The following is a 72,089-nucleotide window of genomic DNA, read 5'->3' on the forward strand; positions in this document are numbered from 1 at the left end:
GAAGCCTGCTTCTCTCTCACCCACTCCCTCTGCTTGTGTTCCCTCTCTCGCTGTGTCTGTCTCTGTCAAATAAATAAATAAAATCTTTTAAAAAAATCTATAGACAATATATTATGAAGCAAAATATGAGCCAGAATATAAAGTACCTATACAAACCTCCAAGTTTGAATGGTCAGAACAATCCGCAGACAACTTCAAGGCCTGTGCAGCATCAGTGATTGTAGAAGAGATAGCAGAGGGAAAAGAGAGCATTTGATAGACTCAAAACTCACCAACATGTTTATTAGGGAATCTTACTAAAATTTGGAAAACAGATGAAACTGGCAGGTATTTGTGCATCCTATCAGTAGGTGACTACAAGCTATCTGGAATTAGATCTGAAGGTGCCAATCAAAGCCTCTTCCAGGACAGAACTCCACACTGACTAAAAACTGCTGAGAATATAGGAATAGTATCCAAATTAGCCTGGCTAAAGGGGTTGGGGGTGGAGGGAGGCAGATTAAAAGGCAGGAAAAAATGTAGTATTTCACAAGACTAACAGAAGAGGGAGCTCAAGAGTCATAAAGTTAAACATCTGTAAAATCGCGCCCTCCCCTGATCTTTCTATGCCTTATATGTTTCCAGGAGCACAGGACATATTATCAATAAAAGTAACAGATGACTCACAGAGCATGGATTGATGAAGTCAAGATTTTTATTCTATATAGTTTCCCTAGGTATTACAATGATAGATTATAGGATATAGCAACAAGACTTGGTCCAAGATACAAACTATAATATTAACCTTTCTTTTGGTATCTAGAGAATATTTACCCTGATTGTCAAGTTCCATATCACTGTTTCTTTTGGGGACAGATACCAAGTGTGGAAACCAATCAATGTCTGGATAACATAGCTAGAAAAGAGAATGGAAATTTTAAGTGACATGGTATGGGACGTAATCAGATAGTCCCTTTTATTGCCAATAAAGAAATTAGAGTACATGATTTTGCTTGGAGGTTTCCAATCTTTTTAAAAAGATTTATTTATGAGAGAGAGAGAGTGAGCAGGGGGAGGGGCAGAGGGAGAGAATCTTCAAGTGGACTTTCCACCAAGCATGGAACCCAACTAGGGTGGGACTCAATCCCAGTACCCAGGAGATCATGACCTGAGCCAAAACTAAGAGTTGGACACTTAGCTGACTGAGCCACCCAGGTATCCTGGATGTTTCCAATCTTGATGGCTTTATCACAGTGTTCCAATACCACCACATAAAAGGCAACCAATTTTGGGAGTATAGCCCAGTGAAAATAACCTTATAGCATGTCAACAGAAATCAAAGCTAGATAAAGTCACTGGGAAGCCAAGAGCCTAGTGTCAGAGATTGCAAAGGAAGCCTGTCTAGAAGTGGCTTTTGCAAAATGTCTCTCTTCCAGGATGTTCTGAGACTAAATTTACAAAATAAATAAATAAGGATTGACTGGGCTACCTTAGGATACATTTTTCCTACATTCTTTTTTTTTTTTCCTCCCACATTCTTAAGTATCAAAATAATAAAAATTAAAATAAAAAAAATAAAGGAAAAGTGCTTTCCTACTCTGTGGAATGTAAGGCTTTTCAGGAATTAAACACTTTGACCTTTGCTCCAGCTGTGAGCCAGCCTTCCTGTCCAAGGATATGAAACTATATGCTAGGGAGACTACACACTCATGCTCACAGTATTGAAAGAGGCTTTCATCTAGAATCACTATGTATTCAGACAGTGAACAATCAACAAAATGTGCTTTCTGGAAAGCTGCACCTTTTATGGTTTGCTCGCATATCAGTTATTTTTGCTGAATGTGCTATCATAATAGTTTTCTTTTCTTTCTTTTTTTTTTTAAAGATTTTATTTATTTATTCGACAGAGAGAGATCACAAGTAGGCAGAGAGGAAGGCAGAGAGAGAGGAGGAAGCAGGCTCCCCACTGAGCAGAGAGCCCGATGCGGGACTCGATCCCAGGACCCTGAGATCATGACCTGAGCCGAAGGCAGCGGCTTAACCCACTGAGCCACCCAGGCACCCCTCATAATAGTTTTCTAGGATGTTGTTTCTGCCCTGATTAGAACAGGTGGCCAGTACTAAATGATGAGAAAGAACTAGAATCAGATTCAGTATCATTAAAAAAAATTTATAACAACTTAAACATTTATTTTAAAAGAATTTAAAGGAAATTAAATCAGAACTATGACAATATAACTTGTTATAAGATCAACTTTCCATATAGATTTTATAACCCTCAAAGGAGAAATATAACTGACTCCAATGACATTCATGTTGTTCTCATTTGTGATAGTTTTAGATATTTTTCCATCCTTTAGGTGCTGAAAGTGAGCTGAAGAAAAACAGCTCTTTGCACATACTTTCTTTCTACATTAAGAAAAATTATGAAAAATATGTATGAGTTTTTAGGCTGTTGAAATTGTCATTCCCAATTGCCTGCTGAAAAATGTAGGATGGATATAATGTCTGTTCTTAACTGAACAAGGTAGATATCTCAGTTGCTCTTGGGTCAACTAGCTTGTAAATTTTCACTACCCCTACCACATACACAAACATGCACAAAATTTCTTGCTACATTTTTAACTTCTTAACTTGATTCAACTGGTTATACTTAATATCCAATAGTCATACTACTATACTATAGACATTTTTTTCACAGCAAAAAATCTTTAGTTTTAGTTTATGATTTCACTCAACAAGAGGCATGTAGAAGTGATTTCTTCTTTGGGTATTTTTAGATGACATATATGACAGTTTTTTGAAAACCTTGTTCACTCCATACTGAGCTGGGCTACATTGTTGAGTACATATTTAGATTAGAATGAATTATAATGAATTATTATGTTGATCTCTTGCCTTTTTAAAACATAACATTTGACTGAAAATGTGAAAATCTTTCTTCCAAAAGACATCTAAATCCTAATTCCTGTGAATGTTACTATACATGGAAATTAAGGATCTTGAGATGGGGTTATTATCTTGATTACTTTGGTGGACCTGAAATGCAAACACATGTATCTTTCTAGAAAGGCTGAGGAAAAGGCCATGTGAAGATGGAGCAGAGAAAGATTTGAAGGTGATAATTTTCAGAATAATATTACCTGACTACACCAAGGAATACCAGCAGCCATGATATGAAAGAGGCGAAGAGCTCTATTTAGAGCCTCCAGAAGGAATGTGGCTCTTGCCAACACCTTGATTTTGTGACCCCCCAGAACTCCTGAGAGAAAACATTTCTGTTGTGTTAAGCCATTAGATTTATAGTAATATGTTACAACAGCCACAGGAAACTAATACGATTACCTTGTAACTTTTTTTTTCTTTTTCGTTTCCCATACACTATTGCAATTTCTGTGCCTGCCTGGAAACTATATTCTCCAGTTTACCAGTAACCATTTTTATTTCTCAACTTTAATAGGGATCAGTCCCTATTGGGACCAACATAATTATGATCAACTATAAATGAAGGGATTAAATGCATTTTACACATTCAGGTTCTGTGAATCAGAAAAATTAACCAGTTCGAGGACATACAGTAACTGTTATAATTGATTTAAATCTAGAGTCAGACAACACAGATGACATTGTTCTTTGTACTACAACTATAAAATATCACAAATTACAATCCATTTCCTGATGGTCATCTATATTTTATACATACTATATTCACAAATTCTTATCCAGCCAACTAATATACATATCTCTCATCCTCAAACCTAGTTGTAAATACAGTGGTGATGCTATTAATGATAAAGCTGCATGGATTCCATTCTCAATATGGTCATGAGTTACTTGAACTCCAACATTTTGAAGTCTTGAAACATACATAAGTCCATCATCCCTCACAAGATCATATTGGCAAGTAAGAATATAGGTTCGTGGCAAATTCTGTAACCAGGAATCATTGGCTAACAAGGGTGAAACTCTGATATCCATAAGTCCTGGCAATGAATAATTGTATCTTCCAAGAATTGGTTCAGTATAAACATAATCCTTTCGAAACTTCTCGGGTAAGAGAGTACTCCAATTGACAAACTTAAACAGATGTCTTGATTCCAGAGGCATATGTTCATTTCTTCTCATTGCCTGGGGAAATGTTTCATCCTCAGTGAAATACAAACTCGTCAATTTTAGGGCTAAGTCCTTTGTTAGGATTATACCATGCTCATTTTCTTGGTGAGATGGCAAATATAAATCAAGTATCTGTAAGGAAGGGTAAATTAAAGCTTGTATCTTGACTTTATGTTTAAATTCAAGATCATTCTGCACCTGAGAAAACACAATAATGTCCTATAAGCAAAGACTTCCAAAATACCAGGAGGAAGAGATTTAATTATAATAATTTAAGCAATCCTGTGATAAATACATCTACATAAATTCATGTGATATTTTAATTATTTTCACAATACTTACAATGTTTTTCAGTGATAGGAAAAAAGGCCAGCCTCCTTTCAACAGTAATGTTTTAAAAATCCTGATGTGTGTGGGAGAAAGGAAGAGAGAGAGATACAAACTCCCAGTTATAACATCAATAAGTCATAGGGATGTAATGTACAGCATGGTGACTATAGTTCAGTAACACTGTATTGTATATTAGAATGTTGCTAAGACAGTGAATCTTAAAAGTTCTCATCACAAGAAAAACAATTTGTAGTCATGTGTGGTGGTAGATGTTATCTAGATTTATTGAGCTGTCAATTTGTAATATGTACACATATCAAATTATCTTACTGCACATCTGAAACTAACATGATGTTCTATGTAAATTATATATCTATATACCTTTTTAAAAACAGACGTATGGCAGGAGGTGAGGCACTATTAGGTTGTACCCAAGAGCAATTTGAGAGACTGGGAGAAATGGACATAGTGATCTCCTCAGTCTAAGGCAGTGACAAGAGAAGCAACCTTGCTTCATAACCACTCACAGTGCAAACCGTGCTAGATTTGCCTTAGCAGGCTGACGGTTTATCATCAGTTGGCTTAGGGCATAAAGTGAGTTCAGTACAGTGGGCAAAGGGAAACAAAGAGAGAGACAGGGGAACAGAGAAATACATGCAAGTAATGATGCTTTTGTCAAAAATCACCAATGCAAATAACCCAAATAGTATATTCCTGAGGGAAATTGACAGTACATATAAATTTGTAAAAATTCTGGACTGAAAACAACCACAGTGAATGGAAGAAATAAATGTAATTATTAAAATAATATTTTACCTTTAATTTAAAAATAAAATTATAAATTAATATTAAAATAAAAATATTTAAAGTTTAAAATAAGATTATTTGGCTATTAAGCAAGTTCCCAACATCATACCATAAATTTTAGGAAATGTATTTAAATGTAAAAGTACTCATAACCATGTACTGTATGTTGGCTAATTGAACATAATAAAATCAATTAATTAATTAATTAATTAATTAAATGTAGAAGTACACAGATAAAAAGAAAAAGAAAAAAAGCCAACTGATAGGTAAGTTATTTTCTGAAAGAATGGTAATATTTGGAAAACAAAGGGATGAAATTATTAAAACAAGACAACAACAACAAAAAACCTTGTTGATATTTACAGTTTGACATGCAAGGAGAAAAATGTGAAATATTTGATAAGGAGCCTTTTTTCTTTCCAGAGGTGAAGTGTGTCCTGAGGTTCACCTATGATCCAGTGGACCATAGGAGAGAACCTCAAAATAATCTCCAAGGAGCAAGTGTTTTAGCTAGAGCATGGCATCTGAGACAGTGGTACCTGGACAAATGAAAAAAACCTGCTGCTCCCTAAGTGAAAAGCTCAGGACTAGAGGATGTACCTATAAGTCAATCTTTCACAACAATGGCTGGCTGAACGCAAGGAGGGTATAAACGGAATTCCAAGGGCTACCACCTCCTTGATGGTCTCTGAAGGTGCTGAGGCTTCACAAGTTTAGAATGAAAATGAGCCAAAACAATGCTTCCTGACGAAAACTCCCAAATCTCTCCAAGTGCCCTCAGGTAGATGACTTATTGAGCAAAAGTCCACCATGAACATCCCACTGCCAAAATCCCAAACCTAGACAAAGAAATAAGCAGGACCACATACCCCGGGATAGGGCAAAAACGAACCCACTAACCTCCTTATCTGGCCCTAACTGTCCTTTCCGGAATGTCAGATGAAATAAATTGTTTCCCCAAAAATATGTCACAAATACAAACTATTCCAAGTTCCCTATTACATCATTTGTTGGTTGGTCATTCAATGTCTCTTCCTATTTCTGAGTCATCCTTTGATGACTCATTTCAAGCTCATTTCAAAGTCAACCCCCTTCACAATATTGGAAGAGAACCTGCTGGTCAGGTTCTCCAAGTTTGGCAATTTTGCCCTAGTTTTAATAACTATGTTCTCTGTCTGGTATGAATCTTCTCAGATGTTTTCTACACACTATATATTTATAACCATGTAAATGTGATTATGCATTGAGCACCTCAGCAAAGTTCACTTTTCTTTCTCCAAGCTCCTCTAAACTTCCAAAGCTCTCTACCTCTTTCTGGTCCATGATCATTTTCCCCTTATATTATAAAAATGTACATAATGGATCTTTCTCCTGGATTTTGAGTTCCAAAAATGCTGATAATATCTAAGTTATTATTGCATCTCTTACTGAGTCTAGGATAATGAAATGCTCAGTCTAGTATTAAGAAAACAAAGAAATGAATAAATCAATATTGCTGCTCACTTTATAATGCTCTTGAGAAGACACTATCAGGGGCACCTGGGTGGCTCAGTGGGTTAAAACCTCTGCCTTTGGCTCAGGTCATGGTCTCAGGGTCCTGGGATCAAGTCCCACATCGGGCTCTCTATTCAGCAGGGAGCCTGCTTCTTCCTCTCTCTCTGCCTGCCTCTCTGACTACATGTAATCTCTGTCTATCAAATAAATAAATAAAATCTTAAAAAAAAAAAAAGAAGACACTATCATTTGAACCAGAAATCATAGGATGTAAGAAGCTGTAAGAGAATATATATAAATAAGGTCCCGGCAATAATACTGAATTATTGAATTATCTATAGCTTTGTTTTTTCCTTCTACACCCACACATACAAATGTGCAAGTAAGCATTAATATTGACCAATAAACATTACTACTGAAAGACCTAGGTGGACCATCCTATAATATAAATGTAAATATCACATGAATGGATATATGATTCTCATTTTGTGGGCATCTCGTATGTACCTGACCATAAAAAAATGTATAAAACATTTATTTCAGGACATTATTCCTCTGAAAAGAACAAGAATGAAAATACAAAAAAAAAAAAAGTTGAGAGAATCTATCTTGCGGCTTAAACATAAGTAACTGTTCTTGAATTGTCTGTTTAAATTTTTCTTATTCTTATTTTTTTATTTTCTTATTCTTATTTTCTTATTCTAAATTTTTCTTATTTCTTTCCCGGTAAAAGGCCATGGAATATGTTCAACAAAACACGTCCTTATTCTTAATCCTCTTTAATCATTAACATTATTTCAATGAGAACACAGTGGATATGACTCATTTGAACTTCCCTTTTATACTTAAGTACCATTAATCCTAAATTCGTGAAATCTAAAATAGAATTCTCCCATATAAACTATCCCCTCTGCTTCTCTTTTATTAAACCATGTAATGTGAATCTCTAACTGATTTTTCAAGTTACAGGTCACACCACTGATACTATTGTTATCACCAGAGTAGTTTATTCACACCATGGTAAAGATTGGTCTTTTAAATCTACATATGTGGGATTGAATTTGGAACCAGTTCATAAAAGGCTTCTGCATCATGCTAAAAAGCTTGGAGTGACATGTGGGTCAGAACTATTTTCACTCCTACATTAATTTCTTTGTTTAAACCATCCTCCATGAGTTGGGAATGGTAGCTAAGGAGTGGCTGATAGCAAAGTTAGAGAAAATATGCTTCATGACTTTATACCCTGTGCAGAGAGGCCTACATCAGTAGTTGTCTAAAGTAGCTGTCAAAGTAGTTGTCTCTCATAGATACTTGTGCAAGACATAAAGCCTGCTCCAGACAGTCTGAAGCATTACCAAATCCTCTCTCATTCCCCAGATGTCCCAAGACCGTCTATTAGGGCACGGTGCTTTCCTAGAGAAAGGTAGGTTCTTCCTGTCAAGGTCCTATACTACAGTTCCCATACCGAGTTCCTCATTTTCCACTGCCCCTTTAAAACCAGTCACTGGTTCCCAAGGAACCCTACCATCTAGCCCCCTGGTTTGGATGTGTGTTACTCCAAGTTCTGCACATACATAGCATTGTATGTGTCCATTGACTGTCACCCACAGAAGGGTAGGTGTATGCAAAATATTAACTTATATGCAGTATTCCTACATCACTAGTGCTAAGACTTGTCCACCAAGTTTAGCACATGTGCGATATTTAACCCAGCAATCCCAGCTCCACAGTAACTGGGGTTGTTCCTCCCACTAATTTTCCTTTTAACTCATCACCCCAACCCACACCACACTCAATTTCACCAATATATAGATAGCCAATGCATATTTGGGTGAACTATGAACCATCATGAAGGAATTCCAGTATGAGAGGCCTTTGGCCTCGTCCTGGGGTGTATGTTCTAGCTGCACTGGAAGCTGGAGAACTCCCACATGGAGCTCACTATACCCTGAACATTTATGTTCCTTCAAATCCTTATGTTGAAAATCTAATGATCAAGATGATGGTATCAGTCAGTGGGGTGTTTCGGAGATCACCAGAGTGATTTTCCTGGAGATTATTTCCTTCAAGATTCCTTCCTGAAGATTATTTCCCTCATTGAATAATCTTGAATAATCTTGAAGATCACCCCAACCTTCCTGAATGGGATGAATGCCCTTATGAAAAATGGCCCAGAGAGCTAGCTTTCTCCTTCTACCACCTGAGTATATCATGAGAAGCTTGTAACCTGGAAGAAGGCCTTCACCAGACTATCCTGACACCCTGGTGTCAGATTTCCAACCTCCAGAATGGTGAGAAATAAATTTCTGCTGTTTATAAGCCACCCAGTACCTACTATTATGCTATAGCAACCCAAACAGATGAAGACAGAGCCCTTCAAAAAGCCCAAGATGATCAACTTGCTCTCCTCCTTAAGGATTTACCTTGTTCTTCCCTGCACCTTATTCCTTCCTTGAAAATTGCAACTCCCATTCTATGTCTTAAAAGTAGGAGTGAAACAGTGTATGACTCAGCAGTGCTGGATTCATGTGACACCATGTCCAGATACAAATCCAATCAACTGGGGAAGAAGGGCCTAAAATCAGTATTGCTTAATGGTTAAGTTTTTCATACCCAAGTCTGAATCCTGGATTTATATTAACTCTATGAACTTGGACAAGACACTTAACTTTGTAAGGCTCCATTCCCTGATCTCTAAAACTGGTATAAATTAATAGGTACCAGTTTTGTGGGGGTGAGATAAAGCATTGATAGATAGTACGTTTCTGGACATTCGGTAAGCACTTGGTAAATGATACCTATACTTATTGTCATGAAGACAAATATAATAGAAATCCAACAGCCTATCTTTGAGATGCTTCAGAAAATCTTTGTTGGGGCACCTGGGAGGCTCAGTTGGTTAAGCATCTGCCTTCAGCTGAGGTCATGATCCTGGGGTCCTGGGCTTAAACCCCAAGTTGGACTCTCTGCTATGCAGGGAGTCTGCTTCTTTCTCTCCCTCTGCCCTTCCCCTACTTATTTGCTCGCTTGCTCACTCTCTTTCAAATAAATATATAAAATCTTTAAAGAAAAAAGAAAAGAAAATGTTTGTTGATCTTCCACTGGGTAAACTGTAGGAAACACTGGCTCAGCTTCAGTCTTGTTTGAGGATGCACCAGTGGTGTCTCAAGGGGACAAACACCTTAATAATTCTTGGGCAAACCCATGGCTCAGACCACATAAGTCTTCTAAAAAACATACCTTCTGTCCAACCCTACTTAAGTATTACTATACAATAGAGGAGCATTGCCATAAACTGCTTCTTTTCACCATTTCAGTCACTTGCTTAATCTAACCTATTAAATAATTCTCTTTTATTTTCATTTCTCTTCTTTTGAGTAGGTATTTTTTGACCAGCCCCACCTCTACTTTTAAACAAAAGCATAGCTCCCAAATATCAGAACCTATCAGAACCTGCTTTTTGAGAATTCATGATTGCTAATAGTCCTTGAGCATTTGCAACAAGCAAGATATTCTGGTTAGTGTTTTACATTGGATTTCTTCTTGTATACATCACAAAACATTAATATTCACTTCCCATCAACCATACTTGACTACGTTTTTTTTTTAATTATCCCTAAAATCCAATAGTTCCCCAGGCCTATTGATTTCACCTCTTTTTATTTCACCAATCTACCCACTATTCTCCATTCCATTGCCACTATCCTAGTCCACAATATTCTCTTTGGTCATAAAAGTTCTGCAATTCTTTATCATGTTCTCCTTCTCACCCTCTTAACTACTCTATTTTTGCAACAGTATTTTTTTTTTTTTAGTTTTTACCTAAATTGCAGTTAGTTAACACACAGTATAATGTTTCAGATGTACAATTCACTGATTCAGTACTTCCATACAACACCCAGTGCTCATCACAAGTGCCTTCCTTAATCCCCATCTGTTATTTAACCCATCCCCCCTCCCCTCTGGTAACTATCCATTTGCACTTTATAGCAAAGAGTCTGTTTCTTGATTTGTCTCTCTCTTTTTTTCCCTTATGATGGTTTGTTTTGTTTCTTCAATTCCATCTGTGAGTGAAATCATACATACAATGGAATACTCAGCCATAAAAAAGGAATGAAATCTTGCCACTTAAAATGACGTGGATGGATCTAGAGTGTATTATGCTAAGTGAAATAAGCCAAACAACAGTCATTTTTAAAATATAAATGTGATTAAAATTTTTCTGAGTTCACAATGCCCCTGGAGTCAAGTTAAAAAAAAAAAAATTCCAAGGCCCTTGTATGATTTGTCCCTGCCAACCTTTCTAACATCATTGTTCACCATACTTTCCTCTGATGTAATAGCTATGAATTTGGGGGGGGGGGTCAGATTCAAAGAGAGAAATAAACAGTGACTGCATAAATAGGGAAGGGACAAAAATGAATCTACTTGTGCTCTTCTTAGGCAAATAGCAAAATCGACTTGATTCCAAAGACAAATAATCAGTTACTGCTCATTTTAGCAGTGTGCAGACCGGTGTCTTTATTTAATCTCTAAATTTTTCCCACAAAAACTTGTTGAAGATAATCTGTAAGACTGTACTCTGTTACACAATAGGACAAGTTACAGAAAGCTGCTAAGCAGGCAAAACAGGCTGAAGAGAAGCAAAAGTCAAATCCTGGAGTATTCTGAATGGTAGAGGAAGAAGGCAGGAAGAGGACAGGTATGATGTCACAGTTTAGATCCAGAAGGGTTTTTTAGAAATTGTTGTTCCCAGATTCTAAAACACTTAGAGTCTAGTTGGGAATACGCATATACCACAAATGATAGAATAATCATTAAACTGTGACTGTGTAAAACCGCTTCAGGTAATAGAGAAGAGGTTTCCCTGTGGGAGTTTCTAGAGCTTATGAAATATCCAGGTGGGGAAAACTGTATATATAGTTTTTGAGCTCATGACAGTGGCCTTAGTGGAAGACATAACTTCCCCAGATCAGTCAGAGCTGAAGCCAGGAAGCCAAGTAGAGAGCATAAAAGACAGAAGGACCAACCAAAAGTTGAGTTTTAAGGAATCCAGATGTAAAGGAGTGTATATGCCAACAGTTTGCCTCACATAAAACTGGAGGGAAGAGAAGTAAGATGAAAACAGAGAGAGTGCTATTACAGACTTCATGGGAAAAAAGAAGTATTCTAAGGCAAAAGCTGGAAAGAGTTTTAAGTGATGAAAGGACATTATATTAAAAAAAAATAACAAATATGCCCTTAAATGGAGAAATAACGAGATCCTTGACAAATTCAGCCACAGGAAGTTGAAGAAACGGCCAGGGGAGAACACAAAGGTAATGAACTGAGAAAAGTATACATTATGAGTATGTGGAAAAGGAGCATAATTTGCTTTTAATTCAACTGGGTGCAAAAAGGAAGACGAGTAATAGAATAGAAGTTTGGATAAAGAGTTAAGAAAGGTTTATTAGTTCTTTCTTTTGGTTTTGATTTGGCGATGAAAAGGCCCAGATGTGGTTATATGCTGAAGTAAAACAGCAAATAAGGTTTGAGATTTTGAAAATACTGGGAACGAATAACTTCCAGGTAAAGACATGTGAGGTGGCAGGAGGTGGGAGGGAAGTCATCCAGGAGAGGTGGTGGGATGATTCTGAGTGGGAAATACAGGCTTCTAGTTATAGAATGACTAAGTCACAGGAATAAAAGGCACAGCACAGGGAATATAGTCAATGATATTTCAATAGTGTTTTATGGTGAGAGATGGTAGCTACACATGTGATGAGCATAGCACAATGTATAAGGAAGTTGAGTTATTATACTGCACACCTGAAGCTAATGTAAGTGTGCATTGACTATGCTCAAATTTGTTTTAAAATTAATAATTACAGAGACAACTAAATAAAGGTTTCAGTGGTAACCATCCAAACTGGAAGAAAGAAAAAAAAGGAAGAGAAATGATCAATACATAAAAATTAACATCACTAGTAATAAAAAAATGGAAATTAAAATGTTGTTTTTAATCATAAAAAGACAGGGGAGAAGACATGTAAACATATATTGAGGAATTTTTTTTTTTTTTTTGATGTTTGGTTGGTCAATTTGTCAGTTGGTTCTGCAGACAATACAGACTCTAAAAGAAGAACATATCTGGTGGCCATTTTCTGATTATATCATTAAGAAAATGTATTTCAATTCACAGATGAGAGACATAAAAATAAGCTTGTGAATCAAAACTGATTTCAAGCTGGATATCTCTTAGAGGACAGAAGGAAACCAGGGAAAGAGAGAGACACAGGGATAAGTAGAAATTCTTTTTATTACACAAGTATCTGGCTAACATAAATATCTCTTCCCCTTATACTTCCTTATTAAAATAATAATAAGAAAATAAATAAAAATAAATAAAAGCCTGGCTACTTAAGGAAACTAATGTCTCACCAAAAGCATCTTCAATATAATCATGGACCAATTGGAATCTAAAATTCTACAACGTTGAAACAGATACAGTTCCTTGATCTTTTATGGGTTCACATAAAAAAAATAAGTGTGTAAGTCATTGTCAAATTAATTAAATAATTTCAAACAGTTTTTCCCACTGATGAGGAAAATAATTAACCCAAATCTGAAAAAAACCAAAATTACGATAGTTGAATATGGGATGTTACGCTGAAGCAAAACAACTTTCTTACCTACCAAATGGACCACCATCTGTAACTCCAGAGTGAGGCAAATTTGTTCTTATACTGTCTTAGGCAAATAGCTTTCAAACATTGAAAGGAATAATTTCAAAGCCAGATTTCAGACTTAACTTGCACTATTAATAAAGACCTTTTAGTTCTACAGACCTAAAGAAGTTAGCCAATCTTTTATTTAATCTAGGCAAATTTACTGAGACATTTCTTTCCCTAAGATGAAGATTTGTATCCCAAGACAAGTTCCTTTTCCTAGACACATCTTCCACTTGACCAACACAGGGAGAGAAAGAGCTATTGTTAATTAACCCATAATAGAGGAACGGAGGAATTTCTCTAGGTCTTAAGTGAAGGATACTCCGTTCAAGATCTAATAAATGATGACAAAGACTCTCCTGAAACTACATAATGGCTTTTGCGATTTATCTTGATACTGCTAGCATAGATGGATAGAGGATTTCAGAGCAATGGTGATACAAAATTCAAGTTAGAAGAGGACAGGTATATCTGCTTTCAATGGATTTCAGGTACTCTGGGTGACAATGGATGTTGTGATTACATAGAGATAAATAAACATGGCAGAAACGAGTATACTTCACTACTGAAAATATCCCAGGTCCAGAGGTGCTGATGGTCAAGTTTTCTTTAAAGCATCATCATCAATTACAGTCTCTGATTAATATTTACTATTAAGGGGGTGCCTGGGTGGCTCAGTGTGTTAAAGCCTCTGCCTTAGGCTCAGGTCATGATCCCAGGACTCTGGGATCGAGCCCTGCATCAGGCTCTCTGCTCAGTGGGGAGCCTGCTTCCTCCACCTCTCTCTGCCTGCCTCTCTGCCTACTTGTGATCTCTGTCTGTCAAATAAACAAATAAAAGCTTTAAAAAATAAAAAAAAAATTACTATTAAGGCTATTTTGTAAAGAAAAATTTTTTAATATTTTTAAAGAGGGGTCAAACATACAAGACCATATGTGGCCATAGAAACATGTTATAGGGATGTCATAGAAATATTGCTGTAAATTGGATCACAAGTCCACATGAATGACACTTTATGACAAATGACATAAATTAGGAATGGTATATTTAGAAAGGCCAAAACTATAAACTTTATGAAATATAGATATACTACATATTCCTTATTTTTAAAGATTTACTTATTTAAGAGAAAGAGAGAGAGCTGAGCAGGACGGGCAGAGGGCAAGGGAGAGAGAATTGCAAGGGAGAGAGGACATCAAGCAGACTCCACATTGAGTGTGGAGCCGGATGCAGGGCTCAATCTCAGGACTCTGAGATCATGACCTGACCTGAAACCAAGAGTCAGGCACTTAACCAACTGAGAAAGGAATTTAGTAATTACTTCAAAGTATCAAATCAGTCCATATTATTTTCTAAAATTAAGAAGACACTTAATGATCTAAATAAACAAAAATAATGCATAAATTACTTTAAAATAAAATTGGATGTGCTGGCCATGAAATTGCATTTAGATGCTGCATTTAAATTTTAACAATATTTGTTCCTTTAAATTAAAAATTAAGGGGCTATGCCTGGAAAAGTTTCCTTGGCTATAGTGATTATTCAGATCACTGTGATGGGCTAGCAACATTAGTGATTTTAGGACACATTATATGAAGTTGCCAGAAAGTCTCAGAATTGTAGGGGAAATATATTCATTTCCTTTACAATAATTAGGATATAATTGAAAAATAAACAAAGTCCACAAAAGAAAATTATGAGGATCCCTGGGTGGCTCAGTTGGTTAAACTGCTGCCTTTGGCTCAGGTCATGATCTCAGGGTTCTGAGATCAAGTCCCACATCAGTCTCCTTGCTCAGCAGGAAGCCTGCTTCTCCCTCTGCCTGCTGTTCCCCCTGCTTGTGCTCTCTCTCGGCAAATAAACAAAATCTTAAAAAAAAAAAAAAAGAAAGAAAGAAAGAAAATTATAGAAGAATGTATTTGACTTCTCAATTCATCAGAACATCTTTTTATATTGTGAATTCTATATGATTTTTTTTTTTTGTATCCACACAGGAAAAACACATCTAATATAGCCTCTTGAAGTCTTATCAGAGTACGGAACAATATTAATCTCTCAGTGATATATTCTTTTGAAATTAAGTTTTTCAGGCCATAAATCCATAACATGCTATTAAACACAGGGTCATGAGACTTTGGGGGGGAAAATAGGCTTATAATACTTACAAAGTAAAAGTTGATTTTGATGACGCAGATAAAAATAATAAACCTAGTATGGGGAATAAAACTTTTTTTTTAAAGATCTATTTATTTATTTATTTGACAGAGAGAGATCACAAGCAGGCAGAGAGGCAGGCAGAGAGAGAGAGGAGGAAGCAGGCTCCCTGCTGAGCAGAGAGCCCGATGCAGGCCTCGATCCCAGGACCCTGAGATCATGACCTGAGCCGAAGGCAGCGGCTTAACCCACTGAGCCACCCAGGCGCCCGGAATAAAACTTTTTGATTAAAATGTAATTTATGTAGAAAGTTTAGCAGACCATGAGTAAGTAATTAAAGTACAGTCATAAAAATAAACAAGAAAGGGTAAAGGAAATCACATTTTTTATGTTATTTAAGCATATTGAATTCTGATATAGTATTTTCAATTGTAATAATCTCTTTGTTCAGATATATCAGAAAGTTAAACAGATACTTAATGTTTCTATATAATTAACTAATTCAAGGAAAAGGATAATGTTGTCAAATTTTAATTAACTTCAAGACAACAATTACACTGCCCCATAAATTTTACTAAGAATTACATCTGTTTTTGGTGACTATGTTAGTATTTAGGATTGCCCTTTTGGAAAGCAATAAGATAGGTCTTCATATCTTGATGAATGTCTATGACTATATCTGTTATCACTTCAAAAGCTTTTTTTTTTTTCTCATTTACAAAGCCTGAAAAATACTACAATAGCCGAGCAGAAATTACAAGTTTATCAAGTTTACTTTGATAAATTACAAGTTTATCTTGATCATTACTGGGTAACTACTGGACAGTTTTCAGAATTTCTGTATCCATAAAATGAGTTTTAGATAAAATTCAAGATTAGATTGCTATATGACTTGGCATAGCAACGAATATAATAATGTAAAAGAGGGGATAGTCTCCAATATTCATTCCCCACCATACCTCCCACCCCATCCCAGCAAGATCTTTCAAATAAGTTGATATATTATTTCAAATACATAGCAAATCACTTCAGGTCATAAGAGGCCTCTGGAATCAATAAGTCTAATGGTTTGAAATTTTCTTTTTGGTAATGATCTAACTTGAGTATTTTATTTTCATACTTAAAAGGAAGTAAGTTTTTTTAAATGAGGGAGATTCTGGGTTTGTGTATACATGGAAATTCAGGAAGAATGGCACACGTGGAGAGGGCATTAAAGCTCTGAGCCCTTTCCCCACAACTTGCCCCATGCATGTCTCCCATCTGACTGTATCTAAGTTATGTCCTTTTATAATAAATGAAAATCTAGGACTTTCTCCTCATTGTAATGAGATGGCCTCCTGTGCTGCACTTTGTTATTCCAAAGCAGAATATGCTGGATTTCTACACTATGAAGGAAAAAAGTCCAAGATTTTGATGACATGTACCATGAAACTGAAGCAGAAAAGGATCAGGTGATCAGAAGGTATTTCCTCCATACCCATTAATTTATGAATCTATTCCCCACATGTGTTAAAGCTAACTCTTACCAACCTACCTAGAGTTACAAAAGTTCTCACAGGAGATCAGCCACCAGATAGTGAGTAACAAATCAGAGAAATGATTGTGCAGTTCATCATGCAGAAGAATGGATTTTGGGCCCTAGCCAAAACCAATCTTAAAAACTCAAATCCCTGAATCTAGCTAAAGATGTTGATCCTCAAGATCTGAGAACCACAGGATTCATTACCAAACTAGACCTTACAGATGAAGAAACAGATGCCAGGGATGTCCTAGAGAATAAGATGCTGCCTCTTTGCAGGGGTTATGTGACAGTGGTAAACAGAAGCTAGGAAGAAGGACATTAAGGCTGCCACACTGATGGAAAAGAAATTGCTTCTCTTAAATCCAGCTTACAAACATCTTGCTGATTGGATGGGGACCCCATTCCTGCAGAAATCGCTTAGTCAGCAACTTACCAGTCACATTTGAGATTCTCTGTCAAACTTCAGGAACAAGCTATAAGGACAGTTGCTCTCCACAGAAAATGAAATAGAAGCCTACAAAAACATTAAGCCAGAAGACCCTACCAGGAAGACCAAAGCATTGCTACATGTAGGTCAACAAGTTGCTGTGGACTTTGAGAGGAGAATCAAAGGGTCAGGTGATCAAGTAGATACCCTGAAACTCTCAAGGGGTGTGAAAATCAATTGCATTTTCTATGAAGGCTTTCCTTCTGAGATAGTAAAGATGGAGCTCAGTGAGAAAGAACTATGAGGAGAAATAACCTACGCAATCAAAAACATGCACTGTATCAGGACAGGGTTGTTTATTCCAGACATGGCAATCCAAGCAATAGTCAGAAAATGAATTGCAAAACTGATAAGGCCTTCCTTGAGGAGTGTATATTGGTAAAATAAAAATTAATCAACACTATCAAGAAGTATACTCCCCAAAATGGCAAACTTTCCCAGACCCTGCAAAGATATGGAAAGGATTGTTGCTAACCGTGTTTGACAGCAAGAAGGCAAGACAATGCTCCAGGTACTACTATTGATTGACATTTGAGCCTCCCACTATAACACCAAGGAGGAAGATTTTATTAACTATGCAAATGCTTAGCAGAGGAGCAGTCAAGTTCAGGAGAAAGACACAACTGGAAATTAGGTGACTTGCAAGGAGTAGGTAGCCATCAGCATTACTGGCATCATCATCAAGGATGCTTTAAAGGGTACTGATTTGTCCTTGCCACTGAAAGTTTGTTCTCATACAAAGATGACAAGGAAGAAAGAAAGTAAGTATTGGGCAACCTGGAAATTTGGGACATGGACAGGAGCTTAATGTCTAGCAAACACATCTTTGCATTCTTTAAGAAAAAACAAAAGAAGGTATACAAACATTGTTGCTTTCTTGAGGTAGCATGTGATTCACAGGAGGATGTAGGCAGATGAAGTCCTCTCTATTAAGAACTGAGGTTTCTCCTGATGAATATTTAACAGCAAATAATGAGAATAGTCAAGCAAAAAAGTTTTCCATGGACCCAGAGGTGGAGAGTCAAGTGAGACCATTCATAACCTAGTAAACTCTTACATGTGTACCTTCCATATATGTTTTGACATCCAATTCCAAAAATGATAATGCACTTAATAATAAATAATGTTAAAGATTTTGTGACTTCAGAACTCTTAGCACAGTTATATTCTTTAAAGGACCAAAATACTCAAATGGAGGAATCTGCTGAGCAGGCTCATCACTGAGATGAGATGTTTCAAATGTACCAAACTCTTAAAGAAGCCTTTGTGAGGGTTGGTGACATCATCACTGGCACTACCTTTACCCTAGCTCCACTTGCTGTGGATGACTCCTGGAAACAGCAGTCCTTCAGTTCACCCACTCCACATCTGACAACCCAAATGAGGCAGACACTGAGTGTTCCTCTCACATGACCCACGTGGCCCACATCCAGCCAAAGTTCTCGCCTGGATGCCGGCACTACTTGGGAGTTCATCCTGTTCCCTTCCAGCTGGCCTCTTTCTCCTTTTTCCCAACAGCAGCAACTCATTGGAGCACCTCTACAAGTTTCCTCTCAGCCCACAAGGGCCCCTTCCAATGTCCTGAATCAGTCCCCTGAATTCTGAGTGAGGACAATCCACAATTCTTTTTTTTAAACTCTTTTTTTTTTTTTTGAGATTTTAATTATTTATTTGACAGACAGAGATCACAAGTAGGCAGAGAGGCAGACAGAGAAAGAGAGGAAGAAGCAGGCTCCCCGCTGAGCAGAGAGCCCAATGTGGAGCTCCATCCCAGAGTCCTGGGATCATGACCTAAGCCAAAGGCAGAGGCTTTAACCCACTGAGCCACCCAGGTGCCCCAAACCCACAATTCTTATGAGTTTCTCTTTGCATATCTAACATCAAGCTTTGGTGCATGAATGAAGAAGCTGCCAGGGCTCAGGAAACACAGATGACTAATTGACTTGTGTGACTAGCCTATATCTGATTTCCCCACAATCACATATTTGAAAAAACCTGACTTACTCTCTCCTCAACAGCCCTCTAAAGGTTTGACTTTTAGAAACCGAGTGTCATTTGAACAAATAAAGAATTTGTGTTATGATTTCTTACTTCAGCTATGAGCTTTCTATTTTCTTCATCATTCTTCTCCTTTAAAGAACAGATAAATTAATTTATGATTAGGTATTCTGAAAAAAAAATTAAGAAGTTGGAATGCTTCCCAAATGATTGAATGAGGCCAATATAACTGTTATATCAAAACCTGACAAAGAGCTTTAAAAAAAGAGAAATCAATCGCTCAAATCTTTAATTTTAGCAAATGGAAACCAATAATATATAAAAATTTAAGTCATCATGATCAAGTGAGGCTCATGTCTGGAATGCAAGCATAATTTTGCAAGCATGATTTTACATCTGAAAGTAAAATCACATAACTTGCCACATTAAAAGAATAAGGGAGAAAAACCACATGGTCATCACAATAGATGCACTAAAAACGTTTAGCAAACTTGGGGTGCCTGGGTGGCTCAGTTAGTTAAGCATCTAACTCTTGGTTTCAGCTCAGGTCCTGATCTCAGGATGACTTACTCTCAGCACAAAGTCTGCTTGTCCCTCTCCCATATGATCTGTCTTTCCCAACTGCTCCCCGATCTGCTCACTTGCTGGAGGTCTCTCTCTCTCTCTCTCTAAAATAGCAAATAAATAAATAAATAAAATCTAACAAAAATTTTATCTAACTTAATACCTATTTATGGAAACACTATCTGCAAATTAGGGATAGAAAGGACTTCCTCAACCAACAAAAGCCAACTATGAAAAGCCTTCAGTTAACATCATATTTATTAGTGAAATGTTGAGCAATTTCCCCCTAAGACTCAAAGAAAGATAATTGTATTCAGTATCATCTTGAAAGACCTAGCCAGTGCACTAATTAGGAAAAGTAGAAAGATTTGGAAAGAAAAAATTAAAACTGTTTCTAGTCGTGGAAGATATGATTGTATAGAAAATTCTAGAAAATGTTAAAAAATACTAGAATCTGTAAGTGAAACATTTAAGGATATGTTTATTTTTAAAAAAGGATATGATTATTAAAAGCCAATGTAAAACTTAAATGTATTTCTATATACTGTCAAGAAAACATTTGAAAAATATTATTTTACATGAAAATTTTCCAAAATAACTCGGGAAAAATTGAAGAAAGATTTGTAAGATATGTACATTGAAAAAGTAAAACACTACTTGTCAATTTAGAAATTGACACAATATCCCAACATTTGATGGAACAGACTAGAGTAGTAGGAACAGTTTTGAAGAAAAAACAAAGCTAAAGTCAATGTAGTTATCAGTGGAACTGAAGAGAGGATTCAGAAGTAGTCATATCATGGTCAACTGATCTTAGACTCAAGCATTACTATAATCCAGTGAGAAAGGATGGTCTTTTCAATAAATGATGCCAGAAGAACTGATTATCTGTACAGAAAAAAAAAAATGAGCTTTGACCTCAACCTTTCAAAATAAAGACAAAACATACCTGTTGAATGATTCCTGCTGCCAAATTAGCCCCAGAACTGTCTCCCGCAATACAGATTCGGGTGGGGTCTACTCCATATTTTGTAAGAATTTCATCTTGAAGAAAATACTTGACTACAGTGAAGCAATCTTCATATGGAACTGGAAATTTGTATTGAGGAGCTAATCTATAGCTTTAGAAAAGAACAATTCATTTAAACAATTTTTTAAAGTACGGTTTATGGTTGTATATTTCTATGCAGCTTTTAAATGCCAAATAGATGCAATTTAACACCAGTCTCTATTGTTTAATCTTCCAAAAATCAAACCTGAGTCTTTCCACTAACTCATTATTTGAAAAAAAATGAAAATTGGTACGAAAGTTTTCAACTTTGTATCTAAAGTCCATGGGTAGCGTTATGTGTGAGGAGTAGGGGATATCATGAACTTCCTGATTGTAAGCATAATTTTTAGTCCAAGTACATCTTTAACTGAATATACTCCACAACTTATATCATCTCAATGTAACCAATGATCCAAACATTAAGTAACTATATATATATATGTTCATATATATATATGTATGTATATGTATAAATACATGCATATGTATACATATATATATGAAAAACACCATGGATTTTTTTAAAAGATTTTATTTATTTATTTGTCAGAGAGGGAGAGGGAGAGAGAGCAAGCACAGGCAGACAGAACGGCAGGCAGAGGCAGAGGGAGAAGCAGGCTCCTTGCCTAGCAAGGAGCCCAATGTAGGACTCAATCCCAGGACGCTGGGCTCATGACCTGAGCCGAAGGCAGCTGCTTAACCAGCTGAGCCACCCAGGGGTGCCAACACCATGGATTTTTGAAGGCAGCAGATCTAAGAGACGATTCTAGGTTAAGTGTTATATTTTTTTCAAGGTCATTTAGAAAAAATTTCTACATGCTTGCAATGTGCATATTTCACCATGGATAATTCCCAGCAGTTGATTTTATTTTTATTTTTTTTTAAGTAAGTCCATATAAGTTTAATGTTTTATTTTTTTTAAGATTATTTATTTATTGGGGCACCTGGGTGGCTCAGTGGGTTAAAGCCTCTGCCTTTGGCTCAGGTCATGATCTGAGGGTCCTGGGATGGAGCCCCGCATCGGGCTCTTTGCTCAGTGGGGAGACTGCTTCCCGACCCCCTCTGTCTGCCTCTCTGCCTACTTGTGATCTCTGTCAAATAAACAAATTTTAAAAAAAGATTACAGAGAGAGCATGCACAAGCAGGGGGAGCAGCAGGCAGAGGGGAAAGTAGAGAGGGAAACTTAGCTTCCTGCTAAGCAAGGAGCGGAATGTGGGACTCAATCCTAGGACCCTGGGATCATGAACTGAACTGATGGCAGATGCTTAACCAACTGAGCCAGCCAGGCATCCCCCCAAGCAGCTGATTTTAGATGGAAAATTTTAAAGTATAAATAACTTTAAATATGCTAGGGAGTTTGCTTGTTTTTGATAAATTCATTTGTAAGGCAAACTATTACACCCTATTTTAATGGATATAAATGGATTTTTTCCCCCTGTATATGTGAGCCAGTAAAAATAGAATAATTCTATTAGCCTGTTATCTATCAGGGCTCTTTCTTTTTGCTCTTCAGAATAATAAAATTTATAAATATTTGTACTTAACATTAAATGTTGGTGATATAATTACTTAAAATTTTACCATAAACCATGTTTAGAAAGCCCTAACCAAAGTATAGGTTAAACTCACTGCAAAGATATTGGTGTTTATTACTTTAAATCCATTAGATTTAGACTTTTTAGAGGAAGGAATAACACAAATCATAAGGATTTGACAGGTTATATAAGCCAGACACAAACATATCACTATATTAAAACAGATTTAAAATGAGAAGGTTTAGATTACTTCAAAAGCTATGAAGGTAAGGAGTGTCTGGGTGGCTGATTTAGTCAAGTGTCTGACGTCAACCTGGGTCATGATCTCAGGGTCCTGGGATTGAGCTCAGCTTTGGGCTCCTGGCCCAATGCAGAGTCTGACTCTGTCCTTCTCCTGCTTATGCTCTCTCAGTTTCTCTCTTTCTCTCTCAAATAATAAAAGAAATCTTAAAAAAACCCAAAACAACTATGGAGTTAAAAAAAAGTAATGTCCTCATATTATATTTATTAGAAGCATCCTTGAAAATAGCAAGTTCTAGGTACTGTAAGTAACCATAATGACAACATTGGCAATCACTCTTTAGATGACCAAATTGTCACTTTTGTTATCTAAGCTTTCATAGCTTCTTAGCTAAACAAACAAACAAACAAAAATGTATGTTACTATGTCCTCTAAGAAACTATTGGATTAGAACTCTCTAAGTATGTTTTTGTTACTACTATGGACTAGGGAAGAGGGGTTAAAAAAAAAATCCTCTTAGGGATGTCAGCTTCAGAAATAGAGATTGTACCAATCTAAGAAAATATTGAACTGTCCTGGGACATTCTGATATTTTTGAGCAAAATCCACAATGTAAGATCACTTTACCTGAGATTAGCTTAAAATTCTTAGCTGATCCAATCTTTATCACCTACATTACTCTAAACAAGAATTATCATAAAATGAAACATATTACCCTCTACCCAAACACAACCTAGTATCCCAAATGCACAATAATTTATTTCTTCCTACCTAGTTTTGTTATCCAGGGCACAAAATGGGAACTGACTTTTATGTGTCTACAGCAAGTGTTTCCAAAAATGCTCACTCAAAGATGTCACTCAGAGACTCACAGAACCACAGAAGAATATGAGATAGTGGATTCTTCTGAGGAATGGTTTTTGATGCAATGGTGACAGAGTGATTTTTAAGAAATTATATCTGAGAAATAGATGACTCGATTTGGAAATCAAACCTTTACTTGGTGAAGGCAAAATCATAGTAACCAAAGAAAATCATTTCTTACTCCACTCCGATGACGACAGCATCGAGTTTCTTTGCAGTCCATCTATTCAGGGCATCAAGAGCTCTAAATTCTGAAATGAAGAAATAAATGTCAATGTCCTTCCTGTAATGAGAAAAAGGGGACTTGTGAGTGTTATAAAGGAATCTATATTTCCTGTTCTATTTCTGTGAGGAGGGACCAGAATCAGCATGACAACCTCTGCAAGGGTGCCTCCTCAGTCACTCATTGTCTTTAGGGATGAAAAGATGGCCTTGCAAATTGGTGGTTTTGAGGAAGAAAAAGGAGGCTCAGACTATTCTTATTTTTCTCTTTTCATCTGCTGCCTGTTCACAGGGATCCTCACTCCCAAGAACCTTCTGTGGCTTGTTGTATTTTGCTCTGCTTGTTCCTTCAGACAGCAAGTTTTATAGGGAGGAAGTGTGTGATTGGTCAGCAGAGCCAGCCACTACAGATGAGTTGATTTAACTCAAGAGTGTCAAAGAGTGTCACAACAATACCTACATACTCATTCTCCAAAGCCTTCTTTAGAAATAATAGTTATGTTTGCAGAAATGTCTGTTCATGTCCTCTGCCCATTTCGTGATTGGATTATTTGTTCTTTGGGTGTTGAGTTTGCTAAGTTCTTTATAGATTCTGGACACTAGTCCTTTATCTGATATGTCGTTTGCAAATATCATGCTTTGACCATCATTTACTTTAATTTTGTGTATAATTTTCAATGGGTCCAGGAGAGAAAGTCAATAATAGATGTACTGACTCTCTAAAACCACAGCTCTCAATAATATGGTTCTTTGAACTTCCAAATTCTTTAAATATGCCACATTATAAAATGATGCAATAACCTTGGTATTTAAGAAAGAGTCTAAGGAAAAGCAACTAAATTTCGAGAGAGCCTCTAGAAAGTCAGTATGTGGACTTATATGTACGTATCTATTTTGGTACACATGGCACACAAGCCATCGCCCCTCTCCCCAGTATACATACATATCTCATTCCAAATACCTCCAAATCCAATTTACCAGTGACCTGGCTCCAAAACTTTGGCAACCCTGTGACATCTGCTATTAATTTATTTACCACAGGATCCTAGAAATTCAGAGAATTCTAGAGCCATGATCAAATTCCAAACTTTTCCAAACATTAACAAAATGTCAAATTAATAACTAATGAAATACTGTGTGTGTGACTACCCTGAAAACAGAAAAGTAAGTCAGGCAGTCTTTTATGTAGAAAAATAGTATTTTCATTAAAGACTGGGTTGATAATTCGCAGTGCAAGGTAAGGGGGTGGATGAACACCAAAATGTGCAAGACATAAGAACCCTGTGACCCTCACGCTAAATACTCCTTAATGACGTATTTCAAACCTGTCTTCATTTTTATTTCCCAATACTTTTCACTTTTCTTGCAACATAAGTCAGTTTAAATTTCTTGTTTTCCATTCTTTATCTCCAGCTGTCCTAACTCACGATCTTTGCTGATATAATCTGTTGACTCATGTTTTTCTCTATGTCCAATTATTGAATTTACATCACTTACAGAACCCAGATAGAAACAAGAAGACATTAGGTTAGATGTCAGAAAACAACAACTACAGTTCTGTGTAAAAAAGTCTACCAGAGAAATATCTTCTTCTTCTTCTATTTCTTAGTTCTCAAACCAACTTCAACAAATTTGAAGGAGAAAAAAAAAAAAAAGAAAGAAAAAATAGGAAGCCTAGGAAACAAAGTGAGGAAATTGAAATTAGTAAATACCAAATAATAACTAGTGTCTCTGTCCTGATTTGTTAAAAAAAAAAAAGAAGAAGAAGAAGAAGAAGAAGAAGGTATCTAAGTCTTTTATAGTTTATTTATTTATATAAGTCCTGACAGATCTATGAACAAATAATGTGCAAATATAAAGCCAAGACACAAGAAGATGATACAAGTGAAATTTAGCTGAGCAAGAAATTGGAATGTGTGTCCTGAATAATAATTTGCACATTTTTAGGAATTACTGATTGTAATCATTGTACTTGCCAATGAAGGAGAAATCAATCTGATAATCAGGACCACTTCTAAGTATTTTTCAAAGTGATATTTTCGCATCTGTGAGCATTTCACTTGGGCTGACTGAAGTCCCAGGTGATATGTATGTGGATACTTGGGTATTTCATAGACCCTATGAAAACTTTAATGGCATTAATAAATCTCTTTAGAGACAAATGAGGCCAAACTGCTATTTAATTTATCTTATATATATTATAATATATATTTATATATTATATTTATATTTATCATAATATTTTATAAAGGAAGCAAAGTATTCCAAACACCCTAATGCCTGATATAAGTTAAATTATAGATGAAATCTAATTTATTGAAAAGACTAAGGAAGTTAAAAGACATAACAATACTGGAAAAACATTTTAACTAATAATCACTCTGGAGAACACTACAGAATTTCTTTTCAGTCATTCACTTTTTTTTTCCTCAGAAGACATTTATTTGTTGAACATTCATTGAATGGAAAATGCTTTGGTAGATGCTAAGAGGTGATTTTACTTCCTGAAGAGATAGTGAACCAAACATGCTACACAATTACAAAACAAAACAAGGATTGTTGCCGTCAGGTAAATATAAACTGCAATGGACCATATAGCAACATTACCAAAATTTTTTAAAGCCAGAGAAGACTACACACACACACACACACACACACACACACACACCAACCCACACCATCACCCATGAAATGATGCTTTTACTGAACATAAAAGGTTTAGCAGGAGTTTTCTTAAAGTAAGATGAGAAGGACATTCTACAGCACCATAGCCAGAGACAGAAATAAGAATTCAAGGAGGGTTTGGAAACTAAATACAGCTATGTATGGTTGAAGCAAAATTATGAAGGGAAGCACTGGCAAGAAAAATTAAAAATGTAAGAATCTGGAAATCTGAACACTTTGCTAATGGATTTAGATTTACTTTATTATATGATGAAAGTCACTGAAGAGTTTAAACAAAGAAATCATAAAACCAGATTTGCATGTTAGAAAGATTCAGTACACTAAGAGTGGAAGATGAAATCAAGTTGAACAGGACACATGCAGAGACATCAGAAAGGAATATCTTTAAAATATCATGAAGTAGTAAATTGTATTAATGAAGTCAAAACTTCCAGAAGTATAATGAATAGGGTATAGTAATTTGATGTGAGCACTAAGGAACCATAAATAATTGGCCATAATTGCTATTTACTGAGGACTTTCAGATGTTGGTTTAGACAGATGGTGGGGTTTTTGCTTGTTTTCTAAGGCCATTTGGACACAAGACAAAAAATTGTATTTGGTCCTATTGAGCTCAAGATGTGTGTGGTTTGTCCAGTTATAAATGTCTAAATGGATCCAGGACTCAGGAATAGTGTCAGAGAAGCAGAGTCAGGACTGGGTGTCAGCAACATGTAGATATTTGGAAAAGAGAAGAGACTGGAAAACAGAGTGTGTGAATTCAAAACCCAAAGGTAGGGAGATAATGGGGGGGGTGCTTGAGGGCAAGAATATTTATGAAGAATAAATGTGGAAAATCTGTTATTTTCTTTGGTTTGTTTTTAAAGATTTAATTAATTAATTAATTGATTGATTGATTGATTTATGAGAGAAAGAGCATGAGAGAGGGGAGGGAGAGGAACAAGCAGACTCCAATCCAGGGCTTGATCTCATGACCCTAAGATCATGACCAGAACCCAAACCAAGAGTCAGAAGCATAACTGACTGAGCCATGCAGGTGGCCCTATTTTGTTTTTAAATGAGAGATGAGAGAGAGAGATGAGAAAACAAGGATTGACAGGAAATCTAGGAGATACTTCGTCATAGAAACAGGGAGGAGCAGTACATGTCAGAGGAGAAAAGCCTAGTCTTTATCAAATGTAGTAGATTGTAGAGATCAAAGAGATAATTAAAGGTGGAAAAAGAAAGGAGTAGGGAAGGACTAGAGCCTGTAAGGGCAAAGAAATGCGTCTGAGAAGGAAGGGAAAATGGAAGGGACTGCTTACACAGAGGAATTCATGGTCAAGCAGAAAACAATCCTTTAAAGATGAGAATAACCATGGTGTTCCTGGACATCAGAAAGCTAGGGAGGAGGTAACTAGAAAGGCAAAATTGTAGTACCATTTTAGCATTTTGTATATTAATCTGAGTTTTTATGCCTTATTAATTTTCCATGCTAATTTTCTCTATGACTAGTCCTCATAACTTATTTTTGGTTAAGTATAGCTTGCTATATTGCACATATCTCTTTTTTTTTTTTTAAGATTTTCTTTATTTATTTGACAGATAGAAATCACAAGTAGGCAGAGAGGCAGGCAGAGAGAAAAGAGGAAGCAGGCTCCCTGCTGAGCAGAAAGCCCGATGTGGGGCTCCATCCCAGGACTCTGGGATCATGACCTGGGCTAAAGGCAGAGGCTTTAACCCACTGAGCCACCCAGGCACCCCATGCACATATCTTTTTAAGGTTCTCAAACTATTTAGAACCAAATGAGGCTTAGAGAAAGACAAAAGGTATAAAAAAATTATTTATTACCTGTTTATCTTTCCTCGATTATATTCATTTGTTTAACTAAATAGAACAGTGCCTCCTTCTTTTATACTAGTACTACTGTATCATCAGGTTTTCCAAAGTTCTCATATAGCGAAATGTATTCATGTTTTTGTTTTGAATCTGCTATAAATGCCTCTTAGAATCATTGCCAGTGATGGATAGGGAAACTAGACCTCATAGAAAGAGATTTGTTTGTTTGAAGACTTATTTGTTGGGCAAAGAGAGTGAAAGAGAGAGCACAAATAGGGGGAGCTTGAGGTAGGCAGAGGGAGAGGGAGAAGCAAGCTCCTCACTGAGCAGGCAGCCTGACTAAGGCTCCATCCCAAGACCCTTCGATCATGACCTGAGTCAAAAGCAGATGCTTAACCAACTGAGCCACCCAGGTGCCCCCAAAACAAAGAGTTTATTATAACATAGGTCTATTTTGTGATTTCTTTTACGAATTAAGACTAGGTATCATTCTAAGCTTTATCACTGTTAGCGTTATTGTTATAGTGACTACGAACTTGAGCTTGTAGCCACCAACAACCTATGACTCTGATTTACCATTTAAAACTTCTGCATTGCCTCAATACTTCTGTTTCTGAGTATATTTTGATCCCAAAGAAAACAAGTTATACGAATTGATTCATTCATATCCTACTTTCATTTGATATGAATTCATTCACTGTAAAAGCTGAAAAGAAAATGTTTAGCAAAACCAAACCAAACAAAAACAAAAATAATGATCTCCATGATATTTTTTGCCAAACACATGTCTGTGGTTATCTCTCTACTAGATATCTAATATTTATAGCTACACTTACACCTATTACACTTATAAGTATGCATATTTATATTAAATAGTTCTTATATCAAAACTATATAGCCAGTTATAATTTTCTCTTATATGAGGAACTTACTGAAACTTCCAAGACAAAAACCACCACCATGAATATAGATTACAGCTCGTCTTGGGGTTTCTGACTTGCTCTTTGGCAAGTACAAACGTACTGGAATGCCAACAAATTCTGTATCCATCACTGTGACATACTCATCGGAAACTGGTTGGGTATAGTCCAGCCTCAGTATCATGGAAATAAACTTTTCATATTTTATGATACCTATAGTCTCAAGACACATAGCCTGTAAAAGTAAAACAAAATTTAACATTTTCATTTTTATCATCAAATGCATAGAAAGAGAAAATCTTAAAAACACAAGCAAAATAAACAAATGATGTTTTGTAACAATTATTTCCAATAATATTGCATAGATCTTAGTTTGTAACCTTGTTGAAAATCTCAAGTATTCTGTATTTCAGATTAGTAACTGTGTTATTCAATAGCTGTCAGTTTACCACATTTTTTATGTCTGTCCTAATTATTTCTTAATTATAAATTCTTATCTGAAAAATGTCCGTGTCTTATACCACCTTTTCTTTTTGTTTTGTAGGCATGCTGTCGTATTTTTCTTTTTTATGGTTCACTTTATTTAATCCAAATTTTTAAATGTTGTCTTGTGACCCACCATTAATTATTTAATTGCCCTGATTTTCAACTCCAAATAGATTTAAGTCTTTCACTGCCCCCCACCATCCCCATGCCCCAAATCCCTGTTTGATATCACTGAAGAAAATTCTCTGGTATTTCTGACAACTTTTCTAGGATCTTTGTGACATTGCAAAGGACAGTTTACTCAAAAGAAGAACCTTAAAAATTACATGGTCAATAAATAATACATTAAACAGCTTTTATTCCTACAATTATTTCCAAGAGTTTGAGGTACTACAGGGTCTTAAAGAGCATCTAACGCCTATACTTTAACAACGAGGAAGCATGCAGAAGCTCTTAAATTGCAACCAGGAAATGTCAAAGTCAAATCTGCACCCATTTCTGTAGACCAGCCTCTTAGATTATCACTTACTGACTATAATACTGGAAGCAAATTACTCTCTACTTCAATTTTTAAATCTTCATAATAATAATAATAATAATAAAATCCCTCGGCGGGTTGTTGTAGAATTTAAGTGAGTTAGACTTTTAATGTACATAGAAGAGTGTCTAATGCATGTATGTATTCCATAAAGCTTGTCTTATTTAAGTATTCTTCACTAATAAAAATTCTTAAGTAATTTCATGCTAATTGAATATAATCAGGTAAGGTCTCCCTTAAACCAAGTTCTTGGTAAATGGGTAAATTACACGAATTTTTCACTTACTGAATTGAATTTGAAAAGATTTTTGGCAGATTGCCTTGTTTCTCATTTCTCAGGTATTTTCTGTTTCTGAGCAAATTCTTAAGTATATTTTGAACAGTAACAAAAGTGCCGCTTTAGACATTATTTTGTGCTCTTTTACCACATGTGATCTGAAATCCACAAAGCAATCCTGAAAAGTGTTTATAATTAGTAACCCCATTTTCCAAGTATAAAAAAAGGTACAATGAAGGGTTAAGGAAATTTTCCAAGGTGGGACATGCTCTTCTACTAAACTCTACCAAACTTTCCAATCTAACATGTGATAGACATAACAATGCATTTTATTTATCAAGTTTTCTTCCTCAAGAACTTTAATTTTCACTTCCCTTTCATATGTTAAAGAATTAATTTTTCTTCCTAATATCTCAACTTTGATTTACAAAATTCAGCACTGGGAAGAATTAAACTGTTTTCCTTAAAACATCCAATGACTGTTAATTTTACCAGCATTAATCTTTAAGGTGAATACATGGATGCTTTTCTTACTGTCCGCTGGACGAATTACCAGGGGACAGCCTCTCCCTCTGATACCACACATTACTTTCTCTTCTCTAATCATTCATTGTTGCCATTGTCTCCTTCACCTTCTTATTGCTTCTGTTATCAAAGAACGTCTCTGGGAGCCTCTTGGTTTGGCAGAAAGAGTATGAGCTTTGAAATGAGGTATATGAGGGCTCAAATTCTGAAGTTGTCTCTTTCTTGCTGCATAAGCTCCTCTGAACTTCTTTTCCCCCCTCTATAAAGTGATACAAATAATCAAAAGAAAGTGGGATGCATGGAGGTACATATTATAGAAAGCCTATGTATTCTAAAAGCTAAAAAATGCTAGTGTCTAACCATATCTGCCCTTTACCAAGGAGCTATTTTTGCTCAATTCATAATCAACCCTACATATTTCAAGTCAACAAGGCATTCCAATATCCAGAAGAAAAAAAATGTGAATCTTACCATAAATGTGCCAGTTTTAGCAGATATATCTATGGCTGTTACTTTCCAGTATTCTTCAATGTTGCTGGGTATGGGGGTATATATACAAAAGGCAAAGAGAGCACAAAGCAGCCCCAAACAGAAAGCTTTGAATGCCATGATACCCCTTTCTCTGGCCTCTTCACGGCGTTGAGATTAAAACATTTCCACAAATACTGACTAGTAAGTAGCAGAACAACTGCAGACTGGGAACCCTTTCAGGTAATATATGATCATCTTACCAGTGTGAAGCTAATTTTTAATTCAAAAGTTATTGCATCAGTTGACTTATGCAATCGACTCATCAGGTGACTCTTTTTTTAAATACGCAGATTCAGAGAAAGATATTGTAGCACAACAGTTCATGCCTATCTGATAATAAATGAATTAATAATTCCCACAGTGTTTCTTCACCCTGCCATACTGTCCTCATCCTAAAGCAATTTGGCATGAAATTGGAGCCTACATGAGAGCTCTTAAGGCACCACAAAGTAAAATTTTGTACAAAGAGGCTTTACAAAAAATTAGCTGATATTTAGTAAAAATGCAGGCTTATGCAACTAGCATGGATTACTCTATTAATAAATCTCACTTGTGGTGAACTGAAATTTGGGCCAAAAGATAAGGCGTGCAGCAACTTGTCCATACGCCATTATTCATCAAGCTGGAACTCTTAACAGACTGAAGGACCACAAGGCTCACTGTAAGTACCTTAGGAAACACTTTTAAAAAAAAAATGATTACACAGCGACTTTGTTCTTATGGTTAAATGGTAAATCTTTAAAACCAGTCTATACCAAGTAGCCTAGTGTGGCAATATCAAGTGTAGATATTAGACTTCTGCTTGCTGCGACCTGAGAGAGTCCCTGTCCATAAAGCTGATCATTTTGATGTTCTTTAGAGATGCAGGGAACTGGAGATTTTCTGCCTGGCATGTCAGGACCTAGGAAATAAAAGAACAGTCACAAATCAATAAACCTGTAATTCTCAAGCTCATTGCCAGAGATTGGTACTTAAAGAAAGTAATTTTTAGTGACAGAATTCAATTCAATCAGACGTCTAGTATAAGTCTATATTAGGCCTCTTGAAAGCCTAAGGATTAACTCCAAAGTCTATCCTAAATTGTATTACTAAAATGTTTATTTTTATTCACTTACATCGCAGTCTTCCCTGAATCTTTCAGGGTGTATTTTAGTAATATCATTTGTTATTAAACTGTTGCAAGTTAAAGAGGCACTAATAACAGTGCACATAAACTGGAACTGTCCTGGACAAACTGATACTAACAGACTTACCCTAATCATATAACTCTTTTATCAAATTTAATTTGCATGCCTGCCTTTCCTAGTGGACTATAAGATATCACACATTTTGTTTGTTTGTTTTTGAAACCTCTAAGTGCTCAGTGCTCTGCAGTTAAAGGTGCTAAATGCATATTTTGAATAACTAATGGATAGCCAAGTTAACTGATTAAGTAATGGTTAAGGATATTAGTAAGTGGGAAATCTTAAATCTCAAATCCACCATGAAGTTTGAGAACTAAAATAAGGAGTGGTCATTGATGACAAATACTGAGAGAAAAACAGAATTAAGATAGTTTCTGTCTTCACATTGCATCTCTCTCTCTCTCTCTCTCACACACACACACACACACACAGAGAGAGAGAGAGAGAGAGAGAGAGAGAAAGGGACTGGAAAGAAAGAGAAATGTTATCGGACTGCAGTTGTGTGAAGATGAATGCCCTAATCAGAAGTGTTTAGGAAACGTCAAGTTAACATATGCCAAGAAGTTTAGAGAAAGTATTTGGAATATTTTGAATGCCAGATACCATGTGGCTGACATATTTGGAAACATAAGCAGAAGTATCTGATGTAATGACTGAATTTCTCTAATCAGATCATAGCAGTTTGCCTAACACGTGTTAAGAAATCACAAAATATTACCTGTCACTTTTGTCATTATTACTAATAGTAGTATTTTCAGCATTATTGCTGGGATCAAAGGAGAAAGGAAACTTAAGAGTAAGGAATCCTTCATGACAATGCCGGTCCACATAGTGAGGTTTGAGGGGGACATTAGATCTCTGACTGGAGTCAAAACATCTGAAGTTAGGTTCAGCCGTAGGTTTAGGAAGATCTCCAACTTTGATAATTTTTCATGTCCTTTGGGTCACCATTGTTAAGCACAGAAGGAAGACAGATCAGATACATGACATGAAAAAGGAATAAAACTGATACCGTCTTCTCTCAGACTCAATGACTGTGGGTCTTTTCTTATTTTACAGAGCTGTCAACAGCATTGCTTTATGTCTACCTTACTAAATGGGAGAAAGGTGAAGCTTTTGTGCACACCACAGTTTGGTTTGCCAGTTTGGGGCATGGTTTGTTTGGCCTTTTGTGTACACCACAGCTTTGGTTTTGACATAGTTTGGCCTTTTGCTTGTGAGGTTTTAAAACACCCTAGACTCATTTCAGAGCAATGTTTATTTATTTTCCCCACAGGTTTCCACCTGATATCACACGATATCATTATCAATTGACTAATATCTATAGACTCTTGTATGCCCCTTCCCACACATCAATTCTATCCAGATCAGACAACCTCAAACATTTTTATATTTTTCCATTCCCTTCAAGATAAAATCCAAATTTCTCAGTAGTGCAATGTATCTTTCCAGTCATCTTCAGAGTCTCTCCTTTGACCCTACAATCCAGATCAACTTCAACTGCTGGAGGTTACCCTATAGCAAAAAGCCATATAAGCCCTCTGGACCTTTCTTCATATCTCTTTTCCTAGAATGAGCTCCTCAAGTTCTCTGATCCTACCTGCTTATCAAATACTCTTCCTGTTTTTAATTTCCAGCCCAACCACTTCTGCATTGCTTTTTGTGATTCCCGATATAGTAGGTGGATCAATTTCCCTTTCTTTACACCCTCCTACAGAAGTATTGACTTTCGCCATTGTTCCAGTAAGACAAACATAGTGAGCATAAATCTTGATCCCTTAATGGTATGTGTGTACAAATATTTCTTTAACTCTTATAATGGACTGAATGTTTGTTTTCTCCCCAAATTCATCTGTTGAGAGTTTAATGATCTAAGTGACTGTGTTAGGAAGTGAGCTCTGGGGAAGTGATTAGGGCATGAGAGTGGAGACCTCATGAGTGGGATGGTGCCCTTGAAAAAGAAACCTCAGATGGCTCCTTTGCCCCTTCTGCCATATGAGGATACAGCAAAGAGATGGCTGTCTGTGAACCGAGAGAAGGCCCTCACCATACAACAAATCTGATGAACCTTGATCTTAAACTTTCCCGAATCCAGTGTTTGTTGTTTAAGCTACTCAGTCTATAGTTTTTTGTTTTTTGTTTTAATAGCAGATTAAGTCAAACCCCAAACAACATTAACATTAACGCATTATGCCAGTTAGGTATTACAATAAAACACAAATAAATCAGCAGCAAGACAAGGATCCTATTTTCACTGTTAGTGCCCAGCATTGTACCTGAAGTTCTAGGTAGCACTATCAGAAAAGACATGACAATAAAAGTCATCCAGATTGGAAAGGAAGAGACAAAACTATCTTCATTTGCAATTGGCATGATCTGATGTATAGAAAACCCAATAAGCCCACAAGATAGATACCAAAGCTAATAAAGTAATTCAGCAAAATTGCAGACTATAAGACCAAAATATAAAATAAAGTTGGTTTCTGTTCACTACCAATTATAATCTGAAAAGGAAGTTAAGAAAGTAATTCTATTTACCATAGCAACTAAAAAACTTTTATACTTAGAAATAAATCTAACCAAGGAGGTAAAATACTTGCATGCTGAAAACTACAAAATATTGCTGAAAGAAATTAAAGAAGACATAAAAAAATTGAAAGACGTCACATGCTTATAGATAGGAAAACTTAATATTGTGAAGATCTCAGTACTACCCAAAGTAATCTATAGATTTAATGCAATTCCCATCAAAATTCCAACAGCCTTTTCCACAAAAATGGAAAAGCCAAAGTTTCAATTTCTCTGGAATTACAAGGGGCTCCAAATAGCCAGAACAATCTTGAAAAATAATAAAGTAGTTCCAAATTTCCTATCTGGGGCCAGCAGAAGTTACAACAGAAGTTTTCAGAAAATTTCTGAAAACAAGCCATCTATTTTTTAACACTTTATAAAAACTGAAGCAGGAACTCTGTGGTATTAGGAGAAAATATCTGAACTGTCTCTATAAGTAAAAAAAAAAAAATTTTTAATGGTCATAAAAGATGGTAAAGAAGAAAATTATTCAGGTTCAAGGCTCATACAAAGTAACTATACAACACAGGCAAGAAAATTAAAATAGAAGAAATGGAAAAAATAAACAAAAGCCACTGACATTAAAAAATGCAATATGGAAAGGAATAAAATTTTTAAACATCAAAAAGAAAAGAAGAGATAAATGGTATTCAAGAGAAACTGACAAATATTAAATATAGGAAAAAAAGACAAATGTGGGCAATTGCGGTCATTTAAAAAAATTAAAACAAGGTAACAAAAATATGTTAAAAATTGGGGAGGGTATGTGCTTTAGTGAGTGCTGTGAAGTGTGTAAACCTGGTGATTCACAGACCTGTCCCCCTGGGGATAAAAATATATGTTTATAAAAAATAAAAAATTATAAAAAATAAAAAATTATAATCGAAGAAACTTTTCTTAAAAAATTGAAAACACATATTTAAAGATTGCTCTGTGTACCTAAAATATTGAATCAGAATAATCAGCAGAAGACATATTCTTATAAATTACTATACTGTAAAGAACAAAGGAAAAGAAATTATATGTTTAGGCTAAAAGTCATTTGGCTTATGAGGGAAATAATTAGATTATTTTCAGTATTTAATAGTCATTATTTATGTCAAAAGAAAATATAATACATATATAACATACTTAATGAAAGTAATTTGAGTAAATAATGTAATATCCAGATATATTACATTATATCTCAATATATAATAACTCAATGTATTGGGCCAAGAGTGCTTTCTAAGGAATCTTGTAGAGAATGAGATTCATAAAACCAAAATTAATAGAAAGAAAACATAAATACTGGTTAACGTGATGAAATATATTGTTATTATAGAATTAAAGTTCAGTGGGCATTACTATCTAACAGTGTAGATAAAGTGTAACCAGATAAAATGAAGAAAAGAAAGAGCAAAAATACAAAAGTAACTTTTTAGTAATCAAAATTAGTGATGATGGTGTTCATGTTGTTATCTAAGACTGCTCAATTTGTAAGGTGAGTAAAAACAAAGAAATTATAAGATGTTCTTATTCTCTCATATACATGTTTCCCTAAATACTTAGATTCTTGGATTGTCAGTGTGGAAAAAAGAGATGAGATATAAAAGAGATTATGTAAAAACCCTGTGGTCTTGAATTTGGGCTGGGAATATCAGAATGAAAATATTATCAAGAATATGTGAAGTGTGTAAACCTGGTGATTCACAGACCTGGGGATAAAAATATATGTATATAAAAAATATATGTTTATAAAAAATAAAAAATTAAAAAAAAAAAAAAAAAAAAAAAAAAAAAAAAAAAGAATATCAAGCATTACTTCTTCTTTAAAATTGGGTATTTGTATAAAATTCCTACTTTTGTCCAGTGAAGAAACCTAGTGCTCAGACTGTGGTACTGAAATATCACCACCATTATAATAAATCAGATATTAAAGGAAAACCAGGGATTTGCATAAATGACTGGTGCCAGATTTTTTTCAGGGACTATGTAAGGTGAGTCTGGAAAATATTGACAAACCAGACTGCACAGAAGATCTCAATGACTTTCAGAGTCATATCAAGAGGTCTGAAAGGAGCTTCCACTGGCCCAGAATGGGACTATAGAACTACTTTAATAAGAAATTAATCAGGGCTCTTGTGTGGCTCAGTTGATTAAGTATCCAACTCTTGATTTCTGCTCAGGTCATGATCTCAGGGTGGTGAGATCAAGCCCGTCATTGGGCTCGGTGCTGGCATGGAGCCTGCTTGACATTCCGTCACTCCTCCCTTGCCACTCCCCCACAGTTGCTCATGTGTGTGTTCTCTCTAAAATAAATAAATAAATAACGAAAGAAATAATAAAATAGGCTTGAATTCTCAAGTCTGTACTGATATATTATTTCTTAACCAATCAGTTATATTCTGAAGATAATCAGGAATTAGTTCCTTAACTTGAAAAGTGGAATTAAATAAAAGAAAATAATAAACATTTTATTTTGTCTTTCTTATATGAAGTATGCCATTATTTAACTAAATGATATGTGAGGGTAACCATCTTGTATAAAATTTTCCAGGTAATATATAAAAGAAAAATTATCAAATTAAAATGTTATTTTGCAATCTCTATTGCATTAATGAATCTGTATTTACAGCCTCAATGGCTTTTAACCCAACGTAAAGTGACAAATGTGTGATTCATGATCAAATAAAGTCCCATCATGTATATTGTTGCCAAACAGATTGAACCTATGTCTGATCAAACTTCTGGATGCCAAATGGTAATTCACAGGAAGCACAGAGGACAGAGGAGTATGGTAAACTGCAAAGAAATGTGCAATCAGCAAAATCTTGATTTTAGGAAACCCTGCAGGCCCAGATCTTCAGCATGAATTATGAAGAAAGTGTATTAGAGATTAAAGGAAATTTTAAAGACATACCATGTTTAAATAGTGACGGAATAAACTAGAGTTTCAGGGATTCACAGTTGGGTGATAATAATATACAAAAATGCAGTGAAGTTATTACTACAAAATTCAGGACAATGGTTCTATTTGGAAAGAGAGGAAAGCTGTGATTTAATTTTGGCACAGGATGAGTACATGGATGACTTGGCAAAGTTGTATTTCTTAACCAGTGTGGTGGATAACATGACTCTTCAGAGTATCATATTTCATTAGCTATGCACTCATTTAGTACATTTATTATCTTTATGTTTGACTTTACAGTAAAAAGTTATTTTTAAATAACATAGTCTGATATCATATACAAAAGTTAACTCAAAAACCTAAATGTAAAACCTAAAACTATTAAACTAGAAGAAAACATAGTGGAAAAGCCTTAGGACATTGGATTTGGCAATGATTTCTTAGATATATACACCATAAGCACCCTCAGTGAAAACAAAATAGACAAATGGGAATACTTCAAACTTAAAAATACCAGGGAATCAATGGAGACAGTCAACAGAGTGAAAAGGCAAACAATCAAATGGGGAAAAAAAATTGCAAATCATATATCCGATAAGAGGTTAATATCTAGAATATATAAAGAACTTCTACAACTTAGCAACAAAAAACAACCTTGAAACACCAGGGTGACCAGTCAGTTAAGTGTCTGTCCTGGGGTTCTGGGATTGAGCCCTACATTGACCTCCCTGACTGGCAGGGAGCCTGCTTCTCCCTCTGCTTCTTCTCCTATCCTCCGGCTTGTGCACACACACACTCTCTCTCTCTCACTCTCTTTAATAAATAAATAAAATCTTTAAAACAAACAAAGAACTTCATTAAAAATTTGGCAAAGAACTCAAATAAAGAATTCTCCAAATAAGATACACAAATGGCCAAAAAGCACATGAAAAGATGTTCAACATCACTATTCATAAGACAAATGCCAATCAAAACGACAGTGAGATATCACCTTACACCCTTAGGATGGTTACTCTACAGAAAAGCAAAAAGTAATAAGTGTTTGTGAGGATGTGAAGAAACTAGAACTGCTGTAAATTTAAGATGGTGAAACCATTGTGGATAATAGTATGAAGATTACTCACAAAATTAAAAGGTAGAAGCAACCCAGATGTCCAACAATAGATAAATGGATAATGAAAATATCATATATACAATACTTGAATATTATTCACCTTTTATTTTTTTTTTTTTTTTTTTTTTTTTTTAAACATTTTATTTATTTATTTCACCTTTTAAAAAGAAGGAAATCCTGTCACATGCTACAACATGGACGTAACTTAAAGACATTATGCTAAACAAAATAAGTCAGTCACAGAACAAATTTTGCAAGATTGTACTCATATGGAGTATCTAAGACAGTGAAAATCATAGAAACAGAAAGTAGAAAGCTATTACTAAGGGCTGAGGAAAGGGAAAAGGATATTAGTATTTAGTTGGTATAGAATTTCACTGCTGCAAAAGAAAACAGTTCTAGTGCTCTATTGCACAATAGTGTAAAGATATTTAACACTACTACTTACACTTAAAAATGGTTAAGATAAGAAATTTAAATTTCTTTTTTTTACCACATTTGAAAAAATGGGAAATAGTTCTCACGAATATAACCACAATAAAAGTTGATTTAATACAGCTTCAAAATAAGGATGCCTGGGCAGCTCAGTCACCCACTTAAGCATCTGACCCTTGATTTTGGCTGAGCTCATGATCTCGGGGTCGTGAGATCAAGCTGTGTGTCAGACTCCACAATGGGTATGGATCCTACTAAGGTTCTCTCTCTCCTTCTGCCCCTGCCACACTCTCCTCATGCTTGCAAGTGCTCTCTCTCTCTCAAAAAAAACAAAAACAAAAACAAAAACAAAAAACAGCTAGTTAGCTATCTAGCTACATAGATAGATATAAATATAGATGTCTTCAAAATAAAATAAATATAGCTTGATAGGATTGTTAAATGTCTATCCATATATTGGTCACAAAAATCAAATGTAAAATATAGTATGAAAATATTAGCATTCACTATAAGACAAAGATATTTCAAGAAATTACTAACTAAGCTGGCATGGCTATATTGTAACTATTAATCAAAATAGGCTCAAGGCAAAAATCATTTCTATACATAAAATCACTAAATAATAATAAATTTTAGGCACTTAGAGGACAGATCAATTCCATACTCTAACAAGCTAGCCTCAAAATAGGAAAGAAAAACACAGAAACAAACTAAAAAAAATTGACAAATTTATTGTTATTTAACAGAATTTTAATACATCTTTCCTATAATTAAGGGATCAAGTTGAGAAAAGTCTCAGAAAAAATGTGGAAGATTTACAGAGGACACAAATAAGCTCAAGCTAATGGTATAGGTAGACTGTTTCATTCAACAATTAAAGAATATGTATTCTTTTGTAGTGTATATAGACACGTATACAAATTGATCACATGCTATGCAATAACCCTAATCTCAAGAAATTTTATAGGATTATAACATACAGACCATATTCTCAGAACACATCACAATTAGGTTAAAAATTTAACAAAAGGATCTCTAAACAACTCAGATATCAAATAAGACTCAAATGAAATAGAAAATATCTATGAGACTGATGCCCTACCTACTGCATTAACGAGGTACCTGAAATATAAAATATTTAGAACTAAGACGATATTGACAGCTATAGAATGCCTTTCAAACAACAGGGGAAAATGAAAAAAAAATCTTAAAACTTATGAGTTATATATATATATATATATATATATATATATATATATATATGGTAAACTCTCCCTTTTTCCTGGTCACTAACCATTAAGGCAATAAATAAACAACTATAAAGAGACAATCTATGCATATGAATGTACATGCATGTGCATTTGGATATGCTTTTTTCTCTTTATTTTAGCAGCAAATTCTACTGAGAAAGAGTCATAAAAATGTATCAAAGAACAGTTGAGTATTTCTTAATAAGTGAATTGAGGGGCGCCTGGGTGGCTCAGGGGTTGGGCCACCGCCTTCAGCTTGGGTCATAGTCTCAGGGTCCTGGGATCAAGTCTCCCTTAAGGCTCTTGGCTCGGTGGGGAGCCTGCTTCCCCCCTCTCTCTCTGCCTGCCTCTCTGCCTGCTTGTGACCTCTCTGTCAAATAAATAAATAAAATCTTAAAAAAAAAAAAAGAAGTGAATTGAAACCATAATATGTGCTTCTCTGGTGTTTGTTTTGGGAGGGTAAGAGGTAGCACCCTCCTGGCAGACAGAAATCAGGTATGTGAAAGATTTTTGGTTAGGTTGCCTAATTATAAATGCCAGCTAAGGATACTGAGAGAGATAGGGACTGAAGACAAAGACAGGCTTCATAAGCCAAATAGAGGAGTTCAAGCTTATCCTGAGGGAACTGGGGAAACACTCCATGCTATATAAGGTGATCCTATGTTCCTCTTGCTTGATAGCATCATGACTTATTTCCCTTCACCTTCACAATTACCTCGCTTTGTACAATAAATTATTTGGTCACCCATTTACAGAGGTGTTCAGGGTAAACACAAGCTAGACCTGGTACATAGGGGAAAGGTATTAGAAGAAACACCCAAACTTACCCACAGAAGATCTGATGACACAGAACTGAGTGTGATGCACACCTCAGCAAGTAAGACAATTACTTTCCTGTTGCTTCATAAACTTGAGACCAGAAGCAGAAATTCACAAACTAAACCTCCAAAGTCATGACCTTTCTTTTAAAAAAAGAATTGTATTTACTTATTTGACCGAGAAAGAGAGAGAGAGCACAAGCAGGGGGAGCAGCAGGCAGAGGGAGAGGGAGAAGCAGACTTCCCGCTGACAGGAAGCCCGATGTGGAGCTCAATTCCAGGACCCTGAGATCATGACCTGAGCCAAGGGCAGATGCCTAACTAAGCCACCCAGGTACCCCAAGGCATGAACTTTTACTTGGAACTATAGAACTATACCTGGAAATTTTCACAAGGAGGAGAAACAATGAAAGCTAAAGCCAGATGAGAAAAAAATTCTCTGAAGACCTGATATTTAAGGAAAAATGTTTTAGATTTCTTTCCAAATCAGCATGACTGCACATAAACTTTGTTCAAACTGAAAGCCTGATTTATGGTCATAAGCTTTGTGTATTTGCTTTGTAAATGAGTAACCTGAACAAAATCATCATGTCCTTAAGATATCGATCAATGCTCCAACTCCCTGCATTCCTTGATGTTAAAACTCATGATTTCTATCTATAGGTTTATATAAATTCTTTTGAACTTTTATAAAATGTACAAACTGTGCATTCTCTATAAAAACTGTTCATTCTTTGGAACAATTTCTTCCTTGTGAAGTCATATTTCCTGGGCAACTGTCCTAACTGGTTCAGAGAAAACTCTCTTTTACAGATTCTAAAAAGTTTGTTCATTTTGCAACAACAAGCCCATCAGAAAGCAAAGTGGCAACAGTTTGTGCCAATAGGAAAAATGCTCCTACCCACTCAGTCTGGAATGAGGAGAGGTCTGCTCTATGCCTTTCTCCACAACTGGCATAGGCTGCCTGAGAGACCAGAATAGCGTCCAGGCACTCCATAGGCTGAGCCCTGGGGAGCTGCAAAGTTGAACTCCACAGGCATCTCCTGTCCCACTTTCTGCAGCCCCTTCCCCAGTCACCTTCAAAGGTCTGAAACCCCCCTGTGGCCACTCCTTCTCAGATCTTCCCTTCCCTGCTGGGTTCACATGCTACCTAACTCACCTAACTCACCTCAAATTCTCTCCTTCTAATCACAACTTCCTTTCCTTTAGAGAAGCTGATTTGATGTGTTATGAAAACATTATTAACAATAACAATGTCAAATTAAAATCGAATGAACATGTACATGTAACAGGCAAAATGGCATGTTTGGATCAAAGAAAACACAATCATCACTTTGCACATCTCCCAGCCTTCTAAATATCTAATCATTAAGCCTCAAAAACATGGTATCTCATTTTTGAAATAGTACACACCTCGGTCTATGATCTCTGCAAAGAAGGTACACTTCAAAACAGGTTTTGATGGCCTCTTTCTCCAGATTCAGATAGCACAGGCTAAACAGAGAGCATGACATCTACAAAGGACTGAAAACAGTGGTTCACTGAACCTAAACACTTCATACAAGCTATATGTCTTGTGCTGAACACCCAGTTTCCTTCTGGGAATCTAGGTTTTGGTACGTGTCAAGGTAGAGGATACCCAGTCACTAACCTCCAACAAAATCACTAGGAACTGAGTTTCTAATGAGTTTCCCTGGTAGACATTTATAAGTGTTGTGACAGTTTGTTGTTGGAAGGATTAAGTGTGAGTTCATCAGGAGAGGACTCTTAGAAGCTTGTATCTAGACTCCTCGGAACTTTGCTCCATCCATGCGCTTTTTCTTTTGTTTATTTTGCCTTTTTATTTATTTATTTTTTAAATGTTATTTATTTATTTATTTTTATTTTTTATAAACATATATTTTTATCCCCAGGGGTACAGGTCTGTGAATCACCAGGTTTATTTATTTTTTTAAGTCTGGGAAAAAGATGTGATGTTATCTGCCATCTGTTATCTGCCATCTTATATCAACATCAATTGATGCATTAGTTTTAAACTTTTATCCCTAACCCAGATGAGCCAAAATCACCACGTACTATCTCCTGAAACCATATTTTGAAGAAAAAAGCCTGCTTTGTTCTTAAGCCCTCAGGACTACATACAGTACTACAAGAATGATTTGTAATTGGCCCCAAGAATTCAGCAATATTTTAAAATTTTTGAATAAGAAACTGAATTCCTGTCCCTAATATCCACTTTCTCACTATGATTTTCCTCAGTTCAGAGTCTGTCATCTCTGCTCCCTCACTCCTAAATATAAGAGACCGAGAATTTGCTTAGTACTGCTGAGTTTATAGCTTTCAGGGACTTTAAGCAAGGTATCCCCTCCTTCTGATGCAAGCTCTTAAACAGATCCTCTTATAAATACAGCCTGTGTCTTTGTAATAGACATTGCACTAATATCCTGGAAAGGTTCAATGACCTGAATGTTGAAAGAGACTTCCATCTCTGACACATTCTAAAAGTATAGTCAAACATGGCCAATCACCATTCATTCCCTATAGCATCAATTTTGATTTTGCTATTTAAGAACTTCTGCTACTCAGATTCCTGAAACTTGCCATTGCTGGTGCTATTTCAGGCGAGAAACTCTAATATATGATTAGGGCATTGGTCTGACAGCGACAAACTCCAGCTGATGAACATTACTAGCCTGACTTGTCTTTCCCAGACCCTGAATTCCTCCCTAGGAGCCTAGGACAGGTGATTTACTAAGCAAAGTATGTCATTCATACTTGGTTTAGTGATGGGCCACCCTCAATGGTATAAGGGAAAAAACAATGATCAATTAAACCCCTAAAAACAAGAAGAGGACAGAAGATTTCTCCACACTTTTCTCAGGGTAATACCAGAAAGAGATACCCTTAAACCAAAGATGAATCAGCATGTTCTACCTGTTTTAAGGGAATGCAGAGTCCATAATTCAGCCTTGTTCTTTGTCAAATTATATTGAAAAACAAAAATTTGGAAACTAAATCCATAGCAGTGTTTTTTGTTGTTGTTATTTGTTCGTTTGTTTTAAGCAACAACACTAATTATCCTAGTAGGAGTTGCAAAATACCTCCCACCAAATTAGCTGGCATACCAAATGAGAAAATTAATTGAAATATCAGTGGTACCTCAAAAGAGGAAATGATATTCAGCCAACTATCAAATGTACACTCAAAATATAGTAGGTGCCATGAGCTTAAAGAGAAATTTCCCTAACAGAATCTCTCCTATGCTCTTGATCCTTCCCTAGTATCCTCAAACAGATAATTTGCCCAGACCAAAAAAAAAAAAAAAAAAAAAAGGTCATCTCACCAAATGAGTGGAAAAAACAACAGTGATCACATAAACAAAAATGAGACAGGGGCACCTGGGTGGCTCAGTCAGTTATGCATCAGCCTTTGGCTTGGATCATGATCCCAGGGTTCTGGTGTCACACCCCGCTTTGGGCTCCCTGTTCTGTGGGGAGTCTGCTTCACCCTCTCTCTCTGACCCTACTTGTGCACTCTCTCTCTCTCTCTCTCTTTCAAATAAATAAATAAAATCTTTTTTAAAAAAATGAAGCAGAGAGATTGAATGGATCTTTCTCAAGCTAGCAGAAGTGATCCCATAAAATGAGTTAGCAGTTTCTGTTGATTCTTAATGTATGAATCCCTCTGCTTATACTAATTTTATTCTATAAAGGAAAAATTGTGCACAAGGACAGTGGGCTGATTTTTTTTATATCTGCCACTTCATAGTTTAAAACATAAAGCCAATAAAAATGTTCTAACTGAAATAAAACAGTTCTTTTGTGTTAGGATTATAGTATATACGTACTAGAAACATATCTAATTCATTGACCATACCAGTTGAGTCACTTTTGTTGCTACTATACCTCCAGAATTATCACCTGAAATACAGATTTGGGGAGGATCCAATCCATATTTTGTAAGAATTTTATCCTGTAGAAGTAATTTTATCATAGAAATAGCATCTTCTTAGGAAACAGGGAATTGATATTAAGGAGCTAGTCTACAGCTTAAGAAAAAAAAAAAGAGAAAGTGACAAGTCATATGTGATTACACTTCAGTTACATGTATCCAAGTATTTCTCAATTTAGACAACAGGTCCCATGAACTAAATTAGCCCTACTTGGAATCTTTCATTTCACCAATCAAACTTGGATTTACTACCAACTTCCGTCTTTAAAATAAAAAGTAGATTCTTGTATGAAGCTTTTAAGATGCTGACTCTGTGGGGAGATGAGAGAGATAAGGATTATGTCTCCATCCTTGTAATTTTATATGTAAATTTTTCAGCAAAAAAAGCAGTTAGTAAGGGAGATGCTCTGTAGTGTTCATCAGATTCTTGTCAAAATTGATGACTCAAATTTCTCACAACCGTTGTTGACAGTGCACAAGAGATTTGTGGGTATCTTACATTAGAAATTTATTTACGGAGGAGTCAAGATGGCGGAGAAGTAGCAGGCCGAGACTACTTCAGCTAGCCGGAGATCAGCTAGATAGCTTATCTAAAGATTGCAAACACCTGAAAATCCATCGGCAGATCGAAGAGAAGAAGAACAGCAATTCTGGAAACAGAAAAACAACCGCTTTCTGAAAGGTAGGACCAGGGGAGAAGTGAATCCAAAGCGACGGGAAGATAGACCCCGGGGGGAGGGGCCGGCTCCCGGCAAGCGGCGGAGCAACCGCGCACAAAATCAGGACTTTTAAAAGTCTGTTCCGCTGAGGGACATCGCTCCAGAGGCTAAACCGGGGCGAAGCCCACGCGGGGTCAGCGTGGCCTCAGGTCCCGCAGGGTCAGAGAAGGATCGGGGGTGTCTGAGTGTCGCAGAGCTTGCGGGTATTGGAACGGGAAAGCCGGCTACAGAGACAGAGCCGACAGTAAGCTCGCAGCTCGGGGTGACCTTGAACCGGTCACAGGCTCGGTGAGCTCGGAGCGCGGCCGGAGGTCAGGCAGACGGGAGTAACTGGGCGCGGTTCTCTGAGCGCGCACTGAGGAGTGCGGCCCTGGGCTCTCGGCTCCTCCGGGCTGGAGACCAGGAGGCCGCCATTTGTATTCCCGTCCTCGCCAACTCTACGGAAAGAGCTCAGGGAACAAAAGCTCCTGAAAGCAAACCCAAGCGGATTACTCACCCCGGCCCCGGGGAAGGGTGGTGCAATTCCGCCTGGGGCAAAGACACTTGAGAATCACTACAACAGGCCCCTCCCCCAGAAGATCAACAAGAAATCCAGCCGAGACCAAGTTCACCTACCAAAGAGTGCTGTTTCAATACCAAGGAGAGCAGCAGAATTCTAGAGGAGGAGAAAGCAAAGCACGGAACTCATGGCTTTTTCCCTGTGATTTTTTTTAGTCTTGCGGTTAATTTAATTTTTTTCTTTTTCATTTTTTGTTTTTTTTTCTCACCTTTGGGTAAAATTTTCTTTTTTAATTGTTACCTTTTTCTTTTTTAACGATTTTTTACTAGTTTATCTAATACATATATTTTTTCTTTTTTATATTTTTCTTAGGTGTTTTCTTTTTTTTTTTTTTAATTCTTTTCTTTTTTCTTTTTTTTTTTTCTTCCTTTTTGAACCTCTTTTTATCCACTTTCTCCCCCCTCATGATTTGGGATCTCTACTAATTTGGATAAAGCATATTTTCCTGGGGTTGTTGCCACCCTTTTAGTATTTTACTTGCCCCTTCATATACTCTTCTCTGGACAAAATGACAAGACGGAAAAATTCAACACAAAAAAAAGAACAAGAGGCAGTACCGAAGGCTAGGGACCTAATCAATACAGACATTGGTAATATGTCAGATCTAGAGTTCAGAATGACAATTCTCAAGGTTCTAGCCGGGCTCGAAAAAGGCATGGAAGATATGAGAGAAACCCTCTCGAGAGATATAAAAGCCCTTTCTGGAGAAATAAAAGAACTAAAATCTAACCAAGTTGAAATCAAAAAAGCTATTAATGAGGTGCAATCAAAAATGGAGGCTCTCACTGCTAGGATAAATGAGGCAGAAGAAAGAATTAGTGATATAGAAGACCAAATGACAGAGAATAAAGAAGCTGAGCAAAAGACGGACAAACAGCTACTGGACCACGAGGGGAGAATTCGAGAGATAAGTGACACCATAAGACGAAACAACATTAGAATAATTGGGATCCCAGAAGAAGAAGAAAGAGAGAGGGGAGCAGAAGGTATACTAGAGAGAATTATTGGGGAGAATTTCCCCAATATGGCAAAGGGAACGAGCATCAAAATTCAGGAGGTTCAGAGAACGCCCCTCAAAATCAATAAGAATAGGCCCACACCCCATCACCTAATAGTAAAATTTACAAGTCTCAGTGACAAAGAGAAAATCCTGAAAGCAGCCCTGGAAAAGTCTGTAACATACAATGGTAAAAATATTAGATTGGCAGCTGACTTATCCACAGAGACCTGGCAGGCCAGAAAGAGCTGGCATGATATTTTCAGAGCACTAAATGAGAAAAACATGCAGCCCAGAATACTATATCCAGCTAGGCTATCATTGAAAATAGAAGGAGAGATCAAAAGCTTCCAGGACAAACAACAACTGAAAGAATTTGCAAACACCAAACCAGCTCTACAGGAAATCTTGAAAGGGGTCCTCTAAGCAAAGAGAGAGCCTACAAGTGGTAGATCAGAAAGGAACAGAGACCATATACAGTAACAGTCACCTTACAGGCAATACAATGGCACTAAATTCATATCTCTCAATAGTTACCCTGAATGTTAATGGGCTAAATGCCCCTGTCAAAAGACACAGGGTATCAGAATGGATAAAAAAACAAAACCCATCTATATGTTGCCTTCACGAAACTCATTTTAAGCCCGAAGACACCTCCAGATTTAAAGTGAGGGGGTGGAAAAGAATTTACCATGCTAATGGACATCAGAAGAAAGCAGGAGTGGCAATCCTTATATCAGATCAATTAGATTTTAAGCCAAAGACTATAATAAGAGATGAGGAAGGACACTATATCATACTCAAAGGGTCTGTCCAACAAGAAGATTTAACAATTTTAAATATCTATGCCCCCAACGTGGGAGCAGCCAACTATATAAACCTATTAATAACAAAATCAAAGAAACACATCAACAATAATACAATAATAGAAGGGACTTTAACACTCCCCTCACTGAAATGGACAGATCATCCAAGGAAAAGATCAGCAAGGAAATAAAGGCCTTAAACGACACACTGGACCAGATGGACATCACAGATATATTCAGAACATTTCATCCCAAAGCAACAGAATACACATTCCTCTCTAGTGCACATGGAACATTCTCCAGAATAGATCACATCCTCGGTCCTAAATCAGGACTCAACCGGTATCAAAAGATTGGGATCATTCCCTGCATATTTTCAGACCACAATGCTCTAAAGCTAGAACTCAACCACAAAAGGAAGTTTGGAAAGAACCAAAATACATGGACTAAACAGCATCCTTCTAAAGAATGAATGGGTCAATCGGGAAATTAAAGAAGAATTGAATAAAATCATGGAAACAAATGATAATGAAAATACAACGGTTCAAAATCTGTGGGACACAACAAAGGCAGTCCCGAGAGGAAAATATATAGCGGTACAAGCCTTTCTCAAGAAACAAGAAAGGTCTCAGGTACACAATCTAACCCTACACCTAAAGGAGCTGGAGAAAGAACAAGAAAGAAACCCTAAGCCTAGCAGGAGAAGAGAAATCATAAAGATCAGAGCAGAAATCAATGAAATAGAAACCAAAAAAACAATAGAAAAAATCAACGAAAGTAGGAGCTGGTTCTTTGAAAGAATTAATAAAATTGATAAACCCCTGGCCAGACTTATCAAAAAGAAAAGAGAAAGGACCCAAATAAATAAAATCATGAATGAAAGAGGAGTGATCACAACTAACACCAAAGAAATACAAACTATTATAAGAACATACTATGAACAACTCTACGGCAATAAATTTGACAATCTGGAAGAAATGGATGCATTCCTAGAAACATATAAACAACCACAACTGAACCAGGAAGAAATAGAAAGCCTGAACAGACCCATAACCAGTAAGGAGATTGAAACAGTCATTAAAAATCTCCAAACAAACAAAAGCCCAAAAGCCCAAAAGCCAGACGGCTTCCCGGGGGAATTCTACCAAACATTTAAAGAAGAACTAATTCCTATTCTCCTGAAACTGTTCCAAAAAATAGAAATGGAAGGAAAACTTCCAAACTCATTTTATGAGGCCAGCATCACCTTGATCCCAAAACCAGACAAGGATCCCACCAAAAAAGAGAGCTATAGACCAATAACCTTGATGAACACAGATGTGAAAACACTCAACAAAATACTAGCCAATAGGATTCAACAGTACATTAAAAAGATTATTCACCACGACCAAGTGGGATTTATTCCAGGGCTGCAAGGTTGGTTCAACATCCGCAAATCAGTCAATGTGATACAACACATCAATAAAAGTAAGAACAAGAACCATATGATACTCTCAATAGATGCTGAAAAAGCATTTGACAAAGTACAGCATCCCTTCCTGATCAAAACTCTTCAAAGTGTAGGGATAGAGGGCACATACCTCAATATCATCAAAGCCATCTATGAAAAACCCACCGCAAATATCATTCTCAATGGAGAAAAACTGAAAGCTTTTCTGCTAAGGTCAGGAACACGGCAGGGATGTCCATTATCACCACTGCTATTCAACATAGTACTAGAGGTCCTAGCCTCATCAATCAGACAACAAGAAGAAATTAAAGGCATCCAAATCGGCAAAGAAGAAGTCAAATTATCACTCTTCGCAGATGATATGATACTATATGTGGAAAACCCAAAAGACTCCACTCCAAAACTGCTAGAACTTATACAGGAATTCAGTAAAGTGTCAGGATATAAAATCAATGCACAGAAATCAGTTGCATTTCTCTACACCAACAGCAAGACAGAAGAAAGGGAAATTAAGGAGTCAATCCCATTTACAATTGCACCCAAAACCATAAGATACCTAGGAATAAACCTAACCAAAGAGACACAGAATCTATACTCAGAAAACTATAAAGTACTCATGAAAGAAATTGAGGAAGACACAAAGAAATGGAAAAATGTTCCATGCTCCTGGATTGGAAGAATAAATATTGTGAAAATGTCTATGCTACCTAAAGCAATGTACACATTTAATGCAATTCCTATCAAAGTACCATCCATCTTTTTCAAAGAAATGGAACAAATAATCCTAAAGTTTATATGGAACCAGAAAAGACCTCGAATAGCCAAAGGGATATTGAAAAAGAAAGCCAACGTTGTTGGCATCACAATTCCGGACTTCAAGCTCCATTACAAAGCTGTCATCATCAAGACAGCATGGTACTGGCACAAAAACAGACCCATAGATCAATGGAACAGAATAGAGAGCCCAGAAATAGACCCTCAACTCTATGGTCAACTAATCTTCGACAAAGCAGGAAAGAATGTCCAATGGAAAAAAGACAGCCTATTCAATAAATGGTGCTGGGAAAATTGGACAGCCACATGCAGCAAAATGAAATTGGACTATTTCCTTACGCCACACACGAAAATAGACTCAAAATGGATGAAGGACCTCAATGTGCGAAAGGAATCCATCAAAATCCTTGAGGAGAACACAGGCAGCAACCTCTTCGACCTCTGCCGCAGCAATATCTTCCTAGGAACAACGCCAAAGGCAAGGGAAGCAAGGGCAAAAATGAACTATTGGGATTTCATCAAGATCAAAAGCTTTTGCACAGCAAAGGACACAGTTAACAAAATCAAAAGACAACTGACAGAATGGGAGAAGATATTTGCAAACGACATATCAGATAAAGGACTAGTGTCCAGAATCTATAAAGAACTTAGCAAACTCAACACCCAAAGAACAAATAATCCAATCAAGAAATGGGCAGAGGACATGAACACACATTTCTGCAAAGAAGACATCCAGATGGCCAACAGACACATGAAAAAGTGCTCCATATCACTCGGCATCAGGGAAATACAAATCAAAACCACAATGCGATATCACCTCACACCAGTCAGAATGGCTAAAATCAACAAGTCAGGAAATGACAGATGCTGGCGAGGATGCGGAGAAAGGGGAACCCTCGTACACTGTTGGTGGGAATGCAAGATGGTGCAACCTCTCTGGAAAACAGCATGGAGATTCCTCAAAATGTTGAAAATAGAACTGCCCTATGACCCAGCAATTGCACTATTGGGTATTTACCCTAAAGATACAAACGTAGTGATCCAAAGGGGCACGTGCACCCGAATGTTTATAGCAGCAATGTCCGCAATAGCCAAACTATGGAAAGAACCTAGATGTCCATCAACAGATGAATGGATCAAGAAGATGTGGTATATATACACAATGGAATACTATGCAGTCATCAAAAAAATGAAATCTTGCCATTTGCGACAACATGGATGGAACTAGAGCGTATCATGCTTAGCGAAATAAGTCAAGCGGAGAAAGACAACTATCATATGATCTCCCTGATATGAGGAAGAGGTGATGCAACATGGGGGCTTAAGTGGGTAGGAGAAGTATCAATGAAACAAGATGGGATTGGGAGGGAGACAAACCATAAGTGACTCTTAATCTCACAAAACAAACTGAGGGTTGCTGGGGGGAGGGGGTTTGGGAGAAGGGGGTGGGATTATGGACATTGGGGAGGGTATGTGCTTGGGTGAGTGCTGTAAAGTGTGTAAACCTGGTGATTCACAGGCCTGTACCCCTGGGGATAAAAATATATGTTTATAAAAAATAAAAAATTATATATAAAAAAAAAGAACTCCTTAAACTCCACACACACAAAACAGATAATCATGTCATAAAATGGGCAGAAGACATGAATAGACACTTCTCCAAAGAAGACATACAAATGACTCACACACATATGAAAAAATGTCCATCATCATTAGCCACCAGGGAGATCCAAATCAAAACCACATTGAGATACCACCTTACACCAGTTAGAATGGCCAAAATTAGCAAGACACTAAACAACATGTGTTGGAGAGGATGTGGAGAAAGGAGAACCCTCCTACACTGTTGGTGGGAATACAAATTGGTGCAGCCACTTTGGAAAACAGTGGGGGATTTGGAGAGTAGGGAAAGAAAAAATGAAATAAGATGGGATCAGAAGGGACACCAACCGTAAGAGACCCTTAATCTCACAAAACAAGGGTTTGTTGGGGGGAGAGGAGTATGGAGAAGGTGGTTGCGTTATGGACATGGGGAGGGTATGTAATATGGTGAGTGCTATGAAGTGTGTAAGTCTGATGACTCACAGACCTGTACCTCTGGGGCAAATAATACATTATATGTTAATAAAAATAATTTTTAAAAAAGAAATAAAAAATAGAGCTACCCTATGACTCTGCAATTGCACTACTGGATATTTACCCCAAAGATACAGATGTAGTGAACAGAAGTGCCATTTGTACCCCAGTGTTCATAGTAGCAATGATCATAGTCACCAAACTGTGGAAAGAACCAAGACACCCTTCAACAGACGAATGGATATGGTCAATATATATAATGGAGTATTATGCCTCCATCAGAAAGGATGAATCCCCAACTTTTGTATCAACATGGACAGGACTGGAGGAGATTATGCTGAATGAAATAAGTTAAGTAGAGAAATCCAATTATCATATGGTTTCACTTACTTGTGAAGCATAAGGAATAATATGGAGGACATTGGGAGATGGAGTGAAGTGAGTTGGGGGAAGTTGGAGGGGGAGACAAACCATGTAAGTGGACTCTGAGAAACAAACTAAGGGTTTTGGAGGGGGAGGAGTGGGGTATTGGGTGAGCTTGGTGGTGGATATTAAAGAGGGCACATACTGCATGGAGCACTGGCTGTGGTGCATAAACAATGAATTTTGGAACACACACAAAAAAATAAAATTAAATTAAATTAAAAAAAGACATTTATAAAGCAAATTATAACATCTGTTAATGCATACATATATGTATATGTGTACAGATATATACATGTATAGATATGTATATATATAGCTATCTTTTTTCTTTGACTATAAGAACCACCTTATTGATTGTCTTACTTTTTTATTTCTACCTATACTAGTAATCTTACTCTCCATAAAAATTGGCAAATTAACCATGGCAATAGTAAACATTCAATACTGACCAGATGGTCTTTGCATGTTTGTCATATTGTAATCTGTAGCTAAAACATCTGAAATATAGTAAAATATAAACAAAGTAACATATCAACATGTAACTGTTACTTTAAATGCTCTTCAGGGTAAAGAACAAACAGCATAAGTAATTGATAGAGTTCTCAAGCCAGATACAATACATACCACCTTTTCAGAAGTATATCTAAAATGATAAAGTTGTCTATTAGGCTAAAATTATAATGTAAAAGGAAGGATATTCTTCCTTCCTTCAAATCATAAACAGTAGGAATTCTTCTGGTTGTCCTAAAGCAGCAACTATGATGAGGGTAGCATTGGAGCCACTTGCTTAGGTTCTCACTTACCAAGAAACCCCACCATGTATTGGGTTAGAAGTCTCTAGGTATATTTCTGTACTATGTAATGGATAAGAGAGATGGGAAAAGAAAATCCTTCACACTGATGACAAAGTACAGAGTACCTCTGAATAGATCAGAAAGTACTTGACGTGTACTAGATGATAATTGGATTTCTCTGCTTAACTTATTTCATACTTAACTTATTTCAGTCTTTCTGGTATATTGTTGAAAATTCAGGCAAAAATCACGAGCAGATAAGATTTCTCATTTTGACAATGACTTAAAGTTCTGAGATGGTCCCAACATTTGCCACCCAATGTTCCTCTAACAAAGAATATCTAATAAAATTAATCTTTTTATTACCAGCTCAAACAAAACCCAACACTCAAGTGCATAGTGGGTAATTAAGCACCTAGACATTTCTAGAATTATCACAGCTGTGTTGCCAAAGATGCTCACCCTGCAGTGCCTCTGAGAGGTCTCTATGTCAGCAGAGATAAGAAGCTGGGCCCCTTTGAGAAGGGATGGATAATATAATAATAATAAAAGATATTGACCTGAACCCAAATCGCTATCCCAGTTCTTTTGAGAGTTGGGTGCCTTCTCTGGAAATCAAATTTCTATGTCACAGGGGTAATAATAATAATATTTTTGAAAGAAATAATTCTGTTACTCTATTCCCAAACAACCCCGCATCAAGTTTATTATCTACCCTGTCAATAAAAAACAATGGATAACCATCTACACCCATGAAATGTGATCAAAATATGATTAACTGATGCAATCGCTATATTCTCACTTTTTCTGTTACCATATGGAGATATTCAAAGATAAAAGATTTGATGGCTGCCACCAAATGACAGTCATTTGCAGAAGACAATATATTCAAAGACAAAGAGTCATGAAATGCAAAAAAAAAGCTCAGGGAAATAAATGTTAAATACAATTGAAATAAGAATTTGAAGAGGAGTGGGGGCATAAAGCAAACCACAAAGATTGGTGTTACAACTCTGGAGGTCCACAGTTGGGTGGAGGTGGTAGGGTTGAAAAGTTAAGAGCACTAAATAAAAGAGCATGAATGTCAAAAACTATAGAAAGGTACACTGAGAACCATGAACACTTACAAAGTGCAAAGACAGAGAACTTGTTTTGTGTGCTTGTGTTTGTGTTGTTTTGAAGAGGGAGGTACAGATGAAGGGAAAGGGGAGAAGCAAAAGGAAGTTTGAAGAAATGTGTTTCACAGAACCGAGGGAGCAGAGAGTTTCAGTCAAACAGTGGGGAATGGCCATTCTCAAATTACACAGCTTAAAGAATTATTCAGAAGAGGGAAACAGAGTCCACAGTGTATCGATGGGAGCCTGAGAAAGAAAAGAGAATCATCCAGAAAGACAGACTTGGGAGCAAAGTAGAACAGTTGGTAACATGTTAGGAGTCAATTAGGAGGACATGTTTGTAGGCAGAAAAATAAAAGGGGAAAAACTGATAAAACCAAATAGTAAAAGGAAATAGCACAAGTGAAGTGGAGAGATTCAACTTTGCCCAAAGATAAAAATGCCTTTCCTTAGGACATAAATAGAAGTAAAGCTAAGGACTAATATGGTGCCAATGGTTTTTTTTAAAGATTATTTATTTATTTGAAAGAGAGAGAGCATAAGTGGCAGACAGGGGCAAAAGGAGAGGGAGAAGCAGACTTCCTGCAGAACTGGACTTGAGGTTCCACAATAGGCTTAGTCCCCGGACTCCAAGGTCATGCCTTGAGTGGATGGCAGATGCTTAACCAACTAAGCCACCCAGGAACCCCTGGTGCTAATAATTTTAAAGGGTATGTGAGGTGGGTTGGGGAAAGGGAGCAGTGCCAGTTTATAGACATGCATCCTTGATAGCTCAGGTAGGATGAATTGATGCTTGGAAAGAGGGCTGAATATTACGAAGAGTCATTGGCATGAAGGAGAGGAACCAACTACATGTAAGGTATAGTATCTTAAAACCACATGGAGAGCACCGATGGGGCTGTTCACCAGGGGTGTGAGGGTGAGTCCTGTGAGTCCTGCTGACAAGGCTAGTTTTGGGTACTGGTTCCACCACTTACTAATAGTAGGACTTTGAACAAGTTACTTAACCATTCTGTGCCTACTTTTATCTTTAAAATTTTAATAATACCCACTCTAAGAATGTGCTTACCTAGCAAAATGGCCAAAAATGTAATAGAAAAACAAAATGGAATTTAAAAATATTCAAATAATCCAAAAGAAGGTAAGAAATGGAGGAACAAAAAGTAAAGGGGTTAAACAGAAAACAATGACATACTTTAGGTCTTATTCCAACATAACAAAGATTATATCAACTACAAATGCATCAATTAGGAATTCTCAAAGGATTTTTAAAAACCTCAAATATAAGGGCACCTGGGTAGCTCAGTCAGTTGAATGTCCAGTGCTTGATTTCAGCTCAGGTCATGATCTCAGGGTTTGGGATCAAGCCCTGCATCCAGCCCTGCACTCAGTGGAGAGTCTGCTTGAGATTCTCTCTCTCCACCTCCTTCTGCCCCTCCCTCCACTTGTATGCTCTCTCCCTCTCTAAAATAAATAAATAAAATCTTTAAAATAAAACTCAAATATATACTATGTATAAGAAATTCACAAATATAAAAGTAAAATGGTATAGACAGTTGAAACTGAGGGACAAAAAAATATGTAGCGTGCAAACAATAAATAAGAGAAAACTATGGAAATTATGATTATATTAGAAAAAGTGGGTTTCAGTCCAGGAAAAATTACTCAGGTTAAAGACATACATTCCACAATTATAAAATTGTTTAGGTTCAGGTCATGACCTCACAGTTGTGAGACTGAGCCCTGAGTTGGGCTACACGCTCAAGGAGAGACTGCTTGAGATCCTCCCTCCCCCTAGCCACTCTATCTCGGTCTCTCTCTCACTTTTTTGCAAATAATAAATCTTAAAAAAAAAAAAAAGTTGTTACAATGGGTTTTAAAGAAAAACAGAAAATACTAAATGATGATCAGGATGCAGAACTGCTGGAACTTTCATATACTATTGATGTGAATCCATGACAAGCCAGGGTCTTTGGAAAACAATTTGGCAGTTTTATATAAAGCTAGATACACACTATATAATATCACCCAATACATCTAGTTCTAGATATTAACCCAACAGAAATTAGAATTTTTGTTCATACAAAAGCTTATATATGAATGATTTATCGTGTTAGGAAGTATTTACTAAAAAGAGCAGCACAAAGGTGATTTTTGAATGGTTGTATTTCTTGATTGTTGTGGTGGTAGTTACTTGAATTGATGCACATGTTAAACCTCATAAAACTGTATAACAAACAGAACAAATTTTGCTACACACAAAGTTAAAATTAAATGTAAAATGTGGCACAATGATAAAAAACTGGATTCTGAATCAAGACAGTCTGGGTCTGATTCCCAATTCCACAAATAATTAACTGTAAGTCTATGATTTCCTTATTCCCTGTGCCTCATTTTCCTCATCTTTAAAATGCGAATAATGATAGTGACTTCTTCAAAATGCAGTTGTAAATGTTAAATAATACTTTTAAGAAAAGTTAAAGGTGGTCAAGGTACACTGTAATTGTTCAACACATTTTAGCTTTTGTCAGTCTTAAATATTTTCATTGCTAGTTGAAAATGATTATAGTTAAGATCCTTTCGATATAGTAAACATGTCATTTTAAAACTAACTTAATTGAGCTTTGGTTCCTCATCTGTCACAGCTCCAAGGAGTAGAGACTGACTAGCTCTCTAATGAATAACATTGAGCCACCATTTAGACATTACTGAGTGATGGCCACACATGGATTACATTTCTTATTTTGCAATGGAAGAAACAGAGCCACAAAAGGATTAAGTAGACTCCTTAAGATCTGATTGGCTTTAAATCTCATGGTCTTTCTTCTACCTTATGCTGTCTATAATTTCAATGTGTAACTTCACAGTCTTACACCAATGTATCAAACGCTGTGAAATTTGTTTTCCTGGCATACATTAAAAAATTAAATTCTCTGGGAATCTCCTTAGTTACTATAATTCAGATATGACAGAGAAAACATGGTTATTCTTAAAAATTAGAAGCTGATTAATACTAGCATAATTCATATGCCTGTGTGTACATTATCTGTACTCCGTTCTATTTTAGATATGCAATGCCTTAATTCTACAAAAGTTGAATTCTACAACTGCATGCTTTCAGAACGTGCTACCATTGATGAGGAAATAAACTTTAGTTCCCTTAAAGTTTAAAGAATATTTGAGCTATTTTGGAAGGTAACATAGTAGTTTCTCTATAGGTCTGGCACTTGCACATGTACCTACCCAGTCAATGGAAAGGTGAAGCATTAGCAATAAAAGAGGAAAAAATGGGGCCAAGGGTGACTCAGCATATTTTGGACTTCAAGCAGGAGGTACCTCAACGATCTGCACAGATCTCTCATTTCTTCCATGTGGCACCAGAGGCAGCACATACCATCCATTGCTCTCCTCTTATCCCTTATTGCCTGTTGATGCATTCTCTCTAAAACTTCCTATTGTCACTGTCATCCACAAGCCTTAGGACAGCAAGCAGCATGTTTTAATAGGGAAGCAAATATTTTTAATGAGGTAGATCTGAATTCAAATCCTGTCATTGTCACGCACACACACACACACACACACACAAACACACACACAAATCCAAAATCCAGCAATTTAGGATTCAAGACAGACAAAAGAAGTGGTTTTCAGTGGGGTAGCTGGGTGGCTCTGTCGGTAAGGGTCTGCCTTAGACTCAGGTCATGATTCTGGAATCTCAGAGCAAGCCCTGCATCAGGTTCCCCACTTAGCAGGGAGTCTGCTTCTCCTTCTGACCTTCCCTTCCTCTTGTGCTTGCTCTCTCTTTCTCTCTCAAATAGATAAATAAAATCCTTAAAAAAAAAAAAAAAAAAAAAAAAAAAAGGAAGAAAGAAAGAATGTGGCTTTTAAGATGTGGTCTTGGAATCCCTGAGGTTCTCTAAAACATGTTCAGGGAGTGTGTATAATACTGATACTTCCTGACTTTTCTTTTCAATCTGATTCCCTCACAAGTAAGTGGTGGGGTTTTCCAGAGGCTATAAGATGTGTGATATTGCAACTGACTAAATGCAAAAGCAGATATGAGAATCCAGCTATATTTCATAAAGTGAGACATTAAAAAGATTTGCAAAAATGGAAAACAATGTCACTATCATAACTAATTTTTTATATCTTAAAATGTACTTAATTTTAATAAAACTATTCTCTAAGTTAATGTTCAATGACATTATTATCACCATTAAGTGAATCATTATTAAGTGAATTTTTAATGAGGTCAGTTTCTAGTGAAGTAAATATTGATAAATATTATGGGTAGAGAAAAGCTCTTTAGGGTCCACAATAATATATACAGTTCCTGCAATCAAAAAGTTTGATAACCACTAAGAAAGAGAAAGACATTAAAACAGAAAAGGTACTACATTGCATCAAAATATAAACATAGTCAAGATACACATGTAAATTTTAAGAGAATGTATGATACCAGGTTCCTTCAGAAATGTCAAATATAATCAAGTTACTTGACAATCCCCCCAATTTTCCATTTAGACAATACCATTTTTTATTCTTATCATGACATAACAGCACATTTATCTTTAGATATAGACTCTTATCAGCAAGAATTTTATCTCCCTCTGCTTTGTACTAGAGATTAAATTGGTTAATAATTAATTTAATTAAATTAGTATTATTTGGCTGATTTGTCCTAAAAGAAAACCAAAGTCTCTTTCAAAATGCTAGTTGAAAGAAAGCTTGCTTGTACTTATAACAAGGCATCCCAGTTCCCTGGGGAAAAAAATTCCCATACGTGAAGTTTTTATGAAAACATGCACAACCCCTACCTGCCTAGGTTTTTCAGTGTTTTCTGGTACTGGTGTATAAGTATAATAAGCAAAGAGAATACAAGTCAGTCCAAAGCAATGAGTTCTGTACCCCATGATATTCTTTTCACAATCTCATATACAAATAACTTAATGCCACTCTACATGCTAAATGCTAAGTGATAGGACAAAAGGAGATGGCTCTCTCAAGTGATCTAACCTTTTTAGCAACATTCAGTTTCAACATTAACAGTGACAATAGCAATTGTTTTAACAATCACACACTGTAACTGAAACACAATTCACAATATATCCCATTAAATATCCTGATAGAATATTAAATAATTTAAAATTCTGGCTGAAGTTCTTTACAAGAATTAGTGAGAAGAGGCTTAAAAAAAAAAAAAAAGAACTGTCAAGTAATATTTAGTCAACCTCATGGTTAATGCCTGTGGCGTAGCTCATTAACAAAGTTAAAATCCAAGATGAACCAACAGAGTTTACATAAGAAGAGAAGAACCTGGTGTTCTTGTCCAAGTTCCAAAATTAATTGAGCCAGTAGAGAAACATTTATGGAGTTGTTTACCCAACGTTACATATGAAAAATTTCAATCTGTACTATTGCATAATCATGAGAAAGGTATTCATTATACAAATATTTATTGCATGCCTTATAAATACTAGATTCAGTATTAAACAAATGGATACAAAGTTGAGCAAAACCTGGTATTTGTCCGTTCCTTTGTGGAGTTTTCTCTATCTTTCTGATTTCCATTTCCTGAGATAATTTTTGAAAATTTTATCATAGAACAGCTTATTAGGGGCCCTTTCTGTTTCTCCACACATGTTGCAACTGAACTTGTTATTGTTACTATAGTTGCTGTATTATCCCCATGTCATAATTTCTTACTGCAACCCTGCTCTATCCTATATCTCAGCACCAAACTAACAGGAAAAAGGTCATTCTAAAACATTTGAGCAATAAAAACTACATGGGTGGAAGAGGAAGAAAAGGCTGAAGATAGGCTAAAAGGAGGCACGGATTGCATGGAACACTGGGTGTTATACATAAACAATGAATCTTGGAACACTACATCAAAAACTAATGGTGTATTATATGGTGACTAACATAACACAATAAAAAATAATAAATAGGCTAAAAATGAACAATCCAATATATGCATAATGAAAAAGTCAAATTTTAAAATATCAACTTCATTTTGTATGCCTTCCTTCCTAGAAATGTTAAAAGAAACTTAGGCAGAGGGGACACCATTTTATTAAATAAAATGATAGTAAGAAAGATAGATGATATTACATACCAAGCAACAAACACCAGAAGACCAAAAAAAAAAAATGATATCTCTAGAATACTGAAGAAAAAAATAGCTGCCAACAATAAAACTCTATACATCTAAAAAATATCCTTCAATGGAGAAAAAATAAAGGTAAGCAAAGCTATTTGTCACCAATAGATTGACACGGCAAGAAATATTGATAAAAGAAAAACCAAAATAATACTAGAAAAATCCAAAAATAATACCAGAGAACAATACCAGCTGGCAAGAAACCACAATGGGTTCAAAACATGATAGGTATATTCATTCCCACTACTTCTATTGTACCTTATATTGGTTATTTATTCACTTAATCTAGTGAAATAAATCAGGAAGAAGTAATATGAGGCATAAGGAGAGAAAACAATAAATCTTTCTTTACTCTCAGGTGACACACTAATACATACAGAAAATCCTGAAGACTATATGTTAAACAAGCCATTAGAACTGAAATGTAAATTTGGCAACATCAATGAATAAAATGTAAATATTACAAATCCAATACATGTTCACATGCTAGTAACAAAGAATTAAAATATACATTTTAAAAGTAAACATTTAAAATCTCTTAGTTCTCTGGCCAAAATACAGTAATAGGCCGATCTACCCTCCCTAACACATATAGACAAAAACCTAATACACACAAAACAACTGAAAATATATGAAGCAATAGTTTTCAAGACACTGAACATCAGGAAAAGAAAGGGTATAATTCCTGAAAGGTGAAAAATTAGCCAAATGAGTCCAATTATTGCCCTAGCTTACTGTCTTGGGAGAATTTTCTGTCACACAGAAGGGAAATCAGGAGAAGTCTGGGGATTCCCTAAGATGAAGAAATGAAACTAGGTGTCCTTAGACACCACTGTGGCTGTAGTTCATTATGACAGAAGACCACAGCAAAGAGCTGCTGAAAGAATTCCTCAGAAAGAATTTCTGAGGTCTGCAGTAGGTCCTCCTCGAGTATTAACTGACACACGCATATGGGGAAAATATTTGGGGCAGAGGAAAGGGCCACTTGAAAAAATTACAGTGAACAGTGGTTAGTACTCACAGAGGGCCAGGAATCATGGCTGTTGTAAGAGTCCTATTGGAAAATCTGAGGATTCATGGGGCAAAACTGGGTAGAAAACACAGAAGGGCCTTACCTCAGGAGTGGGAACTCATTAGCCCTATATTGAACATTGCTCTGGTTCAGCCCAACGAATCTCAAAAGCAAGAATTGAAGGAGCCAAATTTTTAAAACAAAAATATCCAGCACACAGAAAGGTAAAATTCATAATTCTTGGTATCCAATAAAAAACAACCTAGCATGCAAATATACTGAGGAAAGAAACACATTATGAATAAATAAATCAATGAATAAAAACTTAAAAGACTGGCACAAATATCAGAATTAGCAGCTAAAGACATTAAGAGAGTATTCATAACTGTATACCAAAACCCTATATAGGTTATATAGAAACATAGAAGGTATAAAAATGAGCCAAACTACCGTTCTAGTCTGAACAAAATAGCATACACTCATTTACACCTGCTTCTTCTAAGTATAATAATAAAGTCCAAAACAATACAAGAGGTAAATAAAAGAGAACTCTAAAAGATAGAAAGAAGAGAGTGGACAGATTAGGAACCCCAAGACTAGAGAAAAATACATAGCAGCCTGGCAACAAGGTGATGCAGGTAGTTTCATTCCAACCCCAGCTCAAGCAATACAACTTATAAACAATCTGCCCCCTCCTGCCTTTTCCCTTTTCCTTCCTTCCTTCCCTCTTTTCTTCTTCTTATCTGTAGGGAATACTTCTACGACTCTGAAAAGCATCTAAAAATATATTTTTATAAATGTGGAGGAAGTTGAGTTTCCTGGAATTGGGCCTCAGTCTTCCCAGCTGTGCTTTAGGTGTTGTGTGGATTTCCCCATATATGAAGTGGATCCTCAATCCAGGTCCCAGGGTGAGGGAAGCCCCAGGTCACCCAGCAAGGCGAGGGTACAGGTTGCTCTATGCCTCTGCAGGGTCCATTCATTCATGGCCCACTTTTTCCCTGTCCTATTTCCAGCAGAACACCTAATCAAAAACCACATCTTCAAACTCTGCCAGAGAAACCTGGATGATACATTCAAAAACTTTATCAATTTATCAAGATTGAATCTTAAAAAAAAAAAAATTAGAGTAACTCCAACGTGTAAAGAACTTGTAAGTCATTACACAATCTTTGCAAAAAGACAAAATCCAAACAATCATAAAACCAATAACTTTTTTCTAAGATCCATCAGAGAATTGAGGTCACAGGGCAAAAACACCTCCCAAGATCTGGACAGACATGCAATTATTAAGAATCACAGGCAAGATCAGATTATCTGAAGAGAAGCCAACAGAGCCTGGAAGTGGTAGAAAGACTTTAATGATAATTTTGACAAATGGCTGGATGCTGAGTGTGGACAACCTGGGGAGTTAAAACCTTCTGGGGACACAGATATAAGGGGTTCACCACACTTTCATTGGTGTTACATCCAGGACCTCCACTCAGTAGGTTGTCATGGTGAAGAATGGACAAAAAACCTTCCTATCTTGAGTAGGGGGAGAGGAAAAACATTTTTTTGAAATTTTCTTAGATTATTCTTTATAAGAAAGACCTGCTCTTCAGTGAAAAAGACATCTCTCACTTGGGGAAGAGTAATTAGCCAACTCCAGCCCCCTTTAATCTTCCTATCTCAAGTTAAGTATAAAGGAAGAAAAAAGAAAAGGGTAAGAAGTATTTTAAAATGTCATAGCTTAAAGACCCAGAGCCACTAAAACAAAAACAAACAAATGAAAAAACTCCAACACTACAGTCTATATGAGACAAAGCAAGCATCAGAACCTGATTCAGATACAACACTATAACACTGATTTTGGAATTATCAGGAAATTTGAAATAACTATGATCAGTATATTTAGGAATCTAAAGGAAAAGTAGGCAATACAGAAAAAAGGATGGGTAATATTAACAGAGAAATGGTAGCATTAAGAGAGAATTAAAAGGAAATTCAAGAAATAAAAAACCATATAAAAGGAATAGAAAAACATGGAGCTCCTGGGTGGCTCAGTTGGTTAAGCATTGCCTTCAGCTCAGGTCAGGATCACAGGGTCCTGGGATCAAGGCTCACGTCAGGCTCCCTGCTCTTCAGGAAGCCTGCTTCTTCCTCTTCCCTCTGTCTGTCACTTGCCCTGCTTATGAGCTCTCTTTCTATCTCTCTCTGTCAAATAAGTAAATAAAATCTTTTTTAAAAATTAAAAAAATAAATACAGAATGTATTGAAGGCTCATTGGTAGACTGTACAAGGCCAAAGAAAGAATCAGTAGGCCTGCTAATAGAAAGGTCTTAAAACTAAAATGTAAAGAAAACCAAGGAATTACAAAAAATGGGAGATAGACATCTGGGTGGCTCAGTCAGTTAAGCATCTGCCTTCAGCTCAGGTCATGATTCCAGGCTCCTGGGACCAAGCCTCGTATTGGAATCCCTGCTCAGCAGGAAGTCTGCTTCTCCCTCCCCCTCTGCCTGCTGCTCTGCCTACTTGTGCTCTCTCTCTGTCAAATAAATAAATAAAATCTTCATAAATAAATAAATAAATAACAAAAATGGAAGAGAATACCTAAGCCCTGTAAGACAATTATAAAAGGTGGAATATATACCTAATGGGAATACAAAGAGGAGAAAAAAAGGAGCATAAATAAATAAATAAATAAATAAATAAAATGTTTGAAGTAATAATGGCTGACAATTTTCCAAAATTAATAGGAGACACAAAACCACATATCGAGAGGCTCAGCAAACACCGAGGAGGAAAAATATTTTTAAAAATCTATTTAAAGAATAAATTTTGAAAGAAGCCAGAGGAAAAAACACCATACAAAGAAGAAGAACGTTAAGAATTCCATTAGACTTCTCTTCACAAACCAAGAAAGTTGTGTGAAATACTTAAAGCATTGAAAGACAAAACCAAAAAACTAGAATACTGTATTTAGCTAGTGTATCCTTCAAAAGTAAAGAAAAATTATCTTTAGATAATTTAGGAATTCATCAAACAAAAACTTGGGGTATTTATCATCTGTACCTTCGTTGAAAGAAATGTTCAAAGTTCTCCAAAGGTAAGAAAAATTATATAGGTGAGGAATGCAGATTTACATAAATAAAGGAAGAGTATCAGAGAAAGAATAAACAAAGTCAATGCCAAACTTTTTTCTTCTTATTCTTAATTGATCAATAAATGACTGTCCAGATTAGTAAGAGCAACAAGGTATTATATCATAATAACATTTGGATAAGTGAAATGAATGACATTAATGTTATGAGGGATACGAGTGAATAATGGAGAACACTGTTATAAAGTGCTATACTAAGAGTGAAATGCTATCATGTTATTTGAAAACATATAAATAGTTGTCAATATATATTCTAAGCAACCACTAAAACATTTTGTGGAAGAAGTGGGATTGATTTACCAAGAGAAGAGAGGAAAGGGAAAAACAACATGCTCAGTTAAATCGGAGAAGGGAGGAAAGAGGGAAAGACGTGAAGAAACAAAGAACAAGTGTAATGAATAGCAAAAGATTGCAAACATGGTAGATAGTAATACAACAATGCCAGTAATCATTTTAAATATCAATAGTCTAAATAACTAACAAAAGAGCTGTCGGAGTAGATAAAAAACAAGAGTGGGTCTTTGTTGTCTACAAGAAACCCACTTTAATTATAAAGACACAGATAGATTCAAAGTAAAGAGATTTACACCATGCTAACACTGAATCAAAGGAAACATGGACTTAGTACAATAATTTTAGACAAAGCAGATTTCAGAACAAATAAACTTATTAGGGATAAGAGGCATTATGTAATAATAAAGGGGTCAGTTCAAAAAAAAAAAGTCAGAATCCTAAACATGTATATACCCAACAATAAGCAGTTAAAATACGGGATGCCTGAGTGGCTCAGTCAGTTAAAGGTCTGCCTTCGGCTCAGGTCATGATCCCAGGGTCCTGGGATCGAGACTCACATCAGGCTCCCTACTCAACAGAGAGTCCTGCCTGTTTCCCTCTGCCCGTTTCTCTCCCTACTTGTACACTCTTTCTTTCTCTGCTAAATAAATAAATAAATCTTGAAAAAAAAATTAAAAAATAGTCAAAATATGTGATGTAAAAAATGATAGGAAAATAAGGTAAAATACACAAATCAACTATTATAAATGAAGCCTTTACATCTCTCTTAAAATTGACAGATCTGGGGTCCTTGGATTAAGCCTCTGCCTTTGGCTCAGGCCCTGATCTCAGGGTCCCGGGATCGAGCCCTGCATCAGGCTTTCTGCACAGCGGAGAGCCTGCTTCCTCCTCTCTCTCTGTCTGCCTCTCTGTCTACTTGTGATCTCTCTTTTTGTGTTGAATAAATAAATAAAATCTTAAAAAAAATAATTGACAGATCTAGCCGGCAGAAAATCAGGTAAGATTGAAATGAACAGCCCCATTAGACAAATTAATCTAATTGATATTAATAGAATACTTCATCCAACAACAGCAAAATAAATTCTCCTCAAGCTCACATGGAATGAAACAGACCTTATGGTGACCATAAAACATCTTACCACACTTCAAAGAATAGGAATCATGCAAAATATGCTACTATGTTAAATAATACATAACTGAAGAGAATAAATTTAACATGAGATTCAAGTAATCTGTTCAGTGCAATATGTGTGCAGTAATGGCTCATGTAGGTGAGCTGCTCAGAACTTCTTAGATACCTTTTAAACTATTTTGTGTATCCTGTACTCTGTTATGTCTGAACAGACATCCACCTGTCTCATTTTGAAGACCTTCCCTGGGATGCTAAACCAGTACACATTGACAAATATCAAATCCAAACAATTAGAGTAACTTGAATTACATACCACAACAACCACCACTCATGCTTTAGCTGTATGGTGCCAAGTAAAGTAATTTGGAAGCCTCAACTCTACTTCCTAGGGTCCAGACAGCTCTGCTCTGCAACTTGCACTCCAAATTTTTGTGTAGAATCAGACTGAAGCTACATTCTGAGGGTCCTAGCCAGATACCATATACTTACATGGCTTCATCACCTTCTTTTTCCTACTTCCTACATTATCTTACAGATTTCTCTGAAAACACTTCTTTAAGAAATTATTGGGACATGTCCCTTTGTCTGTGGTTCTTCTTCTGGACAACGGTACTTATGACACATGTGCCAAAACCCAACATTTCAGTAAGAAAGAACAATAATGCTAAACTGATTCTTCCACGTGATATAATGAGAAAAAAATTCATTTTGAGTTCAGTATAAACTTAATATGAAATCTCGACAATGATATTCCAAAGAATATTATAGAAAATTATCACTCGTGAACATAGACGCAAAAATGTTAAATTGTTGGCAATCAAACCAAGACGTATGTAAAATACACAAAATCATTGGATCTTGATCATGATGTTTTACTAGCTGGTTAAATTCACAAAAATTTTAAGGCCCCTTGGAAATATCTTGAGCAAGATTCAAATGTTTTCAAAGCACTCATCTGCAAATGTTAATTCACATGCAATACAATTTGAAAGATAAAGAGGAATAAATAGCACATTCACCCTACCTCTCTGCCACTAGAATTGAAAAATTTAATGAAACCCCAGATATAAAGAAACAGTCTGTGCTGTAAATATGTAAATTTGTGCATTTGTGTTCTTTCCCCTTTTATGATAGTGGTAGAACAAAAGAAGGAAGTGGCTAATTCTACCCAGAAAGCACCACAAAAATGCATCACAGAGTTGGTAAGTACATCTTAGGATGCAAAATGAAAGCTGAGTTAAGTTGTCACATGTATTTGTGGGGGAAGAGGGTAAGAAGTAACACCTTCTACGTAGAAGGAAAAACCCAAACAAATGAATTTGATTGCCTAACTCCAGGCAATTACAAAGGTAATTCTGGATGCAGAGATAGATAAACTGGCCTACGGCACAGCAGCTGTATAAACCATTACGTAGGAGCTTACGTTTTATCTTAAGGGAACTGGGGGTACATGCTACACAGGGTGACATTATGTCTCTCTTTGTCTGAGGTCATCACAGTTTCTTCCTGCTGTGCTTGCGTACATGTTCATAACAACTCTACTTCTTCACAATTACGTTGGCTGGTATAATAAATTATTTGGTCATTCATCTATAGAGGTCTTTAGAATAACCACATGTCTGACTTCACATAGCTAGGCTGATGAGGGACATGTACTGAAAAAAAAAAAAACAAAATAAAACACCCAAGTACCCACAGAAGATCTGATAACACTGAATTTTGTGTAATGCAAACCCTGGGATAGAGTGCAACAATTGTCCTGCTGTTGCTTCCTAAGCTTAAAGTCAGAAGGCAGAGATTTACAGACAAGGTTCCCAGAGTCATAAAAGCCTGATTTTTGTATTTAGAGTCATATCCTGATATTTCGCAAAAAGGAGAAACAATAAAAACTAAAGCCCATCAGAAAGCAAAGTGGCAACAGTTTGTGCCAGTAGGAAAAATGCTCCTACCCTCTGAGTCTGGAATGAGGAGAGAGAGGTCTGCTCTATGTCTTTCTCTACAACTGGCACAGGCTGCCTGAAAGACAGAATAGAGCCCAGGAGCTCCATAGGCTGAGCCATGGGGAGCTACAAAGTTGAACTCCACAGGCATCTCCTGTCCCACTTTCTGCAGCCTCTTCCCCAGTCACCTTCAAAGGTCTGAAACCCCCCTGTGGCCACTCCTTCTCAGATCTTCCCTTCCCTGCTGGGCTCACATGCTACCTAACTCACCTAACTCACCTCACCTCGAATTCTCGCTTTCTAATCACAACTTCCTTTCCTTTAGAGAAGCTGATTTGACGTGTTATGAAAACATTACTAACAATAACAATGACAAACTGAAATCAAATGAATGTATCAAGCAAAACAACATGTTTGGATTAAAGAAAACACAATCGGGGAGCCTGGGTGGCTCAGTGGGTTAAAGCCTCTGCCTTCGGCTTGGGTCATAGTCTCAGGGTCCTGGGATGGAGCCCTGCATCAGGCTCTCTGCTCAGCGGGGAACCTGCTTCCTCTTCTCTCTCTGTCTGCCTCTCTGCCTACTTGTGATCTCTGTCTGTCAAATACATAAATAAAATCTTTTTTAAAAAATTTTTAAAAAACCCACAATCATCACTTTGCACATCTCCCAGCCTTCTAAATATCTAATCATTAAACCTCAAAAACATGATATCTCATTTTTGAAATAGTACACACCTCAGTCTATGATCTCTGCAAAGAAGGTACACTTCAAAACAGGTTTTGATGGCCTCTTTCTCCAGATTCAGATAGCACAGGCCAAACAGAGAGCATGACATCCACAAAGGCAAGACAAGGTCACCTCTAAGTACAACTACTGATTCCCACTGGAGTAGACCTGCAACCATCTCATTCAGTTAAGTCATAAAAGCATTAGGATTTACCATTTCCATAGTTCTATATACCAATTAAAAAAGAAAGAAAGGAAGGAAGGAAGGAAGAAAGAGTTTCCATTTAGAGCCTGAACCATATCTAGAGTACTTTACTATAACCAGATCTAACCACCCAGGCTGATACACCCAGCCCTCTGGTCTACCCGAGAACGTAATGAAAGCCTTTACACTGAGAAATAAATAAGAAAACTCATTTTAACCAACCAAAAACAGATTTTTAGAGTCATGCCACCCTATTCAGGATGCAAGTTTCAAACCCCAATTAATGTAGCTGCAGGATGCATCTTTTTCTTGACACACAAAATTACACGATTTTTCTTCTCAATCCCTTAGCACGTGCACAGCATTTAGCTATATAGTTGGTTGTTGATCTAGCTGTGTTCCAACTAGATCAACATCCAACTCTTTTGAACAACTAGGAATGTGATCTAAGGATTAAGAAAACTATCTGCACAGTTGGAAGGAAAAGATGTGGCAGATGTGAACTTCAGAGCCATGAACCTGGGGAGAGGAAAGCCCCACAGCTGCAAAGGGGAAGGAAACCACTTTGCAGAGCAAAGTCCGGGAGAGGAAGAGACCATAGTGGGTAGAGATCACACAATAGGCCCTGGTTGAGGAGATCCCCTGGGTTACACTAGGAGAGATCTCTCCTCTTCCTAGAGTACATTTGAAAGAGTGTATTTTGCCTTTCCACGGACAAAAGGCCAGCTAGAGCCATTGAGCGGCACTGAACAGCAGGGACAGAGGTGTGCCCAGAGGGCAGATAACCTTGTAGCATCTTTTCACTGTGAGCCACAATAGACTTAAACCACCACATGCACGCCAAGCAGCTGCTTTTCTGGGACAGAACTGAGCAGAGAGCAGACTCTCTACACAGGCAGACTGCAGATAACCTGGCCACAATAGATCCAAGCCTCTGGGCCACGGCTTTTCTGGGACAAAATGGAGAAGGAGACTGAATTGAGCACAGATGTCTGATAACCTGATTGCAGCTTTTTGCTGAACTTTGCAATAAACTCCTGCCTCTATGCACAAACTGTGCAACTGCTTTTCTGGTACAGGGTGGTACTGGGCGAACCAGGAGGCTGGGGGAGGGGAGTCGGTCCACACCTTGCCAGGCCATTAAAAACTTGGAATTTTGAATCTCAGTCATTGGCCAGAGATAAAACACAGGAGGCCCATGGTACCAGGCGTGCCAATGGCCCAGCCATAGATAGGTTACCGGCAAGGAAGTGAAGAAACCCCAGGACACAGGAGACTGTGTGCTTTCCTGAGAGGGTCTCCTGAACAGCAGTGGCCAACGGTTCCCCTCCCCAGGGACAAAAGGATGGGGTGACACCATATTCTCCCTCCCCCCCCCACCCCCACCCCCCTCAGAAAAGTTGGACTTTAGTGAGAAACACAGTGGCTCCGGAGGAGGCTGGAGTCCCTACACTAAACCCCACCCCCCCCACCCCACCACCGTATCTGGTTGGGGCATCTTTACAAGGGCAAGTCAGTTTGTGAGCAGGCCTCTCCCTCAGATAAACACAGAGACCCCCACAGGTACAAAGTCTATTGATTAAAGAATGTTCCAAAATGACAGCTTGTGGTGGAAATAGGACCAGACTCACTTCTCTTTTTCTTTTTCTTTTTTTTCCCAAATTTTTTAGATTTTTAAATTTTTCATTTTTCTGTT

General features: G+C 36.6%; 1 protein-coding gene and 1 pseudogene across 1 annotated transcript; one reads left to right on the forward strand and one right to left on the reverse strand.

Annotated features, from left to right (window-relative positions):
• Window positions 1–3,521: 3,521 nt before the first annotated feature.
• Window positions 3,522–31,930, reverse strand: AADACL2 (arylacetamide deacetylase like 2). The gene is made up of 5 exons (XM_059165238.1): window positions 31,793–31,930; window positions 29,508–29,730; window positions 24,031–24,100; window positions 21,108–21,279; window positions 3,522–4,290 (listed from the first exon to the last, which is right to left on the reverse strand). Exons 1-5 carry the CDS (start codon window positions 31,928–31,930, stop codon window positions 3,688–3,690), a joined length of 1,206 nt encoding a protein of 401 aa, XP_059021221.1. The 3' UTR covers window positions 3,522–3,687.
• LOC131826039 (dynamin-3-like) lies at window positions 16,917–19,201 on the forward strand (annotated as a pseudogene).
• Window positions 31,931–72,089: the final 40,159 nt, after the last annotated feature.

This window comes from Mustela lutreola, chromosome 2, assembly GCF_030435805.1.
Source record: "Mustela lutreola isolate mMusLut2 chromosome 2, mMusLut2.pri, whole genome shotgun sequence".
Lineage (NCBI taxonomy): Eukaryota > Metazoa > Chordata > Mammalia > Carnivora > Mustelidae > Mustela > Mustela lutreola.

What these genes read in the sequence shown, in the direction of transcription:
- AADACL2 (XM_059165238.1), bottom strand. Translation starts at nt 31,930, where the DNA reads ATGGCATTCAAAGCTTTCTGTTTGGGGCTGCTTTGTGCTCTCTTTGCC. An exon ending in CTAAAACTGGCACATTTATG is followed by an intron (nt 29,731 to 31,792) that starts GTAAGATTCACA and finishes TTACTTTTACAG; the next exon opens with GCTATGTGTCTTGAGACTAT. An exon ending in TTTTTGTCTTGGAAGTTTCA is followed by an intron (nt 24,101 to 29,507) that starts GTAAGTTCCTCA and finishes TCTTCATTTCAG; the next exon opens with AATTTAGAGCTCTTGATGCC.